At 55.8% G+C, this 58,304-nt stretch overlaps 1 protein-coding gene across 1 annotated transcript; it reads right to left on the reverse strand.

Annotated features, from left to right (window-relative positions):
* Positions 1-996: 996 nt before the first annotated feature.
* LOC116545944 (unconventional myosin-XV-like) lies at positions 997-47,971 on the reverse strand. The gene is given in 61 exon segments (XM_032272348.1): positions 997-1,134; positions 2,198-2,358; positions 4,605-4,701; positions 5,128-5,205; positions 5,755-5,849; positions 7,229-7,359; positions 8,817-8,899; positions 9,154-9,227; positions 9,486-9,558; positions 9,836-9,908; positions 10,184-10,299; positions 10,905-11,083; positions 11,583-11,657; positions 11,748-11,859; positions 12,501-12,642; positions 13,409-13,527; positions 13,616-13,731; positions 14,084-14,159; positions 14,635-14,694; positions 14,888-15,009; positions 16,399-16,471; positions 16,632-16,737; positions 17,064-17,196; positions 17,301-17,481; positions 17,678-17,755; positions 17,826-17,893; positions 18,064-18,178; positions 19,203-19,297; positions 19,418-19,444; positions 19,447-19,577; positions 19,819-20,010; positions 20,205-20,277; positions 20,563-20,744; positions 22,201-22,436; positions 24,291-24,386; positions 24,875-25,005; positions 25,079-25,160; positions 25,256-25,309; positions 26,029-26,113; positions 26,615-26,790; positions 27,097-27,214; positions 27,722-27,846; positions 28,033-28,078; positions 28,200-28,348; positions 29,243-29,320; positions 29,935-30,060; positions 30,622-30,753; positions 31,209-31,304; positions 32,270-32,393; positions 32,481-32,539; positions 33,127-33,240; positions 33,875-34,036; positions 34,690-34,803; positions 35,710-35,773; positions 35,899-36,007; positions 39,675-39,769; positions 39,979-40,053; positions 40,386-40,495; positions 41,274-41,337; positions 41,970-42,052; positions 44,128-47,971. Coding segments are annotated over 61 exon segments (10,047 nt in total). The 5' UTR covers positions 47,698-47,971.
* Positions 47,972-58,304: the final 10,333 nt, after the last annotated feature.

A 58,304-nucleotide genomic window follows, 5' to 3' on the forward strand; every position in this document is an offset into this window, starting at 1 on the left:
TTCTCAAAAGTGTGGTCTAGGGGGTTAAAAACCATTTTCACTGGGCAGGGTGGCTCATTCTTGTAATCCCACTGCTTTGGGAGGCTGAGGCAGGAGGTTGCTTGAGCCCAGGAGTTCAAGACCAGCCTGGGCAAAGTAACCATAAAAGTAAGTTCAGCCTGGGCAACAGAGCAAGACTCTGGCTCTATAAAAAGTGGTACATCTTTTTTTTTTGTAAAGAAAGAAATAAAAAATTAATTAAATACATAAGTAAATAAAGGCTAACACACAATTTACTTGATGACTCCTTGTTGTTTGATATTGAGGTTACTTCTGATATTCTGCTATTGGAGCAGCATTGCACTGAATGCTTTTGTGGCTAAATCCTTCTGTATAGCCACGTGTTTCCTGAACCACAGGGAACGTGTGCCCTGGAAACTTTTTTTTTTCTTTTTTTTGAGACAGAGTCTTGCTCTTATTGCCTAGGCTGGAGTGCAATGGCGCAATCTCGGCTCATCGCACTCTGCCTCCCGGGCTCAAGTGATTCTCCTGCCTCAGCCTCCCGAGTAGCTGGGATTACAGGCACCTGCTACCATGCCCAGTTAATTTTTTGTATTTTTAGTAGAGACAGGGTTTCACTATGTTGGTCCTGCTAGTCTCAAACTCCTAACCTCCGGTGATCCACCCACCTCTGCCTCCCAAAGTGTTGGGATTACAGGTGTGAGCCACTGAGCCTGGCCCTGGAAGCTTTTTTTTTTTTTTTTTTTTTAAATCATTCCCTTTGGTCTGAGTTAATAATATCAACCAGAAGCAATTTGTGAGAGAGAGCTGGGGTCCCAGCTCCTATAGGTAGGTGGAGACTTCAATCCCCAGGCAAAGACAGCCCCTTCCCAGACAGCCCCACTGGTACAAGAGGGGAGCCTGGGGGCCTGGGGACAGCCAGCTCTGAGGAGGGTGGAGGTGGGCTGAAAGGGCAGGGTTGCCTGTCCACCCCAGCTGAGACAGGTGGGCAGGTGCTCACACACTCGGCAGGTAGAAGTGGTCCTTGGCGCGGTGCTGCAGTGAAGCCAGCTTGGACACCTGCTGCAGCAGCTGCTCACTGGGCCGGCTGGCTGGCATGCTGCTGAAGAGGCCCTTCAGGTAGTCAGGCAGGACCTGCAGGGAGCACCTGGGTAAGGGGCTGCCAGGCAGGCATGCGTGCAGTCACTCAGCTGCAGGGGGCCTGGGGACATGCAAGTCTAATGACTGCAGCCCCATCCTCTTCTGGGGTAGGATGGCCTATTACTTTCCTGGGTTTTGGAGAATGATGGCAGAAACAGATAATGGTGATATGGGAGGACAGTGGCCTTGATGCCTATGAGGGAGTCCCCACAGCAACCTTGCCAGGATGTGGGCTGGCTGGTGAGATCAGACAATCAACACTGCAGTGTGTACGTGTATCTATCAGGCCTGCTGTTTCTCAAAACTGAGTGTGCCTGAGTCACAGGAGGGCTTGCCAAAACAGACGTCCAGGTTGTGCCCCAGAAGCTCTGAGCCAGGAGGTTTGAGGCGGGACTTGAGGATTTGCATCCCGTTTTTGCCAGTCCACAGGCTTCACATCGAGTAGCGTGGAGCTGGACTGCGTAGGGCTATGCTTCAACAGTGACACCATGTGGCCGCAAAAGCTACGTGACCATATTGTGTACAATTCCTGAAGTTTTGGCACCAGTTCCACAAAAATACACACTTTCTGTCCAAGCACTTCCAAACATGCTGGCACAGTAGGGGAGAACCCAGACTTTGTAAACTCCACGATCCTGACTTAGAGGACTTCCAAGTCTCAGAGTAGAATAACACACAGACAAAAATGACAATATCAGCAAAGCCTGGCTTAGCACATAAAACAAAGGACAGGCCCATGTTCAGAAGAAGAAGAAATCAGACGAAAAGTGGACCTCAAAGAGGGCCTAATGGAAGAGGTGCTGTTTGGGGGCAGCTTGCTGGAGAGGAATTAGATAAGCTGGGAAGTCCACATGGAGGCATGGCATATGCAAAGGCCCTCAAAGGTAGTGAGGGCTGTTTTGACTTCTTCCAAGAGACCACATAGGGGAGCAGAGGCCTCAGGGTTAGAGAGGTCCACAGTGCCTGAATCATCAAATACCAGGGGCGTGGAGTCTGACTCACAGGCACGGGGGAGACTAGAAGGTCCCAGAGTCCAGAGAAGCCCATGTGTGCTGACCTGGTTGTAATGCATGGTCACATACAGCTCATTCTCGAATTTGAGTGGCTGATCCCAGAGCACACGCCGGAACCAGAGCATGTAGCCGCCATCCACTTGCTCCATCTCGGAGGCCACATCCAGGATGTAAGCACGGCGACTGAGTGGGCACACATGCTGGCCTGCAGAGAGCAGGAAGGCAGGACTGGGTGGGGGTATGTGTGCACACACATGTGCACCTGTACAGAGCATGTGTGCAGACCCCAACCTGCTACCCAGGTGAGGCATCACCTCAGGCAAATTATCTACCTGCTCTGCGACACAGCTTCCTTGTTAAAGGAGAACGTATTTGTTGAATGAGGTGCCCTATCTTTTATTGAAATGTTGATGACCACAGACGGGAATAACTCCAATTCAAAGCTATAAGTAATGCTCCATTTCTCCTGGGGAAAGAGGAGCTGCTGAAGAGTGCCCCAAGGGTGGCCTGCCTGGATGGGAAAGTGCCCTGCATTATGGCCAGAGAAGGCCCAGTCCCTTTCTAGAGGAGGCTTGGGACAAACACAAACACAAGAGGCTTCAGACCATGACACCTGGTGGGTACCTTTCTGCAGACCTCCTTCAGGAGAGACCCCTTGCCAGGCACCTGGCATAAGTGGGGGTGGGGAGGATTGGGGTCTAAGCCTGTGAGAAGCTCAAGTTTTTCTCTCTTTCACTGACATTTCTGCCACCCATCTCACACCTGCAATAAAATCTTACTAAAGAAAGGGAGTTTGGTATGATTACATGATTACCACTATGTGACTGTTGGTAAGTTACAACTTCTGTGGCAGGCTGAATAATGACCCCTCCAAAGATGTCCAGGTCCTAACCTCTAGAACTTGTGAATATGTCATGTTCTTGGCAAAAGGCACTCTGCAGTTGTGATTAAGTTAAGGATCTGGAGATGAAGATGATCCTGGATTATGCAAGCAGGCCCAACGTCAGCACAGGGGTCCTCATAAGAGGAAAGCAGAAGGGTCAGAGTCAGAGGAGGAGATGTGAGACCAGAAGCAGAGGCTGGTGGGGAGAGATTTAAGGATTGTACGTTGTTGGCTTTGGAGATGGAGGAAGGGGCCATGAACCAAGGAATGCGGGTGTCCTCTAGAAGCTGGAAAAGGAAAGGAAACAGATTCTTCCCTAGAGCCTCCAGAAGGAACCTGGCCCTGATGCTATTTTCATTTTAGAACTTCTGACTTTCAGAATTATAAGGTAATTTATTTGTGTTTTTTTAAGCCACTAAATTTGTGATAATCTGTTATAGCAGCAATAGGAAACGAATACAGCCTCCCTGGGCCTCAGTTTCCCCATCTGTAAATGCAAAGGCTAACAGCCTCCACTTCATAAGGTTGTTGTGGCGATTAAAAGAGTTCACAGAATGAAATGCTTTCTTTTTTTTTTTTTTTTAGACAGAATCCCACTCCATCGCCCAGGCTGGAGTGCAGTGGCATGATGATGGCTCACTGCAACCTCCGCCTCCAGGGTTCCAGTGATTATCGTGCCTCAGTCTCCCCAGTAGCTGGAATTACAGGTGTGCACTGCCATGCTTGGCTCATTTTTAGTAGAGATGGGTTTCACCATGTTGGCCAGGCTGCTTTTGAACTCTGGCCTCAAGTGATCCACCCGCCTCAGCCTCCCAAAGTGCTGGGATTACAGGCATGAGCCACCATACCTGGCCTGAAATGCTTTGAATTGTGCCTGGGGCACAGCATCTGTTCAATAAATGTCAGTTATTAGGACTGTTTTGTTACCTGCCATTCTCCCCTAATGTCTTAGCTGGACTTGGGTGGGCAGGCAGGGCTGACAGCACACGGCTGAGGGCTAAGGCAGTGGTAGGGAGGGCTGGCTGGGGATTGCTGGAGCTGACCAGCTGGTGACAGGAGGCAAGACCATGATCTAGACCCTAGGGCAGGCAGCAGATGGAAGGGGCTTTGGGATATGTGATGGTCACCTACGGTCCCAGGAGCCCTTGAGAGGGGCTCAGTGACACCTCAGGAGGGGCTCCTCTGGCCATTATAAGGCATGAGAAGCAGGAAAGAAGGCTTGCACCTTTAGATTCCAGGAGTGTGGGGCTACCAATGGAAACCTTCCCAGGATGTAATCTCTTTGAGGGCACAGCCTATGTCCTCCCATTGAGCATGCCCTTAGGGGCAAAGGGAGAGTTGAGAGAGGGCCCTTACCACAAGGTAAGGCAAAATAAGCAAAGCAGAGAGGGACAGAGGAAGGGCTGGGGGTGCTTGGTACACACAGAGATCCTTCCCCATAGGGGTCAAGGGGCTTCCTGGAAGAAGTGGCACCTGACTTGGGCCGTAAAGTCTGGGTGGAGGCCCCACATGGCCCAAGGCCGGGGGATGAGAATGAGCCCAGCATGCTCAGTCTTTCTGGCACTCACCACGGTTGGTGACAACGAAGATAACATATTCATTAAAGGCCTCGGGGCGTGTCAGAGCCATCTCAGCACAGATCTCTTCTATCACGTCCAGGGCCACCTGGGGGTGGGGGTGGGGGCGGAAGGGATGAGGCCATGTCAGTTAGGATTCACCTCTGTCCTTCTGGCCCCACTCAGGCCCCCAGAGGCCATGTGTGGAGTTCCTCAGCCCTCTTCACAGAGGTGCACAATCCTCTGAGGTCTCTGAAAATCAGCCTCAGGCAGGGAAAGAACACAGCTTGTGGTCTGAGACTTAGGTTTAAAATCTGCTTCCGTCCCTTTTCTGCAGGATGACCTGAGCCAGAGGCCTAACCTCTCCGAGGTGCAGTTTGCTCTTCTGAGAAATAAGTCCTGCCTTGTGGGACTGTTTGAGAGCCTGGGAGGGCTCAGCATCCTTGGGGGCTTACTCCATCCCCATCCTGGAGCCTGGGCTGTTCCTGTTCCTGCCCCTCCAGTACCTGACTGCAGGAGACATTCCTTCACTTACAGTGCATGTTTTGATTTTGAGATGGCGTTCAAGGCCTCCAGGAAGAAGAAAGAGTTGCCTCTTGGAACTGCGGCCTGCCTGGGGGTGGGTAGGTGGGAGAGGGGTGACAGGTTGAGTCCTGGGATCTGAGTGGCCCTTGTCCCCTGCCCTGCGAGTTCCCAAGCCAAAGGGTCCTGGGCTTGCATGTGTAGGAACACTTGAGCACCTGGGCCTTGCAGGGCCTGTCTGCATGCCCCTGAGTGCAATGCACCTGACACAGAGGTCTCTGGGCAGGGCTGTGTCTCCCATTCATTCGTTTTTGTTTTTTGACATGGAGTCTTGATCTGTCACCGAGGCTGGAATGCAGTGGCGTGATCTTGGCTCACGGCAACCTCCGCCTCCTGGGTTCAAGCAATTCTCCTGTCTTAGCCTCCCGAGTAGCTGGGATTACAGGTGCTTGCCACCATACCCGGTTAACTTTTGTATTTTTAGTAGAGACAGGGTTTTGCCATGTTGGCCAGGCTGCTCTTGCACTCCTGACCTCAGGTGATTTGCCTGCCTCGGCCTTCCAAAGTGCTGGAATTACAGGTGTGAGCCACTGTGCCCAGCTTCCCATTCAATTTGAACCTACTTGTACCCCATGCTTACCAACATAGCCCGAAGCTCTATGCTGCTGGGGAGCTCCAGACGACCCCCAAAGCGCAAGGTTTTCTGCAGGTTCTGCTCACAGGCCTTGGCAATCCCTGCAGAAGCAGGGAGTCCAGGCCTTGCCGAAGGTGGGCAGTGGGAGAAAGGGGCTCCTCTTGCCAGCAACCATGAGCCCACTGTATTCTCTCCACAAGCTATGGGCAGGCATTTACTCCCCCACTTGACAGTTGAGCAAACAGTTCAGACAAGGACAGGGACTTGCCCAAGGTCAAGAGCTAGAGGTTAGGAGCTAGATTTGAACATGGTCTAGCCCACAGTCCCCTTGGCAACCTATGAGCCTGTAAACTGCTGTCATCCTGAGCTGCTGACTGGGAAGCTTGTAGCCAACAGGCTCTGTGGCTTGGGTGATGTAGCTCTGCCCCTGCCAGCTGGGATACCCTGCCAACTGCTCTCCCTCACCCAGGCCTCCCAGTGCAGGAGATCCCAGCATCAGTGCTCCATTTCTCTGAGTCAGGAGTTCTAGGGCACATTCTGCTGCCTTCATGCATCTGGAGCCCTTCCATGGGGAGCTGGGTCTATTCATATGTGTGTCTAGGCATATTTGTTAAGTGAATCAGAGAGAAGGATTCAGAGGCAGGAAGGGTAAGGTCTCCTATCTCCTCCACGGCTGCCATGGCGACGACAAGGGCCCCAGCCTTCTTCTTTGGGAGGCCCAGGGATTGCTATGGAAACAACGCTGAAGAGTGGCCCCCACTTTCTCCATATTCTTTTTTTATTTGGGATGGAGTCTCGCACTGTCACCCAGGCTGGAGTGCAGTGGTGCAATCTTGGCAATTTCTGCCTCCCAGGTTCAAGCAATTCTCTTGCCTCAACTTTCTGAGAAGCTGAGGTTATAAGCACCCACCACCATGCCTGGCTAATTTTTGGTAGCAATGGGGTTTCACTATGTTGGTCAGGCTGGTCTCAAACTCCTGACCTTGTGATCCACCTGCCTTGGCCTCCCAAAGTGCTGGGATTACAGGGGTGAGCCACTGCCCCAGGACCCTTTCTCCATATTCTAAGATGGATGATACCAGCTTGGGCCCACCCCTGCCCAGATCCCTCAAGACCCTTGCCAAGTCCCAACAGTCAGGGAAGCGGGGCCGCACCCAAGTACTCTGGATTCTCCCACATTCCACACGTTGCCACCCTGGTCTTTGCTCTTGTCACTCACTCCACCTGGAAATCCCTCCTACCCAGGGCAATACTTCTTCTAAGGAGTCTTTCCTGACTACCCCCTCCATTAGATCAGACAAACCACCACACCAGCCCCTGTGAAACCTTGACAAATGTTTGGGGAATAAATTAGTATTAGTAAACATTGCTTAGCACCTGTAAAGAGTGAGGCCCTCTGGGTTTCGCCTCCCACCAGCTGCCCACCTGGTACCCATGGGAGAAGCATGCAGCCCTGGGTCCCCACTCATTGACTTCTAACCTTGAAAGGGCAGGCCGGGGGTCCGGCTCACGTCTTGGAGGAAGCGAGTGAGGTGTGGGTGGAGGACCTCGGAGCAGCTGTGGTAGGCAGTCACAATGTACAGCAGCCTCCAGCCTCGCTGGCAGCTGTCCCTGCAAGGACACATGGGAGCCATGTCACAGGCAGCCACAGCACTAGAGTGTGCCAACAGCCTCCTGGGATATCCCTCCTGGGATTGAGCTGAGGAAGATTCCAACTCTCAGGCAGCTCCTGTCTCCTGAAGATGCTCCTCCCTGCCCAGTGAAGAGGCCCAGGGCAGGTGGGCCTTGAAGCCATGCAGAAGGCATATGCTGTTTGGGAAGTCAAGATGGGGGAAAGGGAAGGAAGAGGATGGGGCCCCAGACATCTTCTCCAGGTAGGGGAAGTACTGTGACTCTTTCCCCTCCTATTCTTCTCTTTTCTGCCTCACAGCAGGTGGGGGATCTCTCTGAGAAGGCTTCTGGGAAAAGGCGAACCTGCTGAGACTGTGTAGAGGTCATGACAGGTAAGGACCAGGGCTGGGAGGAGCAGGAGGACAAGCTGAGTGGTTCTAAAATTTCTGAGGAGATGGAGAGCAAGTGAGGAGGTAGTTCAGATGGAGACAGGAGCGGGCCTGATGGTAACAAGGGCATACACACATTGAGCACCTATTGTGTGCTGACCCTGCATGAGTGGAACACAGTAATTCACCTTCATATGATCCTGGGTGTGAGGGTTTCATTTGTAGGGATATCTGATGTCTGGGAACAACACTTGGGCTTCCTTTGGGAAACCACCCACCCCTCTCTGGATCCCCGTGGTTTGGAGATGGGCAAGGAAGTCAGGTTTGGTTAATGAGAACACTGCAACCCCTGGCCACAGTAATTGGCCTAGGGATAGGTATATGACCCAAGACTGGCCAATAAGAGTTCAGCCTCCTCCTGGCTTTGGTGATTGGTTTTAGGATATACTTATATGTGACCTAGATCTAACCAATCACTACTCTGTATCCTCCAGCCTTTATGATTGGTTCAGGGTTGAGCTTGTGACCAACTCAAGCCTGTAAGGCTGGATTTGAGAATTTCTGCTGCAAATATTGGGTCAGTTTTCCTTTGTCTGGGATTGCTGAGCTGTTGCCCCAGACCTGCCACCTTGCTACTCTGTGGGAGAGGCTGTTTGGGAATGATCAACACAGAGGAAAGCAGAGCCAGAAGATGGAGAAAGCCTACTTTCTAATGACCTGGATCCAGCTATGCCTGAAGCCACATACTCATTGACTTTTCACTTCTCTGAATCAATGAGTTTCCTCTTGCTTAAACCAGCTTGAGTTGGGTTTCTGTCACTTGCAACTAAGAATCTGGACTTACACATTATTATTGCCATTTTACAGGTAAAGGCACTAAAGTTTAGACAGCAGAAATTGCGTGTTCCAGACCAAGTAATTCCAAAAATGTGCTCTATTGAGTGAGGAAGAGGGTGAGGGGAAGACTATCCAGGAGGGGTCAACCCTGGGGAGGTGGGAGACTGAACTGGCCCCTCCTGGAGCATGGACACATTGGGGGAATGGTGGGGTAAAGCCCAGTTCACTCACTGCTTGGAGCTGGTATTGTCGGTGATCTGCTTCACAACTTGGCAGTAACACTCATCCCGCATGACCTCATGGTCCCCACACAGCTGAAGGAGGCCAGAGAGGTCACACAACAAAGACATATTTAGGGCTATGTCACATACCAGGTACATAAGAACAGGGTGGGCACCTGGAGACAGGCCTTGTGTCCCTTTCCCAGCCCCCTCCCTACCAGCATGATGCATTCCTCTTTGGACCATTGGAAAGGCTTCCCACCCTAATGTCCTGTGACTGATTGACAGATGGGAAACTGAGCCACAGGGCAAAAAAGGAGGCATCTGGCAAAGTTGGCTGAACTGACCTTTAGGAGGTTACAAAGCACGTCCAGGTCACTCTGGCCCTTCAGTGGGGCATCCCCCATGAACCTCATCACAGCTGAAGGAAAGACCCATCCCATTCAGACCCACCAAACCCCCAGTTGCTCACCCATCCCAGGAAGCCCCAGGGCTGAGCCCTTCCCTGGGGGCCTTGGCCACAGGCAGCTGGGGGCTGCTATTCTCTTAAACGTGTCCCATGTTTGAGTTGGGGGGAGGGAAAGAATCTGAAGACCAGGGAGGAGTGGTGACCAGTAGACATCACACAGTGCTGGATCCCACCTGGCCCAGAGCCCTGGCTGCAGTCCCACCCCCACACCTAGGAACATGTCGGTGGCCATCTTGTTGAGGCTGCTGTCGCTGAGTTCGATGAGGGATTCCTGGAGAGGGGTCTGTGGGGAAAGAAGGCTATGTCATGATGGAGGAGGGACATGTCAGAACAGAGAGGGGACACATTGTGTTTCAAGGCCATATGATAACAGGAGGGTCCATGTCACAAAAGGGGAGCCAGGCCCAACACTGGGGACACATGATGTCCTTGGGAGGGAATCAGGGTGCTGAGAACTAGAGGGTCTCATTGAGAACAAGTTTGTTCAACCCAGGGTCCTGGGAGGGGGCCCTTGTATCACCATTTTACAGATGGGGAAACCGAGGTCCGAGACTGGACACCTTGGTGAAGCAAAGCATGTCCTCCAAGGTTCTGGACTCCCGACCTTCCTTGGATTTCAGCCTGAGGCCATCCCTGCGGTGGGAGGTGGTGGATGCTACTGACCTGTCCTGCCTAAGCCTTGGCTACATGCTTTTCCACAAGGGACTGTTCTTGACCCACCATTCTGATCAGTCTACCAGACAGGGAGACCCTCAGAGGTAGGCACTGAAGTGGGCCGCACACCTGGGTAGTCTCTCATCTCTCCCACCAGAAGTGGGGCCTCCCAGACCGATAGCCTGCAGTTTGGACAGTTGCAAGAAGCCCAGAACCATCCCAGTGTGGGAAAGAGGGGTGGGGCCGCCACTCACTGGGGTCTTCTCTGAGGGTCTCGGAAATACTTCTGGGCAAACTCGAGCATTGTGTAGGGCGGGAGAGCCACGGCTTCCTCCCGATGGTCAGCAGAGCCGGCCCTGACTGGGGGACCCTGCAGAAGAGGCGGAGCTACGAAGGCCCTGCCTGGCCACACCACGCATAGCCCTTCGGTCAAAACACAACGCAACCCCTCAAGCAGCCCGACCACCCATCCATCTGGACTTGCCCACCCATCTATCTGAAGCCTCCTGCATGCTGTTGGCCTTGCCCCTTTAGTCCACTCATGTCTTTCACTTGCAGGGCTAACCCCACTCCCTGCCCCACTTGGCTACACCCTTGCCCAGGTTTGACTTCCCCAGCTGCCTTGTCACAGCTGACCCCAGCCCTCGCTAGCTCCACAAGCCCGACCCCACCCACTCACCTGGCCTCACCCCATCCCAGACTTGACCTACTGGCGGGCCCAGGCTGGTCTGACCCCACTGCCCTTATTACAACCAGCTGATCCTCACCCTTCCCTACCCCGTTTGACCACACCTCCAGCCATCTCTGGACCCATCTCCTGGGTCTCACCTGCAGCTCACTCTATACCTGGTTCACCCTAGTCTAAGACCGGCCATGCCCCAAGAGCCTGGCCACGCCCTTGGCCGACCTTATTCCCACTAGCCTCACCCCTTCCGCTTAGTCTACCCAGCCCCACCGCACCCACACTGGTCTCACCTTTCTCCTGCGGCCCACCTCCTGTGCAGCGGCTGCAGAGGCCACAGCAGCGGCCACGGCGGCTGCTCGGCCACTGCCCGGTTCTGCTGGCAGCTGCAGGAAGTCGGGAGCAGCAGCGGGCTGCACCAGCTCCGAAGGGAAGCGGCCCACGCGCCCATGGATGGTTCCGAACCTCCAGCCTAGGGGCGGGTAAAAGGTCTAAGGCAAACTGGAGGGTCTTGTCTTGTGACTAAAGGGGTCCCTTAGGGAGACTTGGGTACCTTCTTAACCCCTCTCTAGAACTCTGTGAGGCAGGTCAGGCCATTGAACCCATTTTACAGATAAGGAAACAGGCTCAGGGAAGGAAAGGGATTTTCTCAGGGCCACAGGACCATAACGGGGAAGTGAAGCAAAAAAGCAAAGCAGGGTTTGTGGACTCTCTGGTCATGTGGAGACACAAAGAGAGTCTTGGGCCACAAACACGGAAACACCCATGGAGACCCGTCAGCCACATAAACAGGCAGAGCAGAGGGCTCTGTCTGACTACCAACAGACACTGACAGGCCATGCCTTGATCTTGGATACCTGGCCAGCTCAGACCACTTTCGGGCACCAAGAAACCCTCACTGTGCATCTCAGCATGAGTGTGTGAAACTAGGATGCACCCTGTATGAGATTTCCAGGTTCTGGGGCACCCACCAAAGTCAGGGCCTGTACGCCGTAGCTCCTCCAGGTACACCACCTTCTTGCGGACCACGCAGCCGGCACTGTAGCCTGTAGGCCAGGCTCGGGTCAGTATCTCCCAGGGAGGCCCCCTTGGCCAGCCCCCCCCTCCCCAACCCAGCCCACCCCAGTGGCACTGACCCACTCGAGGAGGCTCTAGAGGCTGCAGGTGGATGATGTCACCCTTGTGGAAAGCCAGCAGTGCCGGGTCCTCAGGCTGGAAGTTCCTCACAGCGACCACATAGTCAGAGTCCTGGGTCAGCCAGGGGCAGGGTGACGGCAACAGCCCCATCAACCCACTCCCAGATGCCTAGGGCAACCCCTGCTCCTCACATCCTTCCTGACTCATCAGGGAGCCCTCGTTAGGTGAGAAGGGGTAAGGGCATTCTGGGTGGAAGAAAGGGCTGGAGGCTGAGTCTGAGGGACACATATGGACTTTAGGGCACATGCATAGGCCTTCCCCACTCAATACCTCACCGACCTTCCTGCTGAAGCCTTCCTCAGGCCTGGGGCACAGAGATAACCTGCCCTAGGCCTGGGGCTGCCAGACGGGAGTGGGCAGAGGGGATGGAAAGAGACTGAGATGCAGTGGGCAGGCCATACAGCCAAGGCAGGAGGGTGAGGAGTACAGTTGCTGCAGAGCTCAGAGGAGATACTGTGTCCTCGGGAGGGGCACTGGCCAGCAGGGGGCATTGGCAAAGGTTTTCTGAAGGAGCAGGCAAAGGGTATTCCAAGCGGAAGGCACAGCCAGTGCAAAGGCCTGAAGGTAGACAGAAGTCTATGGACACAGTCATACTTCCCAGGCAGGTGGGGCTAGTATGTATGTGGGGCGGGAGAGTCCTGTTGCTGGGCCCTCAGCCTGGGTGGGGGGAAGATCTGTGGGAAGGTCCTGACCTTCTTCAGCTCCAAGATGAAGTCATCCACCAGGGTCTTGACCTGGTGAGCCCGGGCTGAGAAGAGGATGACCTTCTCACTGGCCAAGTTGAACTCCAGCATATTCTGGGAGGGCATTGTCACAAACAGGATATCTGCAAAGCTGGAGGATGGGCTGGTGGCATGAGGGAAGGACTCCACTGCCAGAAAGTTGCCCTCCTTCTACCTGTTGTGCTGCTTCTGCTCCTGTCCTGCCCCATTTGAAGTCCACCTTGGCCCCATTGTGCCAGCTCCCACAGGACCCTAAGAACTTCCCACTTCCCCTCTCTGACCCAGGCTGTGGCTTCAGCTCAGTTCCTACCACCCTTTGGGACAACACTCTGACCCTTCTCCACCCTTTGTCCCTTGGTCCAAGCTCTAAATCTAGATTTGTGCCTACCCAAATCTCTCTTTCACCCACTGACCAAATTCTCTACATCTTTCAAAGCAAGGAGCCTTTACCCAACTCGTGGGCAAGTTTCTATTCCCATCCTCAGGTTATAAAGGACGAAAGGGACTTCTGGCAGAGGAAGGAGTCTGAGGACTCAGTAAGGTGTCATGGCTGGCAGTGCTTCCCTCCCCAGCTGCATCAGGGCTTGGTCGTTTCCAGCACAGTCGCCCCTCTGCACAGTGCTGCTGCTGTGGGAACTGGAAGGAGGGCAGGGGAGTGGGTGCATAGCTCAACCCCTTTCTGGCTGTGTGACCTGAGACAAACAACTTCTCTCTCTGAGCCTCAATTTTCCCAGCTCTAAAATGGGCTTGCTTCAATGGCTTGGCACAGAGCCTGGTGCATCATGGGTACTTGGTAAGTGGCTGTGGAGAGGAAGGAAATGCTGATGCTAGTCTGTACCTCAGTCTCCAGCCAGCCCCACTTCCCCCCTGCCAGTCACCTGTATGCACGCAGGACCCGCAGCTGCCCGCTGGCCTCCTGGCCACCCTTGACCATCCTCAGGAGTTTGATGCCCATGTGGGACACAGCTAGGAGCTGCACGCCAGTGCCTACGCTGCCCTGGGGCAGGGATGAAGGGCATGTGAGGGTCCTCTCGCCTCATCCCTGAATGCTCTGAACAGGTAGGAGGCAGGTGGGGGGCTCGCACCGTGGCAGGGAAGAGGCGGGAGAAGTAGACCTCCCAGGTGTCTCGTGCAGCGCTGACCACGGCCCGCTTCACGCTCTCTGTTACCAGAGGCCTCTGTGTGTCCAGCTGGTTCTGGGCTATGGGAGGCCAGGTCTGGTCAGGACCCTCTCCCCACTCCCCTGCCAGCCCCCATCTCAGGGATGTCAGGGAGAAAGGTGGCTGATACCTAGCAAGAAGGCATCTAACCAGTGTCTATACTGAGAAACAGAAACTCAGAAATGGACGAGATGGCGAGGACACACAGTGTGTCAGGCATTGCCAACCCCAAACATGCAGCCAGGCCACGTGAGAGGCCAGAAGCAGAGCAAGGAGGCACATGTCTGGGAGACAGTGGGGCTGGGCTTGTCAGCCTCAGTCTCCCTCCGGGACAGGGCTGGCTGTGTCTCTGGCTGGTTGCTCCATCAATACCCTTCCCCTCCCCCGAGATACCGAACAGGGCCTTCATCTTGAGCCTCTCATCCTCAGAGATGCGCAGGCAGGCTTCAGACAGCGTATCGTGCAGGATCTGTGGGAACAGGCTGTGATGCAGGCGGTGCATGAGACTCACCTGGCTGGAATCCAGGCTGGACTCTACTAGGGTGAGTGACAACGTGGGGGGGTGTCCCATTTTGCAGCAGTGGGGTCATCTATAAGCTGGGTCATCTGTGTAAATCAGATTCTCCTTCAGGGACCCTCTCCTTTCTCCTCACCCCCACAATCCAGGCCACTCTTCCTAGGCCTCAGTAATCTATACAGGGGTTTACAGTTGACTTCTGGGCCATGTCTAGCTCAGGCAAACTATGGCTCTGATTAGGTTGAACTGTGGGCTCACTGACCCTACCCATGGGAGGGGGGAGATTCAATAAAACAGCTGCCCGTCCTCACCCCAGTCAAGGACCCCAAGTCCTAGCATGCAGAGGCAGGCTTTGCCGCCAGCCTGTCTTTGCATTCACACTGCCATGCTGAGTTCACTGAGGCAGAAAGGAGAGAGAGGACCTCACCTGCCGGAACAGGAGGTCAAGCTGCACAGGATGGCTGTAGCTGTCCTTGGGGTAAAACACCTGTAGGGGCGGGGCTTCAGTGGGTACCTTCCAACTGCCCCCTCACCTTGCTTCACACCCGGCCCTGCCTCCTAGGTGCAGCTCTGCCCCAGCTCTGACTCCATTCCTGGCTTCAGCCTGGCCCTTTTCGGTCCTCCTGGACCCTCCTCTGCCCGCCTTCAGCCCCTCCCCTGGCTCTGACTGTGCTCCGCACCTCTTTTCGCAGGAAGATCCTCCAGGGGGCGTCCTGATAGCCATAGAAGCTGGGGTTGATGAGGCGGTGCAGCTGTGTCTGCATGGGTTCCTCAGGTGGCTCCAGTGACCGCGAGGGCAGAGCTGGAGAGCACGGGGTTCAGGGAGGCAGGAGAAGGCACCTCTTAGGATGAAGTGGGAGAGGCAGGGCAGGTGGAGGAGGACACAGCCCCTTCATTCAACACATAAAAACACCTATTGTATATAGGCCTGGGCTAAAGGCTGAGATGGCCCCACAAACAAGGTAGACAAGGCTTCTGCCCTGGAGTTTAGTGTCCATGACAGGTGTGGGTGGCATGGATCATTCAGAAACAAAGCTCTCACTGCCCAAGGCTGGGGTGGAGGGAAAGCAGGGTGGTTTAGGAAGGATCCTGGAGAGCTGGTCTATGAGGTCCTTCACTCCTAGCAGTCTAGGCAGATCTTGCTGAGGTGACAAAGGTGATTTGAGCTGTGACATGAATGGTGAGAAGGAGCCAGGTATACAATGGTTTTGGGGAAGAGCATTCTAGGCAGAGGGGATAGGAAGAGCAAGGGCTCCAAGGCAGGAGTGGGCTTGGAGTGTTCGGGGAACAGAGAGGAACAGAATGTGCCAAGGGGAGGAAGGGAGGAGATGAGGCTGGGGAGGTGGGCACATCATGCAGCGTCTCATAGGCCACAGTGAGGAGTTTGGAGCTTATTATAGGAGCCATCGGAGGGTTTTTGTCCGGGACAGGATGTGAGCTGCTAATATAGCTGTTAAGATCACTGTGGCTGCCGAGAGACAGAGGGTGTAGAGGTTAGGGCTCCAACTGTGATGCCAGGGGGCCTTGGGCAAGCCACTTAACCTGTCTGTGCCTCCATTTCCCCATCTGCAACATGTAGGAATAATAGTGTGACCTTGGGTAAGCCACTTAACCTGTCTAGGGCAACCCCTGCTCCTCACATCCTTCCTGACTCATCAGGGAGCCCTCGTTAGGTGAGAAGGGGTAAGGGCATTCTGGGTGGAAGAAAGGGCTGGAGCCTGAGTCTGAGGGACACACATGGACTTTACGTCATATGCATAGGCCTTCCCCACTCAATACCTCACCGACCTTCCTGCTAAAGCCTTCCTCAGGCCTGGGGCACAGAGATAACCTGCCCTAGGCCTGGGGGCTGCCAGACAGGAGTGGGCAGAGGGGATGGAAAGAGACTGAGATGCAGTGGGCAGGCCATACAGCCAAGGCAGGAGGGTGAGGAGTACAGTTCCCCATCTGCAACAAGTAGGAATAATAGAGCTACCTTGAAGGGTTCTGGTAGGATTATATGAGGCCAGGATGGGAGTGGCCAGAGATCTGTGCTACTTAAGTGCTAATATTATAATTATACCAATATGCTCACAACATGTACACAGGGGCTCAGGAACACACACTCCACCGACACACAGACTGGGACTCACCTATGCCCACAGACTGCCTCATATACTTGGATACCCTCCCCACCTCCTGGCCCTCTCACCTGAAGTGGGTGTCATGGATGGCCTTGGTGCACTGGTCACTGGCTTTACCAGGGCCACAGCTTCTCTGGACACCTGTCCCACCCCAAAGAGACTGCTCAGGGAGCAACAGGCAGGCCCTGTGGAGGGGCAGTGGCAGGGCCACAGCTTATAGGGGTGGCTGGTTTCTGAGGATCCGTGAGGCTCCTCTTTGACTTATGTTCCACCTGGGCCCAGCCCCACCCTGCCCCCTCACCTGGGTGCCAGGTGCAGCTGTCAGGTGAGTCATCTGCCCTTTTAGGATCATCAGGGCCTCCTCATGGGGGTCTGGCCGCTTCATGAACACCTTCCCGCCACCCTTTCTGTGGGCATTGGAGAACCGTGGCAGGTTGACACTGAGTCTCCCTTTCCCATCACATATTTTGACAGTAGGGAACTTCCTCCTCCTCCACCACCACTCCCATCTTTATAAATGAGAATCCAGAGAGAAGCAGAGACTGGCCTGAAGTCCTATAGCACAACCTAGACAACAGCAGGGGCTCATCTGGACTCACCATAAACTCCCTCCCTAACAGGAACTGGGCAGGGTGCTTCAACCCCTGCACCAGTAAGCTGGCGCACCATGATGGACACTCAGGCACAGTGAGGGGCTGGAGGGCTGGAGGGCTGGGGGCAGGGCAGAGTTGACCTGAGGGCCTCGGGCCGTCCTCCCCGGAATGGCTGCTGGTACTGCCTGACAATGTGCTTGATCTGCTGTGTGGGCTGTGGGAAGTGCTCAGAGTTGAGTGTTGAGTACCGGACCAGCTCTGGAGAGGGTGAAGCTGTGGGCAAGCAGGGTGGTGGGAACAGGGTGAGGTCATAAGAGGCACAACCACATCCCCAGGCCTGTCCTGGGAAGCCTCAGAGGCTGGGATAGGGCACTCACTGGTTTCTGGAGAAGCCTGATCATGAGCTAGAACAGGGGCAGCCACAGGCTTGGCGGGGGGCCTTGGAGCCTTGGCCAGAGGGGCTGGGGCCAAGGGCTTTGGAGTGGCACGCAGGAGCACGGGTTTGGCCGGGGGACCGGTACCCACAGACTTCGGCTGTGCGTCTGGTGCTAGGGGTTTCTGTGGAGAACAGGACACGAGGTGGGCTGCCTGGGATAATACCAGGCTATTCTCTGGGACCCCAGATCTCTGTCAAAGATGGGCTGTGGAGTCCCTGGGCTCAGAGAGGCACAATAATGCCCTGGAGCAGCATAGCATCCATCTTTATAGCTTGTGTCTGTTAGCAGCCCCTGCACCATGGGCAGGCCAGGCTTACCTCTGTGGGCAAGGATCTCGGGGCAGCACTTGGGGGCTGCTGCTGGAGTGCCATGGCCTGCAGGGTCATCTCCCGGGCCTGGGGAGAGGTGGCAGTGGTGACCAGGCAGGTCCATTCTCCACCCCCCAGCAGTTCCTCCCTCACTCACCAGCAGGACGGCCTGTTTGTGGATGAAGGCTTGCTGCAGAGCCAATGTGGAGGCGTCTAGGCCTGGGACTGAGGGGAGAGGGCAGAGGGCAGAGATAGCACCGGAGATGCCCTCCTCCCTGTCCTCTCACCCCCCACTGTGCTGTGGCTGCCTCCATTCTAGCACATGAAGGTGCCTGAGGACCAGCAAGTGGTTCTGGCCCTGCCCAACCCTGGAACCACGCTGGGGAGGCACTGACTTGGCTTTGGCTCTGGGGGCCTCCTGGGGGTGTCTTCGGTACCACTACTGCTGCCTCCATCTGGCTGGCCTCCCCCTTTCATGCGGTAGGCAATGGCTGTTGGTTTCTCCAGGTCCTAGGGGCAGTAGGTGGCTCAAGTGACCATCTCAATGCTGTACTCCTAAGGTTCCATGGCAACAAGCACCTGACACTGGCCACTTCCCTCCCTCTGGTGGGAGGGAGCGGCCTTTCACTGGCTGTGTCTGTTCTATGCTCAGCCTTTACCCCTATGGCATCCCAATCAGTCTTCCCCATAACCGTGTGAGCTCCCAACCCATTCTCTCTTCCCCAGAGGAGTAAACTGAGGCTCAAGGAGGGGCTGTGCCCTGCTCAGGGCTGCATATCATATCAGGGGAAGTGGGGGTGGGGTGGGTTCTGGAGAGTTTCCAGAGTGAGCAAGGGTACCTGAGGGGTCTTGTGAGATCTGGGGCCAGAGGACCCAGGGACCAAGGTCATTCAACTCCACCCAGATATTTTATTGGCCCCAGGGGGCTGGCTCCCACCAGAGGTGCATTTCTTTCTTTCTCTTTTTTTTCTTTTTCTTTCTTTTCTTTTCTTTCCTTCCTTCCTTCCTTCTTTCTTTCTTTTTCTTTCTTTCTTCTCTCTCTCTCTCCCTCTCTCTCTCTCCCCCTCCCTCCCTCTTCCTTCCTTCCTTCCTTCCTTCCTTCCTTCCTTCCTTCCTTCTTTCTCTCTTTCTCTCTTTCTCTTTCTCTCTTTTTCTTTCTTTTGAGACAGGGTCTTGCTGTTGCCTAGTGCTGGAGCTGGAGCACAGTGGTGCAAGCATGGCTCACTGCAGACTTCCTGGTCTCAAAAGATCCTCCTGCCTCAGCCTCCTAAGTAGTTGGGACTACAGAGGCATGCCACCATGCTTGGCTAGAGGTACACTTGTAACTGTGGGTCCTTCCAGGATCAGCTAAGAGCATCTCTAGCTGTGAAGCGACCCTCATCATTTGCCCAGCCTCCAGCAGACACTCAGATGGGACACACCACCCCATGACCCTGGCTGTTAGAAGCTCTCAAGTCACCCTGTACAAATGTGTGACTTGGGTGTACATGCTGTGCCTGCAGTCTGCAGATGATCTGCCTCACTCCATCCCTACCGCATCCCCATAGGACAGCACGGGGTCGAAGAGGCTATCCAGGTAGCAGTCCAGCCCCTTGTGGGGCCCAGCAGGCTCTCCAAGACTGTCTGACTCTGGAGGGGAGGGCACAAAAATGTCAAGGAGTTATTTTTTCCTTTTTTCCTGATGATTTCCACCCCCCATAGCCTCCAAGGCTCCCTCCCCACCAGAGACAGCAGCCATTGTTGGTTGACCTTGGTGGGGTGCTGTCCCTCTCTGGGCTCAGTGTCCCCATTTGTACCATCCTCATTGTGGCTGCTGTTCCCATCAGAGTCCGGTACTTTGTGCATGTGCTCCTGGAGCTGGGGTCTGGCGGGCGTGTCCTCATCCGAGTCCCAGCTGTTCCCAAACACCCTGTGGGGAAAAGGAAAGTGGAGCTGCTGACCCCCAGAGAGATCCCAGAGCCCCCCAAATTTTCCTGTGTACCCTGGAATTGGGTGGCTTTCTCCCTTTAAAAGCAGGATCCTTTGATGAACTCTACCTCCTTAAGAACCTGAAGTCTAAGTTCAGGGCTCAGCCTGTCCCAGCAGCTGGGAGAGGCAGGCTTTCTGCCTGGGAGCGGCCATCTGTGAGGGGGTCCCCCATAGCTACCTACACTTTGGAGCCTCCCCTGCTGGGTACAGGCCCCTCTGTGCCCACAATGAAATAGGACTTCTGTCGAGGGAAGTCCTTGAGCAGCTCCAGGTCCGACACCAGGTCCAACACGTAGTCGTGGCCAGCCAGCTCTGCCCACTGGACACCATTCTTCATGGCCACAGTCCAACCACGCCAACCATCTGCCAGCCCCCTGGTGATGGCATGCACAGGAAAAGAAATGAGGGTCAGAGTCATCAGGCACTACCTGGGGAGATCCTGGGATATAAGGCAGACCCTAAACATGAATGGAGTGGACCCTACGGGACCCTTTGGGGGATCTGACCTCCCCCCAGCCTACATTCCAGGTACATAAGAGTGTGCTGGGAGGGCATCCTAGGAGCCAACCTGTGCCTCAGAATGTCTCCAGCCACCTCTTCCCCCGTACTCCAGGAGTGCACCGGGCAGGAGAACTGGTCACCTGGGGCACAACAGGTGCTGGGCTCAGGTTGGAGCATCTGAGTCCAGTCTGGCTGTGCCTCCCTGCTTGCTTCCTCCTCTCGGGCTTCCTGTATCTGTAGTCTCACTTCCCTGGCTTCCCCTCTCCAGGCCAGGTCCCACCCCAACACACAGACTTTCATGCAGAGCCATATTGGAGCAGGCCCCTCCTTGGCTCCAGAATGTTCAGTGGCTTCTGCCATCCCTAGGGCTCACTGGGCCCTGATGACTCCCACTGCTCTCATTGAGGTTGGGAAAGGCAGCTTACCATTGAAGCAGCCCACGTCCAGTGCCATGCTGGCCTTCTCATAGGTCGCTGTCCACTCGAGCTGGGTTGGGGGTAAGCTTCGGGCAGCCCCTGAGCCCTGCTGTTGGGCCCGGCCCATGGCCTGCATGAGGCGGTGCTGACACACAGCCTGGAAGCCATTCCGCCCATAATCAGACACAAACCTGATGGGTAGGAGTTGGAACCAGGATCAAGCGGGATCTGAAGCCAGGCCGGTGGGTGGGGGTAGGTAATTCTGAGGCTAGTCTGAGAAAGGGCCAGCCTATTCCAGAGCCCCAAGGTGAAGCTGAAAAGGCCCCAGGTGAGTTCAGAAGGGTCCCAGGCTAGAGTCCAGTACTCTAGGATTATACTTAAGGGGTTACAGGCTAGCCTACAAAAGGTTGCAGGGTAGCTTAGAGTCCCATAGCTAAACTGAAAGGGTCCCAGCCTAGCCCAGAAGTATCTAAGGCCAGCACAGAGGTCCAAGGATAGACCAAAGAGATTCCAGCTTGTTGGAACTAAATGTCACTGACAGGATGTGGTCTGCAGTTGGGTGTGGGCAACAACCTGAACTCTGCCTTCATTCTCTCACAGGGTAACCTTGGGTGGTTATCTGCCCTCTCTGAGCCTCTTCTCCAAGTTTTCCTTTCTCTTTTTTTTTTTTTTTTTTTTTTTTTTTCCAGACAGAGTCTTGCTCTGTCACCAGGCGCCAGGCTGGAGTGCAGTGGCGCGATCTTGGCTCACTGCAACCTCTGCCTCCCGGGTTCAAGCTATTCTCCTGCCTTAGCCTCCCAAGTAGCTGGGACTACAGGCGTGCACCACCACACCCAGTTAATTTTTGTATTTTTTTTAGTAGAGACCAGGTTTCACCATGTTGGCCAGGATGGTCTTGATCTCTTGACCTCGTGATCCACCTGCCTCGGCCTCCCAAAGTGCTGGGATTACGGGTATGAGACACCTCACCTGGCCCTCCTCCAAGTTTTCTATAAAAGGGATGGCTGAGGGTTCAACTCAACCTAGGCTCAATGAGCCCAATCCCTACCAGTCATTCCTCATGCTTCCCTCACCTCCACATCTTATATCCCCTGCAGCTAAGCCTGGCAGCAGGCCCACAATAGCCCACAGTAGCTAGAGAGGGAAGCTAGCACCAAGCCCTCAGGAAAGCCCTAGACAGGCAGGCCAGCAATGGCCCTACCCTGGTGTCAGCTGCCACAGAGTCACAAGACTGGCCAGGTGATGTCCATCTGCTGCATGCTGGCCTGAGCATGATTCTGCAACTCTGTAGCTCACAGCCACCGTGTTAGGTGGGTTCTGTTGCCATCCCCAAATTATCGGGGAGAAACAGGTTCAGAGAGGGGCAGTGAATTGTCTCAGACAGTGACTTATCTCATATAATATGGCTGACCCGGGATTTCAACACTGATTGAGTCCAGCATCCATACTCCTAACCACCCCACTAAACTCCCATGCTGTGAGAGGTCAATACATCCCAGTAGAAACTCAGAGCAGCCCTGGCCAGCCTCCATGCCTGAGCTTTCCAGCGTAGAGATCTACTCCTGGCCTGACCTTTAACAACCCACCTGGGCCCCACTGCTGGTGCCACTGTCCCTCATGTTCCAGCCCCTATCCAGTCCCACTCACTTGAGAAGGTACTTGTTGAAGCGCGGGGAAGGTGCAAAGCCACTGAGGCAGGCGGCCAGCAGCAGCCAGCCCCGCTCGGCATTGTGGACATTGTGATTGTGCCACACCTGGTTGGCCAGCTGTGCTAGGATCTCGTCCCGCAGCTCAGGCACCGCCAGCCCCTTCTGCACAATGTAGTTGCCAAAGATGTTTTCCTGGGCACCATGCAGGTGGGGATCGCCCATGAAGCGCAGGATCTGGGCCATGAACAGAACGTCTTGGAAAGTTGTTCCTTCTGGTCCCACATGCATCCCTTTCATGTCCCTCCCATGTGTGCCCGTGTCCACATAAATGCCCCTCATATTACAATATAACTACATATATATATATATATATATATATATATATATTTTTTTTTTTTGAGATGAGGTCTCTGTCACCCAGGCTAGAGTGCAGTGGCAGAATCTCAGCTCACTGTGCTTCAACTTCCCTGGGCTCAAGCGATCCTCCTGCCTCAGCCCCTCAAGTAGCTAGGATTACAGGGTGTGCAGCCACACCCTGCTAATTTTTGTGTTTTTAGTAGAGACAGGGTTTCACCATGTTGCCCAGGCTGATCTCAAACTCCTGGACTCAATGGATCTGCCCACCTTGGCCTCCCAAAGTGCTGGGATTACAAGCGTGCACCACTGCGCCTACAACTGCCATGTTCTATGCCAAATGACTAGGCAGTTCATCTCGACTATGGAAAAACTCTAGATCCAAAGTATGTGTTGTCTTCCCTGTTCATGAACCTTCTAGAGCTCCCCATACAGCCCCAGCTCCCTCCCCAGACCCCTGGCCTCCAACCAGACCCTCACTTTCTGCTCTATCTAGGCCGCAGAAGGTTCTTTTAAACATTCAGATAGGACCACATCCCTCCCATGGAAGCCCCTGCCTTGGCTCCCTAGGTCCCTTGGGATGAAATCTAAGCTCTGGGTCTGTAATCAAGGCCTACTGGCCACTCTCACCCTTGCCCTTCTGACTCTGTTCTGACCATACCAATTTCCTCTTCTCTCTGTACTTTCTCCACTCTCCCTGCCTGGCAAATTCTCCTCCAGCTCAAACGCCTTCTCCTCCAGGAAGCCCTCTGTGGCCCTGCCCAGGACTTTGGACTCCCTAGCTTTGGTGCTTCCCTCTGTCCATGCTGGTGGTCACTGGCCGGGTCAGCTCTGCTTCCCTGTGAGACTGAGAAGTCCTTAAGGAGAAGACCTGGGTATCTTCTTAGTGTCCCTGAAAGGCTCCAAGGCAGCCTTTTTTTTTTTTTGGAGAGGTAGTCTTGCTCTGTCGCCAGTCTAGAGTGCAGTGGCATGCTCTCGGGTCACTGCAACCTCTGACTCCCTGGTTCAAGCGATTCTTCTGCTTCAGCCTCCTGAGTAACTGGGATTACAGACATGTGCTACCATGCCCAGCTAATTTTTTTGTATTTTTTTGTAGAGATGGGGTTTCACCACGTTGGCCAGGATAGTCTCGATCTCTTGACCTCATTATCCATCTGCCTCGGCCTCCCAAAGTGCTGAGACTACAGGAGTGAGACACTGTGCCCGGCCCAGGGCAGTCGTTTTATGCCCGGAAGATAGCTGGGAGAAGAAAAGCCACCAACCACCAGAGAGGAAGCCATATCCCTCCACTGACATAAAAGTTTCTTCTGGCCAGGTGCAGTGGCTCATGCCTGTAATCCCAGCACTTTGAAGGAGGCCGAGGCAGGCAAATCACAAGATCAGGAGTTCGAGACCAGCCTGGCCAATATGGTAAAACCCTGTCTCTACTAGAAATATAAAAATTAGCCATGTGCATTGGCACGAGACTGTAGTCCCAGCTACTTGGGAGGCTGAGGCAAGAGAAACACTTCAACTCGGGGGGCAGACGTTGCAGTGAGCCAAGATTGCACCACTGCACTCCGGCCTGGGTGACACAGCAAGACTCTGCCTCAAAAAAAAAAGTTTCTCCTTTGGGGAAGAGGTGTGGGGCTCATGGACTGGGCTTGGGCAGGGCTGGGAAGACTGGAGTCCTCATGGCTCAGCTTCAGGGCCAGGGGCTATGAATTAGAAGGTGGGCTTGGGAGGACCCCATACCAGCTTGAAGATGCTCATGGCTTCCACATGGTGCTCGGCTGGCAGCTGTGTAAGGGGTGTCCTCAGGGGCACTGTCAGCATCCCAAAGGCAGGTTCCTAGGGCACAGGGCAGACATGTGAGCAGACAGTGCTGAGACTGATAGGCACATCTGGACCCACTGCCCTGTGCCACATGGGGCTCCAGGGCCTATGACACAGGGGCTCTGGTCCTCAGTGTATGGATAGGGAAACTGAGGGCTGATGCGGGGCCACAGTGGCCCTCAGCAAGTCGGTGGTAGGGAAAGGATGAACCCTCATCTGGAGGGAAGGAAATCGAGCTGGGCTGATGTGCTATGGCTCCACCAGTTGTTTCTGAAATATTACCAGACCGGTTGGTAGTAAATAGCCCTGCCCAAGCCCCTGAGGGCTCTCCACTGCTATCCAGACCCCAGGGATCTCCCAGAGTCCCTATGATCCAGCAACTAAAAGGCTCATACCCAACACCACTGGGCACAGCCAGGACGCTGCCCCAGGGCAAGGACAATGTCCCTTCTAGTTGGTCAGCCCTATCAGCCAGGGCACCTTGGACCTCAGCTAGCCCTTGCCTTGAAGTGGCACCGGACAAACTTGGCCATGGGATAGTTGTTGATATCCAGGGGCAGTGTGACACGGGGCTCAACCTGGAGCCGAGGAGTCCGCACAGGGGCCACCCGAGGCACTCGGGCCAGCGTGAGGCCTGTGGAGAGAGGAGGGAATGCAGTGCCTGCTCCAAACTGCCTGTGCCCTCCCTGCGCCCAGTGCCAACCCACCTGCCACTGCTTGCAGGAGCCCAGCCAGCTCAGCCGGTACCTCGAGGTGCCCCACAGCCACTACCTCCCGCTTGCTCAGCTCCTGGAGGAACAGTGCATGGGGCAGGGACAGGCCTGCCACATCCCCACCTTCCAGCCTCCCTCCCTGGCCCTGCTGCCACCCAGACCTGCACCTACCTCCTGCTCCTGCAACTGTGCCCCCTCCACCCGGTGCCTCCACTCTGCCCTCAGCTTCAGAAGAACAGATGTCAAGGTGGGGAGTGGTGGGCAGAGGCAACCACGGACCCCCAGGCAGGCCAGGCTAGCTTATGCAAGGCAGCCACACTCAAGCAAGGAGGGGCTGCTTGCCACTGCCCCACTCCACAGGTGGGGTGGGAGGCCGAGGTTGGCCAGAAAAACAGGGAGGGGAAAGGAGAGAGAGCAAGAGAAAGACAGAGGCAAAGAGCGGAGGGAGGAAAACTCTGGGGAAAGAGATGTACAAGGAGGATTTCTGGGAGGTGGCTGAGCACTGTGTCATGGGAAGCCCTCCTCTGTAGTGCCACAAAGCCTTCAGTAAAGGCTACATACTGCTTTGTTGGTTTGGGACCTGCATTTGTCTTTCTGATGGCTGGTTTACATGGCAGTGGGCCAAGACATGAAGGTAAGAGCAAAACCATACCCAGTGACATTCAGGTCGCCAAATTCTAATGGCCCTTAATTCCTTAAGACCCCACTGTGAACCCAGCACCAGGCCAAATCTTTCAATGCAACATCTCATTTAACCCTCTCCACAATCCCAAGGGGTAGATTGGAAAATTGAGGAGAGAATGGCCCAGGTTACATAGCTAGTAGGTGGTAGAGGTAGAATTTGAACCCCAAACTGCCTGAGGCCAATGGTCTCCTCTTGGGTGCTAAGTGCCTTTTCCCCTTCTCTGCTGTCCCCTTGGACTGAGATAGGGTAGGGTCTGTACCTTGAGGTAGCGTTGGCGGCTCATGTATGCGTGTACCAGGGACCGGAACTTCACCAGACTCCTTCTCATCTGCTGATAGCGCTGCCTGGATTGGGGGAGTGGGGAGGTCAGGGATTGGGGCTACAGGGTGACAGGGTGAATGAGGGGCAGAAAGGTCCCTGCCAGCCTGGCCTGGGAGCCAGTGTTCACACCTCACACTTGAGGCCCTTTGGCACAAAGGGAAACTGGAGCTCAGAGAGGGGCAGTGACTTGGCCAAGGTCACAGAGGAAATTAAGTAGCAGGGCCTGGATTAAACCTGCCTGAATCATTTATTTCCAAACAGCTTATAATCTGAGGGTCCCTGAGATGCAGGATAAGGCCCCTCTTGACTGAATGGATTCCTACCCACCAGTCACAAGGGCCTGGGGGTGGCTGGGAAGGGCATCCAAAAGCAGAGACAGAGAATCTGATTATCCTTCCTGCAGAGGCCTCCATCCTCACCTTGCATGCTTCCAGGAATAGGGAGCTCACTACTCAAGGTTGGATGTGACCTCTCTTGAGCCTGACCATAGGTCTCCTAGGAATCCTGCCTTTTCTGGGCCTCACCTGGCAAGGTAGCCACGGGCCCGGCTTTGCAGCAGGATGATCTTGTGGCGCAGAGAGCGGAATCGCCGCTTGATGAAGAAGCCACGGAAGCAGCGCTGCAGAGTAAGGGCTGCCAGATTCAGGATGTGCTCCCGCATGCTCTCCAGCAGCTGGTGTAGGTGTTCCTTAAGGAACAGCTGAGGATAGGAGGCAGGCACTGAGGCAGGTAGGAGCCAGGAGGCTGGACTAAGGGCCCCTCCCTCTCTAGAATCCGTGGAGACAGAATAGACAGGGACACCTCCTGGAGTGGAGCTGGAGGGATGGGGTGGATTTGGACAGGTGGAAGAAACAGTGCTGGTGAATCGGGCAGTTAGCATTCCATGTCCCAAGCTCATCTGGGTTGTTCCTGGGACAGTGGTCTCTAGCTTGGACATTTCTGACTCAGTGGTTCTGGAGCCCCTGAATTGGCGTCTCTTAAGAGCTGACTGTCGGGTGGAACTCACCTTGCTGACCCCAACACGGTACATGTTTGGCATGACTGTGCACAAGCGACTCAGCACCGACACACACATGTCCCCATTAGCTGGCAGGTTGTGCTTGAGGGCCACTAGACAGCAGTACCTGGCAGGGGGCCCACACTCAGTCTGGGGCTATGAGACCTACCTGAGGTGCCTGCTAGATCATGGGGTTACCACCCACGCCCAGTGTCCAGGAGGCCTAGTCCCAGTGGTGGCTCCACTAATAGTGCATTCTAAAAAAGGCACTCCATCCTCAATACTCTTTACTTCAGGGTGACTGAAAATTGTTACAATAGATGATTTCAGTAGAACAAGACACTTGACTGCCACCTGCTGGAAACTTTTCATTATAACTACTAAAACCATTCTAATCAACACGGAGGATTGATTATACGTATTATACATTATACAGCATATAATAAAACTACAAAAAAAGGCAGAACAATAAATATATCTACCACATAACAGCTATCATGTGGCTGCCTTATGTAGTGTACAGTCTGAGCAACTGTGCACAGCAAGCCCTGTGCTTCCTGGGTTGTGTATTCCTAGGGCCATGGGGAGTTGGGCAGGGATTTATACAGCTCAGGAACTACCCTAACCAAGATACCTGTCGATGAACCCCTGGAAAGGCAGGCGCACTGGAAATCCCTCCTTGCGGATCCTCACAGTCTCCAGCACCCCTGAATAGCGTAACTGTGCCATTACCACATCTGGCTCAAAGAGACCAGGCTCCTGTAGGGGTGCGCAGAGAGGGAGTCTGTACATTGGCTCATCCACGTGCAAAAGGCACTATCATGGTGAATAGTCCCAGTGCTAGGCTGGGGAAATGCAGGTCCAGAGAGGCCAAGCCACTTGGTCAAGGTCACACAGCATGGGCAGGAGGATCTGGCTCTCTCAGAGGTCTCAGCTCTCACTCACCTTCTTGTGGTTGGGCTTCAGGCAACGCACAAACAAGGGGTTACACCTGGCAGTGGCAGGAAGAGGACAGCATGAGGCCTCAGAAAAAGAAGGCTCTCACCCTCTGAAGGTCATGAGGTGGGTTAAGGGTGAGGCTGGGTGCTCCGCCCACCTGCCCCCCACTCCACCTCTCCATCTTTTCCACCAGATCCAGGAGTGACTGCTGGAACTTGGCAGCCACGGTGTGTGCCTTGTAGAGCCGAGTGACGGAGCTGCTCTTGCCCAGGCGCTGAGGGGCAGCCTGTGGGGCATGGCTGGAGAAGAGGTGTGCCACCACCTGGGCAGGGGTTGGGGGAGGGAAAACAGACAGGTAGGGGCCGGGAGACTGAAATGAGGAGGAACAGAGAGCAGGAGTCAAGTCTCCGGACCAGGGGATCTGAAGACTAACTGGACCCCTGTTCCCTCTGCAAGGCCTCTGTTGTCCTGGCTTGCATGCTTCTCAAAACAGGTGGGGCTCAGCACCTTCCAAGGGATCCATCCCGTAACTGGCTGACTTCCCCCTTTAGTCTGAGGAACACACAGTCACTGACTGTGTGCCTGGCCCCAAGGTGGCCTGTTAGACACATGATTGTGAACTCTGGCTATGACCTCAGGAGGAGGGTGCCCAGTTGACAGGAGGAAGCAGAGGGCCAGATAGGGCCTCCCCAGGTGATGTTACCAGGCCTGTGCTCTGTCCTAGGGCCATCTACTGGCCACAGTGTAGCTGGGATGCAGGGCCTCCCCAAGCCTTCAAGAAACCCAAATTTGGTCCCCTAAGCTCTCCCCAGGGCCTTATGGGTGGAGTTGGGGGAACTGAGAACACCAGGAGGTGGGATTGGGAGAACAGATCTGGCAGAAAGCCAGGAGAGAATGGGCCAGGGAATGGGGTGGGGCCAGGAATGGAGTAAGTACAGGGCAAGGCCACAGCTGGTGGGATACAGCATTAGAACTGGGAATGGGGCCAGGGTCTGGCCACTGGGGCTGGGGGGGAGCCAGAGGGCAGGATCAGGATGAGGAGCTAGGTTTAGGGAAGAGCCAAGATAGGCGGGAACAGGTCTGGCCAAAACTAAGCAGAGCCAGGACTAGACAACATGGTCCAAGGCCTGAAGGCGGCTGGGTGTGGGGGTAGGGCTATGCCTGGGGGTAGGGCTATGCCTGGGGGCAGGGCCGTAGCGGCAGAAGGGAGGCTCACCCGTGTCCGGCTCCTTACGAACAGGTCTAGCACGTCCTGGCGGACTTGATCGTGGTTCTTGTCCAGGAACTTGTGCACCTGAAAAAGGAAACAACAGCCTGAGTAATCCCGGCCCTGCCCCTCCAGGCCTCTGTCTCTCTGTCTATCCTAGGAGGGACTGGATCCTCCTCACTGCTATGGTCCCCACCCCTCCAGACCCACTATTCTCGTAATTCCTGGGGGAGGGGAGCATTCGTCATGGCTTCACATGCCAGGTCGGGGTCTTGGCCTCACCCTCAGTGAAGTACATTGTCCTGTGCCCATTCTACAGATGAGAAAAGTAAGGCCCAGATGGGGACAGAGGCATGGAATCCTAGCCTGAGACACCTCCAGGGCAGGAATGAGTCTCAAATAATAGTGCTGAGGGTGCCCACAGTGATGTCACTACTGATAAGAGCTACTCTTTATCAAACCCACCCCACATTTCTCACACCCACCCCATGAGATGGGCACTATTATTATTCCCATTTTTCAAGTGAGAAAACTGAGGCTCAGACTGGCTAAGCAGTTTGCTCAAGGTCACAGAGCTGGGGCACAGCAGAGCCAGAACTAGACCTGGGCATGAATGTGTGGGGCCAGTGTTGTGCTTCTATGTCTCTAACAGCTAGCAGCACTGCAGCACCAGCGGCCAGACTGGCCGTCTTGGGGCTCACCTGGTAGGTGACCTTGCCTGCATAGTGCTTGATGGTGAACTCAGGCAGCGGCATCTTGGGTTTGGAATAGAGCGGGTTGGCGCCATGATGGTAGTGGCACTTCTGTAGGAAGGTGTGGTCTGTAGCCTGGGGGCAGTTAGGGATCAGTTGGTGGGCAGGGGGCCTGGACACCCTATTCCTGGCCTGGTGGCAAACTCACTACCCCTGACTGCTCCCCATTGGGCACCAGCAAGGAACAACTCACAGCTTCCCATGGCTGCCCCCCTCCCTGGGTCAGAAGGCAAGCGCCTTAGCCAGGCACTGGGGGCCTAAGTGGTCCCTTGAAGACACCTGTGGCTGGGTGAGTTCCTAACTGCCTTCCCTCCGGGCCAGCTGTCTTTGCACTCTATTGATCTCACTGCCATCCACTCTTGTGTTTGCAATCAGGATCTGAGGCCCAATCCTAAGGTTACCTCCTCCAGGAAAACTTCTGTGGCTTTCCAGGCTGGTGCAGCCTCTCCTCTGGACACCCATAGCTTCCCATATGGCCTCAATCACCCCAGGTTGTGAATAGTCAGTTGGGTGCCCCAACCTCCCACTGCCCGCCTCAAGCCAGAGCAGAGAGGAATGAAGGAGTCAGGCTGGGATGATGACACGAGGCTGAGAGATGTGTGACCTGACTAGGCTCACACAGTACCTGCGGCTCACCTGAGGAAAGCAACACTGGTCGTCGAGGATGCGCAGGATGCCATAAGGCTTCAGCGAGATGAGGTTGATGCAGGGCTGGTTGTCAGCAAAGGTGATTTCCTGCCAGTCGATCTGCTCACGGATGTACTCCTCCTGCAGGCAGGAGGCAGCAGGAGCTCAGCCTCCCATCCCTGTCCAGGGTCCACCCACCCTCCTCCTTCAAAAAGCTTGAGCTCAACCACAGACCCTGAATCTGCCTGAAGGAGCCTGGCCAGCAGCACCTCTGCTTGCATACCTACCAGAATAGGGAGCTCACCCCCTAATAAGGTAGCATGAGCCAACTCAGAGTCCTGCTGCTCCCTCTGCCTGGGACAGCCCAGTAGAGGAGGACTCCCCCAAGGAGACTCCTCTTTGAACACAGCACCTTAGCACCTTTCCCTCCAGAACAGAGGCCTTCCCATGAGCTGGTTCCCAGCTTAGAATGCCTTTCCCTCCACTGGCTGTGATGTCAGAATTGCTCTTAAACAACAAGTATATCCTTGTTTGTTTCCAAGAAGGTCCGCTGTCCAGTCAAGATAGGGACAGGAGTGTTAATGGGGCCCACACACCTGCTCCTCCTGGAAGACGATCTTGTTGAAAAGGTACTGAAGGTTCTCGTTTGCGTAGTTAATACACAGCTGCTCAAAGCTGTTGAAGCTCAGGTCCTGCCAGGTGGATAGGGAGGCTGGGAACAGTCCTTACTGGGCCACCAGCCTATCTGCCCCTGCCTTCCCTAGTGGCAACTTGAAAAAGCTTGAGCTCAACCACAGACCCTTAGCTCAGAACCCTCCATGGCTCCTGCTACACCCAGGATAGAACCTGACAGGCTCTGTCCTGACAGCACAGGCAATGGCTGAAGGCCCAGGCTCCAGGGCCTTCTGCCTAGGTTCAAATTCTGGGTCTGCCACTTTCTAGCTATATGACCTTGAATTACAGTCCCATGCCTCAGTTTCCCCATCTATAAAATGAGGATACCGGCAGTACCTGCCTCATAGGGTTGCTCTAAAGATGAAGTGAATTAACAAAGTGCTTTCCGCAGCACCTGGCCCATAACAGGTGCCATGTGAGTGTCCGTGATGGTTGCATTGTGATCTTGCCCTGTCCCTCGCCACTTCCCTTGCTGTGTACTCACACAGCAGTCACCCCCAACACAAGAAGTCCGGTCCCAGATCCCATGCCCCTCCACCCCTCCCAGCCTTTGCATATTCTGTTCCCTGCACTTATAGTGCCTTTGCTGGGTGTCAGGAGTATCTCATCCCCATCCAGGAAGCAAGCCTTCCCCATTCCTGCCCAGGTGAATGATGCCCACTGGAGCATATGGAGTTGTCAGAGTCTGCCCCCACCCCCACCCAGCCTCACCTGGAAGCTCCCCAAGGGCAGGACCCTGGCTGGTCCTTTCTGGGCAGCTGGTATTGCCCAGCACAGGGCCTGGCCCAGAGGCCTTGGGAGTGCTTGTGGTGAGTAAAGAAAATGGAAGGTGACAAGGGAGATAGTGACGGGGAGGGGTCCATGAAGGGAAGACGGCACCGGCTGCAGGCACAGAAAGGGATGGGAAAGGCAGCCTGACACACCTGAGGGAGGTGAGGCCTCGTCTATGTCCCCTGCCCCACAGCCTCCCATACGGCCCCACCTCAAAACCGTAGATGTCCAGGATGGCGATGGACAGTGTATCCTGCCGCGGGGACACCAGCGCGTTGACCCTGGCAATGAGCCAGCTGAACAGCAGCGCATACAAGACCTTGGCGATGGCGTCCCTAAAGCAGAGGTGGCGCTATTGTGGGCAGGATACTGTGGTGGGGTGCTGGGCCCTGGGGCTCAGGCAGGGTGGGGTGCAGCCTCACCTGGCATCCACAGCGCTCTCCACAGTTAGGGGTGTGAAGATCTTCTCTCGCATTGTCTCCTGGGGAGGGGTACAGCCCTTGAGTGACAGCAGGCTGGCCACTGCCTCCAGAAAGCCCCCAGGGGACTAGGGGAGTGGAGCATGAGGAAGGAAGGCTGGAGGGATGTGACTGGGCTCAGGCACACAGAGGCTAGGCAGGACCACCCCCACCCCTACCCGACTCTGCCTGGCAATGCTGGTCATGGTGGGGACTGCAGGTCTATGGGGGAGACAGAGGCATCAGCAGACACAATGAGATCAACCCTGGGCAGGGGGAATGATCCTAGGGCTGTGAAAGACCAGAGGAGGCACTGACCTGGCCAAAGATCAGAGAAGGCTTCTTAGAGGAGAAAATGGCTGTATAGGCTTTTGAAGGATGAGTAGGTGAGAAAAGAGGAAGAACATTCCAGGTAGAGGAAACAGCCTGTGCAAGTCTGAGGTTGGAATCTGAAATGTCTTTGGGGTCTGAAATTACTCCCTTCCATGCCTGACCCCGGGACAGAGAGCAGGGGAGAGGGAGAGGCTGCCCACACGGGATGGGCACAAGGCAGCTCTGACCAGGCCCTGGTAGGAAGCTTTGTTCGAAGGCCAGATGCCCACAGACTCACGGTCACTTTGAAGGTGATGGCCTTCTGCAGGCCCTCAGGGGAGATCTGTAGCAGCTCAGCCACAGCCTGGATTTCCCGGGCACTCACCACTGAGGCCACCTCCTGTGCATCCGTCTATGCAAAATACCAACAAGAATGTGTTTTGAACTAGATAAGCTGAATTTAAAGTTCATATAAGAAACAGGGCCGGGCACTGTGGCTCACACCTGTAATCCCAGCACTTTGGGAGGCCGAGGTGGGCAGATCACCTGAGGTCAGGAGTTCGAGACCAGCCTGGCCAACATGGTAAAACCCTATCTGTACTAAAAATACAAAAGTTAGTGGGGTAGTAGTGGCACGTGCCTGTAATCCCAGCTACTCGGGAGACTGAGGCAGGAGAATTGCTTGAGCCTGGGAGGCAGAGGTTGTGGTGAGTGGAGATCGTGCCACTGCACTCCAGTTTAGGTGACAGAGTGAGACCCCCCCACACCCAAAAAAAAAAAAAAAAATAAAAACCCACCAAAAGCCATCGTAAACGAAGTTAAAACGAACAACAAAGTGGAAGATATATGTCCAATTTATATCAGAGACAAAGGGCTGATTTCCTTAATTTCTACCAGGAGGAGAAAGATGAACAAGCTCAAAGGAAAAAACCAACAGGACAAGTGATGTGTGCATAGCGTAATCTGAAAGGGAAACAGAGAAGGCCTCGGAAAAGATGGCCAAGTCCAGAGGGTGTGGGCCCAAGGCAGGCTGTGGCACCCCTCACCTCATACTTCTCAAAGTAGACGTTGCCCAGGTGCAGGATGGAGGCCAGGATGCGGAAGATGCTGTCCTGGTCCTCACTGCTGAAGCCCAGCACCTCCATGGCAGCCAGGAGCCGGCGAAAGTCATCTGCATCGCTCTTTCCTGTGATCTCACAGTTCCCACCCTGGGTGAGGACAGAGGTTGAGGGTCAGGGAGCTTGGGTGGGGCTGCAGAGCCCTCCAGGTCCCGCTCTGCCCTAACCAGCAGCGTGGCCTGAGCTGATCACTCAAGCTCTCATTCCACTCTCATGGGGACAGAGGCTCTGAGCAGGGCTGCAGTGGGATTCACGGATTCTAAGTGCAATGTGTGGCAGGGGTTGTCACTTGCTGACCTTTGCAGCTGCCCAGTGATAATAATGAAAAGAGTAGTCAATGTTTACTGAGCATGTCCTGTACGCCAGGCGCTGTGCTAAGCTCTTTACCTGATTTCCTCATCTAAGCCTCATGACATCCCTGCAAAGTGGTATTATGTTGGCCCCATTTCACGGGTGAGGAAACTGAGGCACAGCGAGGGGAAGTGTAGTCACTCTAGGCTGGTTGGTGCTGATCCAGGTTCCAGAGAAATGAAGTCAGGTAGGCCTTTCCTGCTTCCACTTTGAACCTAGAAGATTCCTGGTCCCCCTTACTGTGACTAGATGCCTTAAATCCAAACTCACCCTCCCCAAATCTCCATCACCTTCACATTCCATCACTCACAACTGGGCTCCCTCGGCCCACCCAGGGGTGTCGGGGTGGGAGGACCAGGGCTGGGGGCCTTCAGATGCCTGCTGGCACTCACCTGGTTCAGATAGTAGTAGGTCTCGGCCTCCTGCAGGCTGAAGGCCTGCCGGAGCTGGGCAGGCAACCCGGCCAGCAACTCGTAGAAGATGTGGTAATTCCTCTCGTTTTTGGCCTGTGGAGTGGGTAGTGGGCACAGAGAAGGGAGCCACCTACCTAGGTGACCCCCAGGCACACACACAGGTCCAAGCCCATGAATGCACATCACACAAGGAACTGCAGATGAGAACACGTGCCTCTGTGATGAGTGAGGCTCCCAGCCTGGCGCCAGCTGGGGTAAAAGCAGAAGCAGAGGTGCCCTGGTATGATTGAAGGCTGAGAGGGTTCTGGTTTTGGGGATTTTATTTGGTTAGGAGAAAGAAGAGAAAAGGGGGCTGTCTTCTTTTATGTGTACTGGCCATGCACACCTACATACATGTGTGTCCATAGCCCACATGTGCACACACAGAGCTTCTTGATGGCTGAGCACTTCCTGTGCACCAGGCCCTGTCCAGGCCCTTGGGACATGGGGGACAAGGCAGAGAGAAGCCCCTGATCTCATGGAGTCCACCTGCTAGCTAGGGAGACAGATACTCAGCAAATCACTGGTTAAAACATAAAATATATTTGATGGGGGAAACTACATTGGAGAAAAATAAGGCAGTGGACACGGTGGGGGTTTAGATGGGATGGAGAGGGTCTGTGTTTTTAAATGGGGAGCTTCCTGAATGAGTGAAATTGTAGGGGAGGCTTGGAGGAGGTGAGGGGTTTGGCCAAACAGGCGCCTGACGGATAAGTGCTCCTGAGAGAAGGAACAGAAGGTGCAAAGGCCCTGGCAGGAGCATGCCTGTGTGCTGTAGGGCAAGGAAGAGCCACAGTGGCCAGAGGAGGGTTGGAGAGGCAAGGTCGTGGGCTCACATGTGCACGTGTATTCAGTCATTCACTTGACATCTACCCAGCCCCATCAGGAGCCAGGCTCTGAGTATCCGTACCTCCCACCCCAACTCTGCCCAACACACAGGCCTGGGAGGGGCTGGCCCACCTGAAACACGATCCTGGATTTCTCAAGCAGATACTGGGAGGTTATGGCACCAGAGATCACGCTCCTGGGGTGGTGAGCACAGTCAGCTCTCAGCAGGGGAAGGAGGGCTGGTGTTGGTTTCCAGGGGCTGTGGTTGGACGTAGAAGGCACTGCAGGGCCTTTGGGAGGCCCTCCATTGTCCCCACTCACCCTTCCAGAAAGATCTCCACGAACTTCCCGAAGCGGCTGGAGTTGTCGTTCCTGACGGTTTTGGCATTACCGAAGGACTCCAAGAGGGGTGTTGCCTCCAGGATCTGGACTCCAGAAGGAGAAGTGGAGATTTGAGGGGCTAAGCACTGTTCTGGGGGCCTGGATGGGGGGCATAGCTAGGGACACCCAGACATGAGCCTCCCCAAGAACCTCCCTTTACGAGGGGTGACCAGAGGTGGGCTCTCTAGAGAATCCTGAGGTCTCTCCAGTGTCCCCAAGGGGCTCCCACCCCATGCTGCCCAACTCCCACACAGCAAGCCCGGTGCTTCCCCTCTCCCAGACTTTCAGCCTCCATGGCCCCCACAGCAGCCCCTGACCACAGGCCCCAGCACCCCCCAGGACAGGCCTTTGGATGTCCCTTCCCGCCTGTCCCTCCACCCACACAGGAGCAGGCACATCCACATGCATTTTCCCGGACACACACACACTCACACACACTCTCTCTGAGTACCTGCATCTTCAAGAGCACCCAGGAGGGAGGAGAAAGAGAGAGACAAGAACAGAATGCATCACTAGCAGGACCGACCACCTCTCTCCAGGAGACCAGATGCCTCAGCCAGGGAGGGGCTGGCAAAAACCTGTGAGGCTCAGAGACCCTAGGAGTCCGGGCTTGGGGACTGCCATGGGGTCTCCAAGGTATGAAAATACACTGGTTCTGGCTTCCAAAAGGCTCTGGGGATGTCCTCTTCTTCCCCTCCCATGACCACCACCAGCAGGATCCCTGAACCTCCTCCCTGACCTTCCTCACTGTTCCCTGACACCCAGACCCACTCCTGCCTCTGGGCATTTACATCTCCTGTTCCCTCTGCTTGGAAGCCACGGCTCCCATGCACCTGCATGGCCCCCCCGCCTCACTTCTCACAGGAAGACCACAGAATTCTCTCCCTGGCAGCCCTCAGCCCTGTTGGCAAACTCTATTTTCTTGGGTATTGTCTGTCTCTCCACTAGAACGTCAAATCCAACAGGCACAGATCTACTGTTTGCACATCTGAGTCCCCAGCAAGTACACAGACCCGGTGCTTAGTAGGCACTCAGAAAATATCTGCTAAGGGGATGGAAAAAGAAATAGCATCCCATGGGCAGAGCTGCCCAGGGGTGACCATGGCTGATCGCAAGCTCCCTCCTGTTTAAGCACCTAACTGTATGTGAGACACATTGTCCTGATGATGCCATTGTTAACAATCCCATGAGGTAGGTATTAACATCACCCCTGTTTTGCAGATTAGGAAACTGAAGCTTAGAGAGGTGGAATGACATGCCCAGGGACTCCAGCGTCTGCTCAGTGATGAGCATGGGCCTAGTGTGTACATGGCTCTTTCTTCAGCTGAGGCACTGCCTCAGGATAATCTTTTAGGGAGGAAGCAAAGGAGGTCCAGTCACCACAGAAACGATACCTGTAATTTTGGGGATGGCGCCAGTTCCCTCTATCTGTTCACAGGCACCGTCCCATTTAGTCCAAGAAATACTGCACCCATTGTATAAAGGGGCACACTGAGGTCCAGAGAGGGATGGGGGCTGGCTTTGAGGGCTCAGTGGGTCAAGGTCCGCCTGGGCTTTACTGTGTAATGTCCCTTAGTCTGGGAAGTCCTGGCGGACAGGTTGGCTGCTTCTCTGTTCCTGATGCCCAGCATACAGCAGGGCATAAACCCAGCAGATAGAGTGAGTGAACATCAGAGAGGTGGAACCTGTGGCCCAGGCCTCAGCCAGTCAGGGCAGAGCATTCCCCGAGTTCTGGGATTGGTTCCAGTGAGGACGTATGACCAAAACTTGCCCAGTGAGATGGAGCTCTGATCCTTTTTCTGAAATGTTGGGAAGGTTGATCATCTTGCTGACCAATGGGAGACGGCTGGTGAATGATGCCCATACATGGGGGAGGGTGGAACCAAGACAAGAGACATTGTTTAAGATTCTGGATCCAGCCATGCCGAAAACTGACCCTAGAACTGGACTGTTTGATTTCCTAGACAAGGGAGAGCCATGTCTGGGAAAGGCCCATGGTCATCACAGCCGGCAGGCATATCCTCACACCTTCTGTGTGCCTGGCACACAGAACGCCCAGACCAGCCATATCCACAGCTCCATGCATCCTCCCTGACACTCTCTGCCATGGACTGCAAATCGCAGCTCCTGCACCACCTCACTCCTCCCTTCTTAGGCCTCAGTGCTCCATCTATAAACGGATGCACATGTACCTACCTCCCAGAGTCGCTCTAAAGCTCTGGTGTGACGATAACTGAAGGAACCCAGCACTGTGCCTGGCCACAGGAGGTGCACAGGGCACACTCATTTCTTTCCCTGCCTACCTAACCAGTCATTTCAAAAGTCTGACCCGAAAGGTAACTCTGCTTGGAGCAAGGGATGATCTGACTGGTCATCAGGAGGCCTGGGCTGGGATGGGAGAGGCTGGTGGGCCAAGGCAGGCATCAGAGGCGGCCAGGCCAGGCTGGAACCTGACTGCAAAGCCTGTGAAGTCCCCACCAATGCCCCCAGAATCACCTTGCTGGGCTTGCCACTGGCTGGGATATTGTGGCCATGTGCAAACCTTTGTGGATCCCAGGGTCAGGGAAGTCTGAGTCTGGTTCTGGAGTCTGAGCTGGCAGGCCAGCCTCACCTTCTCCTGAGCTCCAGGCTGGTGGTACATCCATCACCTCCCTGCCATCTCTGTGCAGATGCCTAGCAGGCACCTCTTCTCAACAAACCTGCTCCTCCTCTCCACTGCCCAGCCTTCCTCTGTGCTGCCTGTGGCTCAGGCCGAATGTCTGGGGTTGCCTCTGACAGTTCTCTCTCACACCCCAGTATGTCTTCTGTAGGTTGCTGGCTGGCTTTGACCTGCTTGCACCCGCACCTGGACCCAACCTGCTTGCACCCCAGGGCCTTTGCAGGTGCTCCTCCCTCTGCGTCTTCATTGTTCCCGTGGACATTCCCAGAGCCCACTCCCTTGCCTTTTCAGTACAGCCTACCCTGACCACTGCACTTATGACTATGACTCCCAGCACTCCCCACCCTCTCTCCACTTTTTTCCTTCACAGCTCACCACCTACCCTTTCACGTACACATAATTTACTTACATAAGTGTATATGTATTTATCATCCCGTTTCCATCACTAGAATGAAGTTCCCACGAGGGTGTGAACATTTGCCTGAGTTACTGCTGCCCCTCCAGGATGCCTAGCCTGGGCTTGGCACACAGTAGGTCCTCAGTAAATCTTTACTGAGGGAATGGATGGGATTCTACCAGTCTCAGGCTCAGAGGGCTTAGCACCATCCTTTTCAGCAAAGCTCCAATCCCGCAGACTCTGGCCTGGCATCTACTGCCTCCCCCACCCCACCCCACCCCTAACCCACCTGCCTCTTCATTCCTGGGGGCTGCATAGCTTCTCAGTGTGAGAATATGGTGGCCCAAGAGCCATGACCAGGAAGGTGAGGCCAGGTAAGAGAGATGGGATGACTCCCCTTCCCTATGTGATCTCCCCTCTGAAGTGGCCCCAGAGGGCTGGAACCAGGAGCTGCCACGGAAACACAGGCAGGCAGAAACTCTCACCCCTCAGGCACACTCCTGGGATGGGTGGCAGAAAGAGCAGTCCTGGGCAAGGCCCCCTTCTGGAACTCAGCCTTCCCATCTTCCTAATGGTCCAAGGAGCCTTGCCTCTTGGGGAGCACATGAGGTGTGCTTATCAAAGGGTGCTCAGCCTATGGTCCTGGGGAGACAGCTGGACTCACCTGCTGCATGACATCCCGTTTCTGGTTCATGGCGGCCAGATAGCGCAGAATCAGCTTGGTGGCCTCAGTTTTGCCAGAGCCGCTCTCTCCACTGACCGAGCAAAGGGGCAGAGTGAGTGCTAACCTTTCACTACTTCTTCTGGGATACCCCAACCCCCACCATGAAGTGAGAGGATGTGTGTGGTGGGCCAACCCAGAGGTGCCAGGCAATCTTCCGAGGTCGCACAGCAGTTCTGGCCAGATTCAGGCCTGTTACCTGAAGTATCCCGTTTATCCCCCACGTAAAGACAGCCCGCTCACCTGATGATTATGCACTGGTTCTGTTTGGCATCGAGCATTTTGGCGAAGGCGAGATTTGCAATCGCAAAGAGGTGCCTGGGAGACAGGTTATTAGAGCCAGCCCCTGCCTCTAAGCTCCCAAACCTCCCAGGGGTTGGGCGGGGAGCATCCGTATCCAGCCAAATAGCCAATCCTGCCCACCCCTCACCCTGCTGGGGGACTGCTCCCACCCCCATCCTGGTCTGAACCACAGTGGCCTCCAACCCATGGCTGTGGCCCCACCTGGGGAGACTGTCAGGTTGAGTAGGTGGGTTGCCTTTCTCCATTACCTCTGACTCATGGCTGGGATGCAGCCAAGATCCAGGCTCCCAGAGCAGAGGAAAGAGGGGCCCAAGAGACCCCAGGGCAGGTCCCCCTGAGACACTCACGGGGGATTCTCTCCCAGGGCCCGTCCATTGTACTGCTGCACCTGCTCCAGCCCATAGATTCCGAACATTTGGTATGGGTTCACTGACACCAGGATGCTCCCGATGTATGTCTGCTGGGCAGATAGATGGTGGCCTCAGCGCCATGGCTCCTCGCAGCCCTCTGTGTCCCTCCTTCCCCTACGCTGGGAGCCTGGCTCCCTGTTTCCATCCGGACAGATATCTGGCTACCTAGACTTGGGATTGCCATCTAGAGCCTTCTACCAGCTTGCTGGGCTATGTGCTCTAACAATGGAATCTCAGGCACTGCACCAGGCTGAGCTGGGAGTCTGGGGTGAGCCCTCAGTGGGCTCCTGCCTACTTCATTTGTTCATAGTTGGGTCTAGGCTCCGGGAACTTTTGCTTCCTGTTGAGAGCAAAACTGCACTACCTGGAGTGGGGAGTTGGGGGGCTCAGGGGATCTTTCTGTGGCCAGAGCCCTTCAGAGTGTGCCTGTCTTCCACACTGTGGCTGTGGGCCTCTGTTCTGTCATTTTCAGGTCAGAGGCTCCCTTTCACCTCTCTGGCTGTCCCCACTTTGGGGTCCAGGTCTATGGATTCTAGGACTCTGGAAGTTCTATCTATCAGGTCCCAGGTGGTGGAGGTGTCACATATTTCTGGATTCCCTGTCTCTAGCTTTCTGCCTCTGGCATCCACCATTCTAAGACTGTGTTTTAAGACTTCAGATTTTAGTTCCAGACTCTGACATGCTATGCTGAATTGACAAAACTCAGAGTTCAAACCAGAGGCCTCAGGGGCTAGGGCCCAAAGAGAAATCTGTGCATCCCACCCGGCCCAGTAGGCAGCTGCCTTCCTGACCTAGGCCCAGGGCAGGGCCAGCCCCAGGCCTTACGTAGATGAGGTTCTGTTCAAATCTAATCTTGAGGTTGGACAGCACAGTGGTTTCCTGGAGATCTCTGGAAGGGCACAGAGAGAAACTGTCAGCGCCCCCCGTGCTGGCTCTGGCATTGGTCTCCCACTCCCACTCAGTGCAGTGCCGTGATCAGACAGGCCTGAGTTCAAGTCCTGTTTCTGACACCAACCAGCCAGGAGACCTTGGGCAAATTACTTTACCTCTCTGTGCCTGTTTTTTTCATCTGTCCAACGGGTGTGATAATCATTTCTTCATCTGTCCAATGGGTATCATAATCAAGGGGTATGATACTCCACTGGGGGGTTGGGGGACACACATAGTCACCGTGATTGGATAATGATGCTGACCTACGCACCCTCATGTTTTGAGCACCTCCATGTGCCAGCATCCTCACAGCAGCCACCCCACTCCCACCTTGTGGATGAGAAACTGAGGTGCAGAGAAGCAAAGCGATTTCTCCAAGGTCCACCAGCTGGTGAGTGGTGGGGCTGGGATTTGAACCAAAGTCCATCTAACTCACAAAGCACACCACGTTAAGTCTTTGTGACACTTCATGACTGAGGCTTTGAAAATGTCCTGAGAGGTGAGAGGCAGGTGTAGGAGGAGCTGCTCTGGCTGGGAGGGTGGGGACCCCATGGTGACCTCTTGCTGACCCTGCCGGCCCTGCCCACTCACTCCAGCTGCGTCATGTCCTCCACACCATCCTCCCTGTGCTGCTCGCGGAACCGCATGGATGGCAGGTTGCGGATGGAGTGCATCTGTGTGAGAGAGAGGCTGTGTCTGTAGGTTGCAGGGCAGCCCCCACCCCAACTGGGCCCTGGCTCAGTCATACCTGGGGCCCGCTACCATTGTTTGGGAGGGAACCCCAAGGTCAGGTGAGTCCCGCAGGTGTGTCCTTGCTACAGAATGCTGTGGCCCCTGGAACCTGCATGCGACCCTCATACATGAGACACATGCATGCCCTCAGTGCCCAAGCAGGCGCTCCCATGAGCTCCCAAGCGTCCTGCCCTGGAGGGTGAGCAAAGGCATGTGCAGGTACATGGGTACACCTGCCAGCTCCCTCCCAACCGCAGCTCTACAACCAACCCAGCACCAGCAGACCCCACGTGTTGGCTTGTGTGACAGCTTGATGGACGCTTGTCTCCTGGTGCATGGGACTCCAGCAGGGCAGAGATGGAGACTGTCTCAGCACCACACCCCCATGCTCATTCCGGGGAAAATGTGTGGATACCTGCATATGGACCCACACTCAATGGCATTTCTATCTCATACAACTCCCAGACACACAGGTGTTCATGTAGGCCTGTGGGCATGCATGCAGGCCTGTGGGGCCTGTCCGGGGGCACACGGCGTGCAGGCACATGCTCTACCTGTCCACTTGGCACATACATCTGGGCGGACAGCTGGAGACCCCCCCACCCTGGAGGTCTGGAGAATGGAAGTCCTGATACCACCTTTGGGCTGCAAGGTCTCCTCTGTGAGCACATGTCTGTCCACATTGGCAGAGGGTGGGCAAACAACCCCGGCCCCCCAGGATGCCACATCTGTTCAGATCTCATACACTTGCTTTTGTCATTTGGCTGTGGTACACACTCACACACACACTCGGGCACGCAGGCCTGCACAGGATCCACATGACTGCAAGCACACACGTGTACACCCTCAGACTTTCCAATCCCAGCTGCCCCCTGAGCAGGCGAGGAAAGAGGACACCAGGAGGGAGCCCTGCATGCCTATCGCTGGGCTGCTAAGTAGGGCACAGCGAGTATCAATCACCCTTTTGGCCCTGGCCTCTGGCCCACCCGTCTGCCCACGTGCTCGCCAGCAGCCACAGACCCTGAATAATTCAGCCACTCACGTATTCCAGGGTGAGGAGGGCCCAGGCATCCTTGCCCCTCACCCCTAGGCGCCCAGCGCCCCGCTCCCGCAATGCTGCAGCCCACATGGCGCGGGGTACCCGCCGCCGGGGCCAGGGCCCCCCTAGCAGCCAGGCTGCCCCAGTTGCCATTGTTGAGCCCTGCTGGCTGCCCCTTCCACTGGGCACCGTCTGCAGAGGCTGAGAAGCACCCACTGCCCCTGCTTGCCCCGCCCACCCTCCTGCGTCCCAGGAGAGGCTCCGGTGACCATGCACCTCCGCTAAGGGCCACCCAGCATCAGGCTCGAGTTCCGCCTTGAGTGTGGCAGCCAGGTGTGGGCACCCCTCAGAAGGGGCTGCCTGCCCTGCACCTGACTTGGGGTTCCAGAAGGACTCCTGGCTCAGTTTTCTCTCTGGCAATGAGGAGACTGGAAGGTTGGACCCTGAGTCCCTCACCCTGACCTGTTCCAGAATCTTGCAGCCCAGGGGACTTCAAAGGGCAGCAAAAACCCTGAGGAAAGAGGAGGCTCTAATTTGGGGGAGGGACAGTAGGTGGCAGGAGGAACAGCACAGACCTGGGTGTGCAGTGGGACAGGATGGATAGGCACGTCCTGCAGTTTTCCATCTGGCTTGGCCAAAATCTCTGAGGGGAAGTTAGGGGCCAGACTTGTCATCCAGATTGGATCAGGGCAGGGCTGCCCAGGGCCTACAGGTGAACAAAGATCCTTCCCCAGAGTGACTTGGAAGCAGTTTCCCACGTGTCTGTCCTGTGCCTGCCTGTGCTGGGCATCCCCTTGTTCAGTCCTCCAGAGGTTTGGGAGGCCCAGGCTGTTCTCCCCAACTTCTAGACCCAGAGACTGAGGCCTCTGCAGGCAGCAGCTCTCCAAGGTTGCTGCACAGGGCTCCTCAGGCTGTTCCTCTTTCCCTGTTTTCTAGGCCAGAACCCACAAACCCTCCCTGTAATCTGTGCCCCCATACCTTGTTCTGCCAGCTTGGGGGGCCGACCTCCTCCCAGGACCTGCTAAGGGACAGGCAAGTGGCTCCAGGGCCCAGGTGGCAGGACTGGGGATGGGTGGGTACTCGTGGCCAGGGTCCTTGGGCCTCTGCCCGCAGCCAGAGGCAGGACCAGCGAAGACTCCAGGCTCTCGGCTTGGGGTCCTGGGTTGGCTGGACTTGAGGCTTCAGGGTTGCAGGCCCAACTCGCTGGAAAGAGCTCAGCTTCTGCACGCGAGGCATGACCACAGCAAAACGCCCAGGGCCTGCCTGGCGCTGCTCGCCCCCCTTGGGCAGGGGCTCTGGGGCCCTGGTGGGCACCAAGGGACCTGGGGCTTGGGGCAGTGTCCCCCAGCGGTGCCATGATGGCCGTATGGCCCTGGTCTGGTCACACTCAGCCAGTGGGTATGAGAGGCTGGGCCTTAGTGTCCTTTGCTTTGGGAGGACTTCCTTGGGAGGTCTGACATCCTTGGGAGGTGTTGGGGTTGGAGGCTTGGTCTCTGCTGGCAGCTGGGGGTCCCCCAGGGTGGTCTCTTCAGGTTTCTCAGGGCTTGGGCCAGCCGATTTGGTGAGCTGTCCAGGCCCTGGGTCATAATGTCTGCCCAGGAAGACCCTGGTCATATCAGCAGCTGAGTCCTTGGGCTGGAGAGTGGGGGGTGGCACAGGGCCCAGGTGCTGGAGAAAGGGGTTTTCCAGCACAGCGGGTGGTCTGGAAAAGCCTCTGCGGCTGCCTGCACCTCCCGGCCAGGGGGATGGTGGGCGTTGGGTGGTAGGCATGTCCACGTCCCAGCTGGGGGCCAGCGGGGGCACGGTCCAGGGCGTCTCTGAGTCCTCGGGTTCTCCCGGGCTCTCCCGGTGGTCCAGGGGCGCCTGCCAGGCCCAGGCCCCGGGCGGTTGGTGGAAGGGCGGGCGCACTCGCGGCTTCACAGCTCGAGTGGGCGGCTCGCTGAGACGCCGCCATGTGTGCGGGAGGCGCGAGGGCAGGTTGAGGGAGCGGCGCCGCTGGCTGTGGCCTAGCACCAGGGGCGGTGAGGGCGGCCTGGGCGAGCCGGGCGGGCCCAGGCGCCCGGAGGCTCGGCGTGGGGCTGGGGGCTCCCGCAGCGAGTGGGGCCGGCGGGCGGGGGGCGGGAAGGGCGGCTGGTAGGGACCCGCGCGCATGGACAGCTGAGGCGACGACGGAGGCGCCAAGGGCGAGCGGTAGCCGGGGCCCGGCAGGCTCCTCAGCGAGGGCTGGGGCGAGGCTAGCGGGGACCAGGCCCGCCTCCGCGACGCTCGTGTGGACGGGAAGCCGAAGGCCGCCCCTCGCCGGTGGGAGCCCCGGAACGAGGGTCGGGGCCCCGGGAAGGCCAGTAGGTCTGGGGGCACCTCCGGGCTCACGGCAGGGGGCTCCAGGAACGCCCACCAGCTGGCCTGCGGAGCCGGGGGCACAAGTGCTGGGGCGGCCCAGGGCGGCGGGTGGCGGCGGAGGGAGCCGTAGGGCGAGGCCGGCCGGGTCAGGCCCGAGAGCGCTGGGGAGAGAGGCGGCGCGGGCGGGGGCCCGGGACTGGGGGGCCGCGGGGGCGCGCGCGGGGTGAGGAGCGCGCTCCAGTGGGAGAGGGTCCTGGACGAGGGCGCGGGCGGGCGGCGCGCGTCGTTGCTGCTGCGAGCGCGCGGCTGGGCTCTCCTCAGCACGATAGGTGTGCTGGGCCGCTCCGGGTCCATGCCAGCCAGCTTGTAGCCGAAGCGCTTGTAGGCCGCCTCCCTGACCGCGGGGCCGCCCGCCCGAGCCTTCTGGCTGCCCCTGAGCCGCGGGATGGGCTTCTTCTCCGACAGCGTCTTCTTGAGGAACCGCGCCAGCGAGGTGGCGGGCCGAGGCGCCGGGCGGCCAAACTCGGGGCCGAAGCCCAGGCCTCGGTGGGCGCCGAAGGCCGACAGCGCGCGCTGGAGGTTGCGCTGGCGCGGCGTGAGGAAGCCCCAGAAAGGGTGGCCATAGGGCACAGCGGGCACTGGAGGCAGCTCTTCCTCATCCTCCTCTTCGTCCGCATCTCCCAAGGGCAGCGGAATGTCCAGAGAGGGTGGCAGGGGCACCTCCAGCTTCTCCTTCCCAAACAGCTTCACCTGGGGCCGCGGGAAGAGGCGGAACTTGCGGATGAGGGACAGCTTGGACTTGGCAGGCTTGTCCATGCCTTGCTGCTCGAAGAAGGCGGCGCTGGGCAGGCGGAAGGAGGTGCCCTGACGCTCCCCGCCCGCGTCCTCAGGCTCTTCCAGCTCGGCGATGTCATCCATGGGGTGGGCATACGGATTGTGGGGCGACGGGATGGGCGGTGGTACCCAGGGGTACACAAGGGCCGAGGCCGACTCCTCCGGGTAAAAATAGGGCACCTCAGGGGGGTAGATGGCCTCGTCCCCACCGCCGTAGACACCTTCGGCATAGGGGACGGTGTAGGGGACCCCGTAGGGATCAAAGTAGGGTACGTCGTAGCGAGTGTGGTACGGGAGGTCATAGGGCGGGTATGGCGCGTCGTAGGGCGCGTAGGGATCCAGGTAGTAGCCGTGTGGGTGCGCCTCGCCCTCGTACTCATCGTGGTAGCTGTAAGGGGACGAGTACCCCGACGGGGGCGCATACGGGGGTTCGTAATCGTCGTAGCCGTAGCCGTAACCATAGGTGTACCCCGGATCAAAGGGGCCACCGTAATAGTCCGGGTGGTAGTAGTCGTAGGGGTCCTCGGGCGGGTACCCATAGTAGTGGTCACCGTGGGGCGGCCAGGCCGGGCTGTAGGGGCCGAGGCCCGCCACGTAGGGCTCCTGCTCCTCGTAGCGGTGGAGCGACTGCCGGTCGTAGTAGTCGTCGCCGTCGCGGTGGTAGTCATAATACTCGCCCAGATCCTGGAAGCCCTCGAGCCCATACAGCGACTTGCGGGAGCCCGAGTGGTGGAACGGGGCCTCGTCCTCGAAGGGCAGGAAGCCCAGGGGCTCGCCCGACGCGTAGATGCTGCGGCTGCGGGGGAACCTCCGGAGCCGGCCCCCGGGCCGCAGGATCTCGGCACCCGACGGGAAGGGCAGCTTGCGGGAGCCCACGCGGGAGCCCGAGCGCTGCAGCCAGGCATCCGCCGTGGCCCGCTCGCTGCCCGACTCCTCGGCCTTCTTGAGGAGGAACTTCTTGGTGAGCCAGTTGATGGCGGTGGACGCCTTGCTGACTGACCGGGCGCGTGGCCGCAGGCGGCCGTAGCCACGGCGGCCAGGGAAGCGGATCACCATGAAGGACGGCTTCTTGCCCTTCATTGCCCGCTTCTTCTTGCCCATGCGCATCTGCGTCATGAGCTTCGACGTGGACTTGAGCACGGTGCGGGCCTTCTTCTTGCGCTTGGTCTTCTGGGGGCCGGTGTGGAGGCCCCAGAAAAAGGCCGAGGCGCTGCGGAACTGGCCCTTCTTGGAGATCTTGGGTGTGCGGTCGCGGAAGCCCATGAACAGCCGCGACGTCCCCTTCAGGCTCCGTTTGGGCTTCTCCGGCTCTGGCGCCTTCTTTCCCTTTTTCCCTTTCTTTGCTTTCTTCTCCTCATCTTCCTCCTTCGCCATGGTGGCTGCCTGCTCCCTGCCGGGCCTGGGGCCGGTGTCACGGGCGCAGGGACTTGGAGATACGGGGACCTGCTCAGTCTCCTGCCTGCGGCTGGACACGCGGCCTCCTCAGGCTGGAAGCAGACCGGACTGGCCCCGGGTGGTGTGGGGAGGGCCGGGCCAGGATTCCGGGAGGGCGGATCCATAATTCATCTCCTCTAGAGACGCCTTGGGTTTCCCCCTAGAGCAGTGGCGAAAAGTGTGTTTACCGGGATGGGGAAGCCTGCCTGTGAGACTTGTGAGGGACATTCTGGCCTTGGAAGACTGCCTGTGAGGCCTGGGAGGGACATTCTGGCCTTGGAGTCGTCATGGGAGCGTCAGTGCTGGTTCTGGTCAGGCCCTCCCTGGACCACAGCTGGCTCAACCCCCAGAAGGGAGCCTTTGGGTCACTTCGGCTTCACAGAGGAAGACATTGAGCCACAGAGATGGGATGCCACCTGTCCTAAATCACCAGCACACCTGCACTGGGCCACAAGTGGGGCATAGAGTGGGATGGTCAAAGCCCACCAAGTCAACTTGGAGAACCTTGGACCCTCTAGGTCCTGGGCAAGGGAGGAGGGGAATGGGCAGAGCAGGTGCTGGGCTTTGGTAAGTGTAAGGGGAGCTGCCTGGCTCTTGAGTACTGAATAATACATGAGCAGGGGAGCCGGGCTGTGGGCTCAGAAGGCACAGCAAGGAGGGGTGTTTTAGTGGAACTCCACTTCTGTGTGTGTGCGGGGGGCCGGGGGGGAGTGTTGGGGTGTTTCAGTGGAACTCCACTTTTGTTTGTGAGGAGGGGGTGTAGAGGGGCAGAAATGGAGGGTGAGTCAAGCCTGGCTCTGACTCTAGGCTCTGTAACTGGCTGTGTGGTCTCAGGAAAGCCCTTTGTCCTTTTTTGGTGCTCAGTTCCCTCTGAAGAATGGGAGTGATAAGTTATACCCCATCTCCTTCAGCAAAAGGAAGCAAGACATGATGGAGCTACCGGGTAACTGGAGATGCCTCCTGCTGGCGCCTGCCTGGGGTCCCTACTTACCCCTGTCCTCTCCCCTTGCTTTCTGCCCTGGCTGAGTAGGCTGTGGCCATGTGGTTTCTGCCTTCTCTGGGCAGAGCTGATTGCTTCATATGGCCTGATCTAAGGCTGCATGTCTGAAGTCTGGTTGGTGGCCAGTCTAATTCACTTTTGAGAACCTGCACTAAAAGAGGTAGGGGGTGGGAGAAACGGCAGGCCATCAGGGGTGGGGAGTGGCAGCTCTGAGACCTGAAGTCTCAGAACCATCTCCTCCTCTTCCTCCTCCTTGTTCTCAAGATGGACCTCCATTGACATCAGGCTCACTCCTCACTGAATTCCAGTTCAGTCTTTTGGTCCCAGAGCTAATTGGTTGTTTAAGGTTTAGCATAAGAGACCCCAGAGCAGCAAGGTTCTGGCCCTGGTTCTGCCACTTGCCAGCTCCATGCCCTCAGATCAGTGGCTTCAGAGCCTGAGCGTGCTCAGCTGTGAAACGGACAGGGGAGGCCTTCCCAGACAAGTGGCAGGAGTGGATAGGGGACTGGGCAGCAGGTGGGATATCCTCCTTTCCCTCTGTGTCTTCCCCCTGCTCACTTTCTCTGGCTCTTTACTTTCCACTTCTTCCTGTTCCTCCTTCCCAAGACTCACCCAGAGACTGTTGGTGCCCAGCCACTCAGAGGAGTTGTGCCAGGGACTGGTGTTGCCTGCTGTAGGCAGTCTGACAGCGATGGGGAGCGGGGCTTTATGGAAACCAGAGAAATTGCATGGAGAGCTTTTGGGGCAAGTTAGGGGATGCATGTAGGAAGTCGGCCTCCTGCAGTGCAGGAGTTTGAGGGGCTGCCCACTCTCCCTTCTGTTTCTGGGCGGTGGCTCTTGCCCTCTTGAGGAAAAAGGAAGGGCAGGAGAGATGTTCTTTCTTTCCCCCTCCCCCTCCCCTCCCCTCCTCTCCCTCCCATCCCCTCCCCTCCCCTCCTTTCCCTTTGGCAGAGTCTCACTCTGTTGCCCAGGCTGGAAGGCAGTGGTGCAATCTCGGCTCACTGCAACCTCCACCTCTTGGGTTCAAGCAAGCCTTGTACCTCAGTCTCCCAAGTAGGTTAGCTGGGATTACCGGCCTGTGCCACCACCCCTGGCTAGTTTTTGTGTTTTTCGTAAAGACAGGTTATGTTAGCCTGCTGGTCGCGAACTCCTGACCTCAGGTGATTCACTGACCTTGGCCTCCCAACGTGCTGAGATTACAGGTGTGAGCCACTGCGCCCAGCCGAGACATTCTTTCTAAGCCCAGAGATATCAACACCTGTCCCAGCTCCTCTTGGAGTCAGTTTCCAGAGTGAGGCCCCAGCCAGGTATGTGGTGCAGTGGTCTCATGGGACTCTCACAGCAGGTCTGCGAGATATGAACTGTTAGCATCTCCATTCTCCAGATGAGGAAACTCAGACTCAGAAAGGAGAAGGGACTTGCTCGAGGTCACCTGGCTTGGGAAGGTAGAACCCAGGCCTGGCTGGGTCTAGAGCTACCTTCCTTACTAGGCTCTCCTGCCAGCTGAGCTCCTGGGTGGTCACTGGGCTTGGAGTGGCTTAGGACACTGGGCCGAGCCAGGGGCATAGTCCATCTGGCCCCAGATCCTGCTCCTGCCTGGAGGGGGAAGGCCCTGACCAAGCCACTGGACAAACCAGAGCCCGGCTGGGCCTCCAGCAGGCACCAAGGCCTTGCCACTACTTGCCTACCTCCAGCCCAACCTGGATTCCTCAGTCAGCCTGGCCCCTTTCCCTAAGGGTCCTGTAGCCAGCATTTACTCACTCACTCATTCATTCAAAAGCCTCTGTGGGAAGTGTGCTGCATACCAGGCACCGTCTAAGTGCTGGGGACACAGCTGTGAACAAAACAGAGAAAAACCCTGTCCTCATGGAGTTACCATATGTGGGCTGAGGGAGAGCCAATCAACATGGACAATCAGTATCATAGATAATGGGGCACAAGTGCTGTGGAAGGGGCAGCAAGAAGTGGGGGTGTGACATTAAACAGGGTGTCAGGGAAGGGCTAGTGGCCAAGGGGCCATGAAGAGAACCTGTGAGTAGTGCACAGTCCCAAGCAGGTGGAGGAGCAGCCAGGCCAGGTGGCTGGAGGGCAGTGAGGGTGCACTGGGTGGTGAGGTCAGAGTTCGGGGCACACGTGCAGGCCCTGTGGGCCACAATGAGGGGTTAGCTTCAACTGCCAATGAGGCAGGAGCCGTGGGAGGAGGGTTTTGGCAGAGAAGGGATGGAATTAGACCTCAGTCTTTTTTTGTTTATTTGAGATGAAGTTTTGCTATGTTACCCAGGCTGGAGTACAGTGGTGCAGTCTTGGCTGACTGCAACCTCTGCCTCTAAGGTTTTTGTAGCCAGCATTTACTCATTCACTCATTGAGTGAAAAGCTTCTTTTTTTTTTTTTTTGAGATGGAGTCTTACTCTGTCAACCAGGCTGGAGTGCAGCGGTGTGATCTCAGCTCACTGCAACCTCTGCTTCCCAGGTTCAAGAGATTCTCCTGTCTCAGTCTCCCGAGTAGCTGGGACTACAGGTATACACCACCACGCCCAGCTAATTTTTGTGTTTTCAGTAGAGACAGGGTTTCACCATGTTGGTCACGCTGGTCTCAAACTCCTGACCTCAGGTGATCCACCTGCCTCAGCCTCACTGAACCACTGCGCCTGGCCTTTGACTCCCAGGTTTAAGCAATTCTCCTGCCTTAACTTCCCGAGAAACTGGGATTACCAGCGCATACCACCATGACTGGCTAATTTTGTATTTTTAGTAGAGACGGGATTTTGCCATGTTGGCCAGGCTGGTCTCAAACTCCTGACCTCAGGTAATTTGCCCTCCTTGACCTCCCAAAGTGCTGGGATTACAGGCATGAGCCACTGTGCCTAGCAGAAGACCTCAGTCTTGACAGGAGCCTCTACTGCTGTGGGAGGAGCAGCTGCAGGAGTCAGGGTGAAGGCAGGGAGGCCAGTGTGGAAGTTTCCATGGAAGTCCTCCTGCACTAGGTTGCCAGCAGTGAAGGTGTGGAGAAGTGGTAGGACGCTGGGGACATGTGGCAGGTAGGGCTGACAGGATTTGATGATGGGGGTGGGGAAGGGTGCAGAATGGCTCCCAGGTTTCCTTACTGAACAGCAGGGAGAATGGAGAGGCCGTCAGGTCATCGGCCAGGATGAGGAAGGCTGCAGGTAGAGCAAGTTGAGGAGGCAGGGCCCAGGAGTCAGCTTTAGGCACTGGGCACTGCCAAGGGGCTATCACAGCCATCAGGGCTGGTGATATCAGTCATCGGCATCTAGATGGCGTTGAAGCCACAGCTCTGGAGGATGCCACCAGGGAATGCGTGTAGAGGGAAGAGAGGCCACGGAATAAGCCACAGGGATGCAGTGTTTAGGAGCCAAGGAGGCAGTGAGTGAGCACGAAGCCAGCCAGAGGAGGAGGTGGAGGGCCAGAAGGGAATGGGGTCTGGGGGGCTGCACAGGAGGGTGGGGCTGCTGTGACAGATGGGCACATGGCTCAGGTTAGTCGAGAATGGGGAGCTGACGACTGAATTCAGCTCCTTAGAGCTTCAGGGTTGACTGTGACAAGGGTGGTCCCAGTATAGTGGTGGGGGCAAGGGAAGTGACGCCTGATGGAAGAGGGCTCAAGAAAGACAAGACCAGGGCCTGGCATGGTGGCTCATGCCTATAATCCCAGCACTTTGAGAGGCTGAGGTGGGTGGATCACATAAGGTCAAGAGTTCGAGACCAGCCTGACCAACATGGTGAAACACCAGCTCTACTAAAAATACAAAAATTAGCTGGGCATGGTGGTGCATGCCTGTAATCCTAGCTACTCAGGAGACTCAGGCAGGAGAATTGCTTGAACTCAGGAGGCAGAGGTTGCAGTGAGCCAAGATGGAGCCGTTGTACTCCAGCCTGGGCGACAGAGCAAAAAAAACTCCATCTCAAAAAAAAGAAAAAGAAAGACAGGACTGTGTTGGTCCCAAGGCAGGCCCACTTGTGAGCATACTAAAACCACAGCATTGTACACTTTGATGGGTTAATTATATAGAGTGCAGATTAAATACTGATTTTTTTTTAAAAGGAAAGAAGGAAGGGAGGGAAGGAAGGAAGCAAGTAATCCGCCCCTGGAAATCTCTCCTACATGTCCTTACGGGGAATGACACACAAAAGGAGCTGCTCGTTGCCACAGTACACCATGGTGCATTCCAGATGGAGCATGGCACAGCTATAACAAGGAATGTGGATGGTCTCTGTGTCCAGATAGGGAGCAATCTCCAGGACCTGCGAGTGCAGGAAGCAGGCTGCTGTCTACAGTGTTTACTGAGGCCTTTCTGTAGGAAGTGTGTGTGTGTGTGTGTGTGTGTGTGTGTGTGTGTGTGTGTGTGTATGTGTGTGTTTAGGTGGTGAGAATATAAGTTTGTGTTCTTGTATTTGCTTTTTTTTTTTTTTAAGACAGTCTCACTCTGCCAACCAGGCTAGAGAGCAGCGATACAATCTCAGCTCACTGCAACATCCACCTCCTGGGTTCAAGCAATTCTCCTGTCTCAGCTTCCTGAGTAGCTGGAATTACAGGCATGCACCACCATGCCTGGCTAATTTTTGTATTTTTAGTAGAGATGGGGTTCTGCCCTGTTGGCCACGCTGGTCTTGAACTCCTGGCCTCAAGTGATACGCCTACCTCATCCTTCCAAAGTGCTGGGATTACAGGTGTGTATCACCATGCTTAGCTTGTTTTTCTTTTTATTTCTATATTAGAAATACCGCAGCTGGGAGTAGTGGCTCATGCTGTAATTCTAGCACTTTGAGAGACTGAGGTGGGAGGAGCCCAGTAGTTTGAAACCAGCTTAGGCAATATAGTGAGACCCTGTCCCTAAAAAACAAACAAACTAAACAATTAGCAGGGAATGTTGGCAAGTGCCTGTAGGCCCAGATACTTAAGAGGCTGAAGTGGGAGAATCACTTGAGCTGGGATTTGAGGCTGCAGTGAGCCATGATCATGCCTCTGCACTCCGGCCTCTGACATAGAGCAAAACCCTGTGTCAAAACAAACAATAAAAGACATACAGCGCCGGGTGTAGAGGCTCAAGCCTGTAATCCTAGCACTTTGGGAGGCTGAGGTGGGCATATTGCCAGGGCTCAGGAGTTTGAGACCAGCCTGGGCAACACCGTGAAAACCCCATCTCTACTAAAATACAAAAAATTAGCCAGGCATGGCGGCGTGTGCCTGTAGTTCCAGCTACTCAGGAGGCTGAGCCAGAAGAATTGCTTGAACCCGGGAGGCGGAGGTTGTAGTGAGCTGAGATTGTGCCACTGCACTCCAGCTCAAGTGACAGAGTGAGACTCCGTCTCAAAAAAAAAAAAAAATACAGCAAAAGCTATACAAGAAATTAATGAGAATGGTTATCTCTCTGTAAATCTTTCTATATTTGTTTGATTTTTGATCCATATGAGTGCATTTCTGAGTCAAAAACCAAACAAAAATGTAACATTTAAAAGTATAAATGTGGGCTGGGTGTGGTGGCTCTCACCTGTAGTCCAAGCACTTTGGGAGGCCAAGGCAGGTGGATCACTTGAAGCTAGGAGCTCAAGACCAGCCTGGCCAACATGGCAAAACCCGTCTCTACTAAAAATACAAAAATCAGCTGGGTGTGGTGGTGCACACCTGTAATCCCAGCTACAGGCGTGCACAGTGTGGTGGCTGAGGCAGGAGAATCACTTGAACCCGGGAGGTGGAGGTTGCAGGGAGCCAAGATTACACCACTGCACTCCAGCCTGAGAGACAGAGTGAGACTCTGTCCCCACCCCCAAAAAACTGTAAATGTGAAAATGGAAAAAAAAGGAATTGGAGACAGTGAGTGGAAACACCACTCAGGAAGACAGGCTCTCAGGAAGAATGTCAGGGCCTGAGATGTCACAGTTCCAACGCTCCCCCCCACGCCCAGGTAACATTTGTTGAAAGTGAGGCAGAGAGAGGTCAGAAGACTTGCTGGGGAAAAGTGGGGCAGGGCTGGCCCTTCAGAACCAGGAGCACCTCCCAGAGCCATACTTTCTGTCTGCCCCAAGTAGGGAGCCTTGTCTGTCTGTCCAGAAGAAAGGCTGGGAGGCCACCATTGTCTAGGGGCTTGCCGAAGTCACGCCTCAAACCCGCAGGCAGGCGTCTTTCCCCCGCAAAACCCCATTGTCCAGATGAATACCTGCTACTCAGAGAGGCAAGCCCAGCTCTAGCCCAGGGGACAGGGAGGCCCGAAGCTCAGAGCTCTGGGTCAGGTCTCATTCCTCACCTGGATCTGACCCATAGCAAGTCATGCAGCCTCGGCATTGGAGCCTCCTCATCGGTGAGTGTAGATGCTTCCCCTACCAAGGCTGACCTGGGTATTACATGAAATAGTGGAGAGCCAGCCACAGTGGCTGGCCTGGGTAAGCAGCTGTTATGACTGCCAACATCGTTGCTACAGGCCGCTGCCTGTCTGCTCTGAGTGAGGTGGTCTGGGTGACTGCAGGCAGCAAGTCCTGCCCACCTGACCCCTCCTGGTCTCTGGGGCCCAGGCTTGACCTCAGGCTAGTAGTCAGCTGAGGCTGCCCCTTCTCTGGTAGGTTCGAGGTCTTGCTTCCCTCTCAGGGTCCCTATCCTCTGTGCAGGCACAGAGTGGGTGTCAGGGCGTGAGTCTCTCATTCATTCATTCTTTAAATATTAGCTGTGCATTAGTTGTGCATGTGTTATGTGCTAAGCACTGTGCAGGGCACTCAGGGTTGGCAGAGTGGAGTGAAACCCAACCTGATCTCTGCTCTCATGAAGCTCCCTGTGTTGTAGGGGACGCTGACTTTGTTTTTTTTTTTTTTTGAGACAGGATCTTGTTCCATCACTTAGGCTGGAGTGCAGTAACATAATCACAGCTCACTGCAGCCTTGAGCTGTGAGGCTCAAGCAATCCTCCCACCTGCCCAAGCAGCTGAGACTACAGGTGTGTGCCACCACACCTGGCTATTGTTTTGAGTTTTTGTAGAGACAGGGTCCCACTAAGTTGCCCAGGCTGGTATTGAACTCCTTGCCCCCAAGCACTAGTCCTGCCTCAGCCTACCAGTGTTGGGATTACAGGTATGAACCACCATACCCATCCTGGATGCAGGCTTTTAGCAAAGAGTCACACCAATAAGAAGAGCTGTGAAGATCAGTGCATGACCCCAGACGGGCGAACACTGCATTGGAGGTCCAGGAAGATTCTCCTGACAAGGCAACCCTGAGCCAAGATCTGAAGGATAAGAGGGAGCTGATCACATGGAAGAGGGAACAGTATTCCTGGCAGGTGGATCAGCATGTGCAAAGGCCAGGTGGTAAGAGGGGCTTCAGGGACAGTCTATGGCTGGAGCAGAGTGATTGAGGGCATATGAAATGAGAGGTGGCTTAGGGCGGCAGGCAGGGACTAGCCCAATCGGCCATGGAAGGGATGGGACTTTGGTCACTATTCCACATTTCCAGATGTTTACTGTGCCAGGCTTGATACTAAATGCTTTTCTGGAGTATCACATTAGATTCTCACACAGGTAGGGCAGGAACTGTTCTTCACATTTTATAGAGGAAGGGCTTGATCTCAGGTTAGATCCCTCGGCCGAGAGCCCACAGTGAGGAAGCAATGGGACCTGTGACGGCAAGGCCTGTGTTCAGAACTGCCAGGCCACACAGAACTCAACTTACTACAACCTCCTGAAGTGGGTGTGATTATTCTTCCCACTTTGCAGAGGAGGACATGGGCCCAGAGAGTTTATAGATAGAGTTGAGCCTGGGCAGTCTGGCTTCAGAGTGTCCACAGTCTCAACCACTGGCTCACATGGCTTCTTAGGAAGTAGGAGAAAAGGCAGCTCAGGCCGCCATGTGAAGAGTGGAGGGGGGACAGTGGCGTGGCTGGGACCATGCTGTGACAGAGTCCAGTGGACACATGCAGGATGAGGTGAAACAGGCTGGCCCTAATGAGGGGCTAGATGGGGCTGGGATGAGGGGGGAGCCAGGTGAACTTGGGGTTGGATTGGTATAGCTGGAGGGTGTGGGGAGTCTCTGAGGTGAGGCCGGGTGGGGTGGGAATGCCATGTTTGGTCTGTGACATGGTGGGTTTGGATGGCTATGGGACAGTGCAGTGGAGTCAAAAAGGCTGCTCGGACCCGGGTCTGGTGAGATGGAGGCTGGAGGTGGGGCGAGCTGTCTACGAGAAGGACAGAGTGGGAAGCAGAAACTCTCGACTTGGCTTTCTTGCCAAAGGAGGGTTCTGAAACGAGAAACTGTGGAATCTAAGCTGGAGAGGAAGAAAGATGGAGAATGAGTGAATGCACAGGCATGGGACAGATGAATATTCATTTATTTGGCTCCTTTGTACCTGAGTCTTCTAAAGCTGCAGCCAGATGACCCCAGGGAGGCTGCAGGGATGCCAGCTGGGAGCTGAGTGCAGTTCTGCTGCCTGGGCGAGGGTGCATACCCCTGCCTGTGATTGCCAGGGAGTGTGAGTGATGAGAACAAGGTGGCTGACAGGGTGAGACCCAAGCCTGGAGCTCACCCAGGTTGGCGGGGGGGTCTGGGACCTTTGAGGGGATCTTAGGGAGCTTCCCCAGCCCTAAGGGCACCATGAACTGCCACTTCACACTGACCTGGGCATACACAGCTGCATGATCTCTCACTCACTCTCTCACATGCAAATGTAGACCGTACAACCATCCTGCCCACAGATCCAGAAAGCCCAGGGCACAACAGAGCTGCAGTGCCTGCCTGGCCCCCACACACGCAGACCTAGCCTAGGAACAAGCCCATCCATGGTGAGGAACATGCGACCCCGTGGCAGGAGCCTCTTACCCGAGCCCTCACAGCCTGAGGACCCCCCCAGCCTCTGGCCTCATTTTCCAGCCTTTGTCAGCCAGCCGGGGGCACAGAACAGGCCTGGATCTAATCCAAGGCCTGGACTCAGCCTGACACCGTGTGAACTCAAGGCCTTCCCCACCTCACCCAGGGCCAGAGCCCTTGCCTGTAAAGTGGAAGTGGGAATGGCCACCACCCAGATAGAAACCCTCACTTAAGGCCTCATGGCCAGGCATCAGGGCTGTTGGCAGAGGGGCCCAGGTAAGCCATGGAGCCCTTGCCGGTCTTGGTATCCCACCATCACCAGGAGGGGGCTGCGTGGGCATCACATCCCTCACAGATGAACAAAGTGAGGCAGCGAAGGGCCTCAAGGTGAGTTAGGGCGAGGCCCCAGCTCTGCTGCTGCCCCTGAGCCTGGGATGGGAGGGTAGCTAGTGGCCAACTCCAAGTACTCCAGGCTAGGGTCCCCTTACCTGGATCCTGTGGCCTGTTCCCAGCCTGCATGCTGCCTCATGGGGGTCCTCTGGCTGGCCCAGGAGAACGATCGGCCCAGCAGAACAGCTCGGTGTTACGGGGAAGGGAGGCCCAGCCCACCACGCCAACAGCCTGGAGCCCCATGTATATTTAATGATGTCTATTATTCCTGTTTTGTCTCTGGAAAGGACTGAGCAGCTGACAGGGGAGCCACAAACAGCCCAGATGCTGGGCCTGGGCCTGCTCCACACTCCAG

Source organism: Sapajus apella, unplaced genomic scaffold (genome assembly GCF_009761245.1).
Source record: "Sapajus apella isolate SASKATOON/1434 unplaced genomic scaffold, GSC_monkey_1.0 scaffold452, whole genome shotgun sequence".
NCBI classification, from domain to species: Eukaryota; Metazoa; Chordata; class Mammalia; order Primates; family Cebidae; genus Sapajus; species Sapajus apella.